General features: G+C 45.1%; 1 protein-coding gene across 1 annotated transcript; it reads right to left on the reverse strand.

The window, feature by feature from the left end:
* Positions 1-33,887: 33,887 nt before the first annotated feature.
* On the reverse strand, positions 33,888-51,645 carry WNT11 (Wnt family member 11). The gene is made up of 5 exons (XM_077808017.1): positions 51,638-51,645; positions 50,326-50,561; positions 49,293-49,570; positions 46,273-46,565; positions 33,888-34,062 (listed from the first exon to the last, which is right to left on the reverse strand). The coding sequence occupies exons 1-5, from the start codon at positions 51,643-51,645 to the stop codon at positions 33,888-33,890; spliced, it is 990 nt and encodes a 329-aa protein (XP_077664143.1).
* Positions 51,646-72,089: the final 20,444 nt, after the last annotated feature.

Consider the following 72,089-nt stretch of genomic DNA (forward strand, 5'->3'; position numbering starts at 1 on the left):
TAAGAATACAAGACATAAACATGGTCCTGGAGGAGGGTGAAATATGCACGCGGCTGAGACTTGGTCAGCAGGACACAAAAGGAACACAGGCCGATGAGTGACTGATAGACATCAGAGCAGAGACTCGACACACCATGCTCCACCAGAAAAAACAAGTGCAAGGCATTTTCCTGTTATCACAAGCAACACTCGCACTCACTCCAACATCACACTGCCTGAAAGGTATGCACAGGACTTTGTACATACAAAGCATGAAAGAACAACCCTCCCAAACTCAGAGGAAAGTACCATAGTTCCCAAGCAAGTTAAGAGTTAATTAAAAAAGTGGTGGTGTTAGGTTTTTATATATATCTATATCTAGATAGATATCTAGATAGATAGATAGATAGATATAGATATATAGATAGATAGATAGATATAGATATATAGACTTCAAGGACTCTCTCTCTCTCTCTCCTATTATGCTTGAACTCCAAACACTATGCACTGCTGAGATCAGCTTTGTGAGGCTTGGGGGATAAGCTAAGAGACAGGCCGGAGTGTGTTCATGGGACCAAGGCAGCAGCGACTACTGCTGCCTTGGAGTAGCTTCAAAGGCATTCTGATGCTGTGGCTGGAGGAGGGGGTTCCTCCTCTGAGCCCTCCTACACCAAGCCAAGCTACTTGGGTTTGGGGTAGAGAAACCTATTTGGCTATCTAGCTATCTAGCCCGTGTTACCATGAGATAGCTAGATCGACTGATCTATTATAGAATCTTTGCATCTAAGTATTAGAGTATTTTCTCATTCATACAGAAGGTTTAGCTGGTAGGAAATGATCATATGCAATGATTTTAAAGTGCTTACAGCACTGAATAATGCTATGTAAAACCCAGGGATGGTGAAGAACGCTCATTAGTGCAACACGCCTAGCTGTATGTTTAACAGTAATGGAACATATGAAACACAATTGGGACTCACCTGTTGAGAAAGGCAGACAAAGTCTCCCTTCAAAATGTCATAGTTCTATAAATAGCTCAGTCTTTCGTGGCAAGGACTCTAGAAGAAATCCCCTCTATTATTCAGCATGAGGATTACACTACTGGGATTATCTAGAATGATACAGCTCACTGTAGCTCACGCTCAAATAAATTGGTTAGTCTCTAAGGTGCCACAAGTACTCCTTTTCTTATTGCGAATACAGACTAACACGGCTGTTACTCTGAAATCTAGAATGATAAACACTGTGGTATGAAAGCCCTTCTCTGTGGGGCTGTGTATATCTTTTCCAAAATGTGACTAAAGCCAAAATTTTCAAAAGGGACAGGATATTTTGGGTGCTCAATTTGGAGCACCCCTAAAGGGGCCTGATTTTCAGAGGGGCAGGTGCACAGCACTTTCTGAAATTCAAGGTGTCTCAAGTTGAGCATCTGAAAATCATGCCTCAAAATCACTAGCCACTTCTGAAAACTTGGCGCTAACTATTAAGTGGAGGCAACATGTATAACCCAGTTATATATGCCTAGAAGCATTTGCAATGCATTTCTTCATCTCTCAAGAGATGGAGGAACCCTGGGCAAATTTTGCCATAGGTTACTGGACAGGGGCTCAATAGATCAGTGGTGAAATTCTGGCCGCATTGAAGTCAATGGCAAAACTCCTATTGCTTTCAATGGAACCGACTTGAATGCATCTAACTTATTGAAGTATTCTTTAACCAGTTCTTTCCTTAATTTGGCTTGTGTTCCTTCCCCCTTGTTGTTAATATCAATTGTGTGGAGTATCTGGTCACCATTACCCTCTTTAGTGAAGACTGAAACAAAATAGGCATTAAACACTTCCTTTTTTTCTCAGGCCTGGTCTACACTGGGAGGGGGGGAATCGATCTAAGATAGGCAACTTCTGCTACAAGAATAGCGTAACTGAAGTCGATGTATCTTAGATCGACTTAGAATCACTTACTTTGCGTCCTCGCAGCACGGGATTGACGGCCACTGCTCCCCCGTCAACTCCGCTTCCGCCTCTGGCCGTGGTGGAGTTCCGGAGTCGACGGCAGAGCGATCGGGGATCGATTTATTGCGTCTACACTAGACACGATAAATCGATTCCCGATAGATTGATCACTACCCGCGATCCGGCAGGTATGGAGACATGGCCTCAGCTTTCTTGGTGTCATCTGTTATTAGATCTCCTTCCCAAGTAAATAGAGGACATACACTTTTCTTCATCTTTCTCTCCTCTTGCTATTTCTTTTATGTCCCTTGCTAGGTATAACTCATTTCATGCCTTCACCTTTCCGATTTAGTCCTTATGTGCTTGTGCTTATTCTTTTATACTCCTCCTTAGCAATTTGTCCATATTTTCACTTTTTGCAGGATTCCTTTTTGATTTTCAGGTCATTAAGAAGCTCCTGATAGACCCATACTGACCTCTTACTTTTCTTCCTATCTTTCCTTCACCTTGGTACAGTTTGTAGTTGTCCAAACTACGCTGCATATTAGTCTTGAGTGTCACCTACAGGCACCTTATCATTAACTAAATATTTGCGTATATGTGTATATATAGATCTGTCTCATTTATAGAGCATGCCTGAACCAGAAATAACCAAGGGGCATCTTTTCAGATGAGTCTAGAAGATTAGTCCCTCCTCCCCCCTCTCCCAGTCACCAGAGAACTCTAGTGAAACTGAGGTTATTTTCCCTGCTATTTTTCACCACTCTAAAAAGAAACTAACCCATGAATGAACAAATAATCTGAGTGGGCCTGACTCTTCTCTCACAGTCAGGTTCACACCAGAGATGCTCCATTTCCCAGAATGCCCACGCAAGCCTCTATTGCCTCCCCATTATTCCTTCCTCCCTCTTCCTTATTTCCGAATTCGGTCCTTGAACGTATGTGTAAACATTAGTAGCGACGGTAATTGGAGTAATAATCAAATAGAGCAAAGCTAGTCATAGCACTGGTGGGTGATGACACCCCATCTTCCGTGACAAAGGTCCTGTTGCTTATTTCAGTCAACGATGTTCATTTTTATTTATGAATAAGCAATTTTCTAGAGGATGAGAAATGATGAAGTCAACTCAGGCTTGGAGTCAGCTGTCTAGGGATACAGGAATCCATGCTAAATGGGTTCCATCCGTACAACTGTTAGTGTAAATTAAGCAGTTTCTTGTTTAAGTGCCCTGAAATACACATGCTTGTCAGATACTAATAGTTTTAAGTAAATGATGACCCCAGTGAGACTGTGTAATCTCTGTCCAAACCCTAACATGTCTCAGAATCATTCAGACCTTGATCTAAGATCCACTAATTGGAAAAGTCTTTCTGACAGACTAAATATTTGCAGATTCTCTTTCCCTGGAGTTAGAGTCCAATTCTGGAATCTGTAGCACTGACATCCTCCTGGCTTTGTGTCTTAGGTATATCCCAGGGGAGAGGAATATTGAACTTGGAAATTATTTAGAATTGATTAGCATCAGCTCTTCTGGCATTGATCCCAGTCTTTCTGTCCATACATCTTACGTGTGCCTTTATTTTCATTTCCTTTAATAACAGGAATATTTTGTGGGTAATCAGACAGTGCAAGTGAGGCTCCTTTCAAGCTTCAAGAGATTGCTGAGCTGGTTAACTTTTCTGAGTTGCACTTTTTGGGGGAGGGATTTTTTTAAAATTATGTTTCAGTGATTTTAGTGCTGGTAAAGGCACCAGCTTGACCTACCTATCAGCTGGTGTTGTCTGGTGAGTAGCTTGGCTCAGTGAAAGGCTGGCCTTTGTGTTTAGCTGCTTGACTCTTAGACGCTAGAGCAATGCTTCTGAAACTGTGGGTCGGGACCTCAAAGTGGGTCGAGACCCCGTTTTAATGCAGTCACCAGGGCCAGCGTTAGACTTGCTGGGGCCCAGGGCCGAAGCACAAACCCGAGCCTGAGCCCCACCACCTGGGGCCTAAGCCCAAGCCTCACCATCTGGGGTCCAGCCCGCGCCCCACCGCCTGCTTCAGCCCTGGGCAGCAGGGCTCAGGCTTCGTCTTCAGCCTTGGGAGGCAGGGCTTGGGTAACTTGCCGCTCCTCCCAGGGCTGAAGTCCTTGGCCTTCGGCTCTGCCCCCCCCCCTTGCCTGGGGCAGCAGGGCTCGGGCAGGCTCAGGCTTCAATCCTGAGGTTGTGTGGTAATTTTTGTTGTCAGAAGGGGGTTGCGGTGCGATGAAGTTTGAGAACCGCTGCTCTAGACTGCTGTGCTCAATTCCAAGCACTGCCATAGACCCCCTCCTCCGTGACACTGAGAGAATGACTTTATCTCTCTGCCTCAATTCCCCGGCTATAAGATGGCGTTCAAACGTCCTTTCCCCCAAACCTTTGCTTTGTCTATTTAAAGTGTAAGCTTTTCGTAGTAGAGGCAGTCTCTTACTGTCAGGTTTCAGAGTAACAGCCGTGTTAGTCTATATTCGCAAAACGAAAAGGAGGACTTGTGGCACCTTAGAGACTAACCAATTTATTTGAGCATAAGCTTTCGTGAGCTACAGCTCACTTCGTCGGATACTGTGTGTCTGTATGTTTCTGCCCCACCAGCTCCACCATTCTGGAGGAGGGGTTTAGAAAGTCTTTTATTTTCCATGTTCAGGTTGATCCTTGGCATTTTGGCTGAGACTGTAGGCTGGGGAAACAACTAGTGCCAAATGTGATGACAATTTTGTGGTATGGACCAGTGTTCACTAGAAATTGGGTTAAGAAGACAATTCATTTCACACATGTAGCCAAGCAGACATCAGATGGAAACAGCTTTCCGTCACTACTAACCTCAAATACAAAAGGCTCTTGTGATCCATTAGCTGATCCCTGAGCTACCTGGCCCACATTTCTCAGGATTGCATCTGGCTTCTAGTGAAAATTGCTAGGGACAAATAGTAAATGCAGAATATCCATAAGAATCCAAGGGGGAAATCTGTATCTGCTTCACTTGTACTTTCTTCATCAGTTTAAACAGCGTCTGTATTTCTCTAGTGAGAGCCATCATCCTGCTGAATGTCTGCAGATTCCTTGCTGCTTCCCAGCTTGCCAGCACCCCAGCATTAACACCTTGTTCCTGTGTCATTTCAGCAATCACCAGCATGGCTGCACAATCACTGTTTTGGGGGGCCCCCCATAACGCAGAGCCATGTGCATTATCTGGCTCTGTTTCAACTAGCAGAAAATAAAAACTGGGAACCTCTGGTCTTATCCTTTAGGGACGGGATTCCTGAATTAATAAGTCACTAACATCTAATTCACTTCTCTGTCCTTAGGAGCAAATGTAATAATTCCCTCTAACAAAAGCAATAAAACCTCTGAACAATGCATTTATGCTACTAAAACCAATAAGTGAAGGTACATCCATGGTCTTGAAATTAAAGCAATCCAGACAAAGAATATGTCGAGATGTGTCCTGCTTCCTGGTGCAGTTATTCCTAACATTTGGACCCAGATCAGAGGCAGCAGCAATCTCTAAAAATACAACGGTGGAGTGGAGAGCTATTTCAAACAGAAACGCATCTCAAATCCTGCCAGGAATTTATGAGGCTGAGAACAGGCCAAGAGCAAAATATGTTCTGGCTCGAATGACGCTGCAGAGGTGGCTCTGACTTGGGTTGTCAGTGAGGAGATGAAGGAGGAATCCTCCAGACGGAGGAAGGCAGGGACATTTATTGATTTGAAGAGAAAAAAAGATGAAAGCTACAATGAAAAAGGCACCAGCACTTTAAAACTCAGGTTTCATCAGACAAGGCTAGTAAGGAAATGACATTAACAAGTCTAGATCCCATTATTCCTTTTATTGTTTGCATTATATTAGCACCTATAGCCCTCAGTTGAAATCAGGAATCCAGTGTGCTGGGCACTGCACAAATACCTAACAAGAGGCAGTCCAGGCCCTGAATAGTTTGTAGTCTAAATAGACAAAAGATGGGAGGGGAGACGGAATGATGGAGTGACATACTGTTTCCCCTAATTCCTCACAACTTCTTCTTTCCCTTCTGATTGTCCCGCAGTGGTGCTCGCTACCTTTAAAAATATTGTCCCAACTGTGTCTCTGAAAACAAAGGCTTGGTTCTGTAGCCTCCTGCCTCGTTAGCCTTTACCTAGAGGTTAACGATGCTAGGGGTAAAAAGGGAGAACCCTCTCTCCCACCTGTGTTGTTTTAGTCTCCGAACAGTGCAGCTTCAGACAGAGAGCAGATTCCAGCAACTGACAACTTCTTTAATGAGCAACCTGTTAACGTAAAACAGCAGCCCAATGTCGGAGCAACTCCTGCCTGTCATTCCAACAGCTCTCGTTAGGGCGGGGTAAGTCTCCTGTGTCTCCGGGGTGCCACCCCACCTGCGACTTTAATAGTGCTATTTCTGCAGTTTGCGGGTGTCATGAGATATCTGGGTTGCATGCCTGGTTTTTGCAAGGTTTGCCTGGGTCTTAAGGGCTTGATCCTGCAGTTCTTGCTCATGGCAGTAGTCCCTTTGATGCCAATAGGGCACTGCACATAAAGAAAGGAGTTACGGCATGAGTAAGAGTTCCTGGACCGCACCCCAGCAGGGCATTTCATTCATTATGAGAGCTGTCTGGTACGACCTGATTTTCAGCAGTAAGGCTCTGCTCGGACAGGGACGTGCACCACCATCACCAGATGTGCATTTTTGGTGCACTCGTGCAAGTGATAGAACCTGCACATGCAAAACCCGTTTAGCCAAATGTGCTTCTTTCTTGCATACAACTCTCCCTGGGCAATGCAGGCTATTTTTATTACAGTAGCACAGAGTCCCCAGCCAAGAGCAAACTGCCATTGTGCTAAGTGCTGTGCAGTCCCTGTTCAAAGGAGTGTACAGTCTAAATAGACCAGGCAGACAAAGGAAAGATTATTATCCCTATTGTAAATATGGAGCACTGAGGCACAGAGGGATAGGCCAAGATTTTTAACAGCAGCTAGTGATTCTGGATGCCTCCTTTTTTGGGTGCCCAGATTGAGACACCTTAAAAGACCCTGATTTTAAGAAAATTCGCAGAATCCCGCATCTGGAAAGCAGGCCCTTTAAGGTGTCTCAAATTGAGCACCCAAAACCTGAGGCTAGTCACAGTCCAGTACCTTACCTGCGAGGTCGTCCTTCCTCTGTGCTAGATTCTATCAGCGTTCAGTGCACAGACAAAGTTACACAGACTCAAGCAAAAGCCAAATGGAGGCCTGGCTGAAAATCGAGCCTTTAGCTTTCTTAGCATTTGAATCAGCTGGCGAGAGACGCAAGGGAGCAATGAAGGAAAAACAGACTAATACGAACTGAAACAAACATGAACGAAATTTAAAAGGAAAGACTTCAAATAAAAGGAAACCAAATGGCAAAAATGACCTGCCTGTCCCCACCGTCTTCTCTGGGACCCTTTCATTAGAGCATGTCCAATGTGGATGGATCTTTACTGTACTCTGGAACCACTATAGGGCTGAACAGGTATTTGTACCGCACGGTTTTGCGTGTGTGTGTGTGTGTGTGTGTGTGTGTGTGTGTGTCCCACTGGCAAACACCTTCCTTTGACATCTACTTGCAAAGGTGGGTGTCGCATACAGGACTTCAAGCTGGGGTAATTTACATGCTGAAGGCCGAGTAGAGAGGGGTATAGCATGAAAGGGAGGATGTAAATTAAAGTCGCCCTTACCCCAGGGCAAAACTCTGCTTTTGCTTAATCTCTTGGTTTCAGTGGGATTACCTGACTAGAACTGAGGGCAGACTTCTGTCTGATATATATGCACTTGTGATTGCTCTGCTAAGCATGTGACTACCACTCACACTGGCTCTCTCCCCACTGCACTTCCCTTTCCCTTGGCTGGGGAAGGGTCATGTCAAGGTTCCTTCCCCACTCTGAACTCTGGGGTACAGATGTGGGGACCCGCATGAAAGACCTCCTAAACTTATTTCTACCATCTTCAATTAAAAACTTCCCCATGGCACAAAATCTTTGCCCTTGGACTAGGGTATGCTGCCACCACCAAGTGCTTTAACAAAGAACCAGGGAAAAGGACCACTTGGAGTTCCTCTTCCCCCAGCTATCCCCCCAAGCCCTTACACCCTCTTTCCTGGGGAGGCTTGAGAATAAGCAAGTTGAGAACAGACCAGCTTTGGTTTCTTAGGACCCTAAAAACCCAATCAGATTCTTAAAAAAACAGAACTTTATTAGAAGAACAAAACAAAGATAAAAGAAGCACTCTCTAAAATTAGAATGGAAGATAATCTCACAGGCAGTCAGATTCAAAACATAGAGAATCCCTCTAGGCAAAACCTTAAGTTACAAAAAGACACAAAAACAGGAATATACATTCCCTCCAGCACAGCGAATTTACAAGCCAAAACAGAGAAAACCTAACGCATTTTCTAGCTAGATTACTTACTAACTTTACAGGAGTTGGAGGACTTGCATCCTTGATCTGTTCCTGACACAGGTATCACACAGACAGACAAAAGCCTTTTTCCCCCCCCCTCCAGATTTGAAAGTATTTTGTCCCCTCATTGGTCATTTTGGGTCAGGTGCCAGTAGGTTCCCTTAGCTTCTTAACCCTTTACAAGTGAAAGGATTTTGCTTCTGGCCAGGAGGGATTTTATAGCACTGTATACAGAAAGGTGGTTACCCTTCCCTTTATATTTATGACAGGTCCTGAGCCAGGAAGTGGCAGGGCTCTGTTGGGAAGGAGCAGCAGCTGCACAGCGAGCCAGGAAGTGTAGAGAAGCTGGATGCCGAGAGGAACCGCCAGGAACCATGCACAGAGCCGTGTGTGGACAGGCTCTGACTGCTGGACATCACAGCTGGGTGCAGGTCGGAGTGGGACTCATGGGGCAGCAGCAGCAGTTGGGCAGGGAGCAAGTGCAGAGGGGCTCCAATGAGAGACACTAACAGAGCCTGTCCTGGAAAAACACAAACTTCTATTTGCTTGAATAAAGACTGGACAGGAGAGGACACCCCAGGCACTATGCCTGCAGAGCCCTGACCAGCAAGTGGATTGCCCCAGAGGCCCAAACATTTACTGCTGTTGCTGACCTTGAACTGTGATTGTTTAAACCTCTGTTCCAAGGAAATCTGCAACCTTCCCCTTTCCTGGCAGCCTAGTAAAATACCCTTTCCCTTAGCCATGTCTGAGGAGTTATTGGCTGTAGCACACCGGGCACGCTGCTGGCACCCTGGGGGTTTGGTGTGCTCTGGCACTGAGCAGCCTCAATATTTACATACTATAACATAAGGTGGTGCCATAGACACACTTTAGTTAAGGGTGAATTGCAGCTTCTACATAAAGCTAACTTGTCAAAGTGTTTTATCCCGGTTTGTGAGGAGTTAATTTGGTTCTGTTGCACAGACACATGGATTCACCTGAAGGGCAAATGTTGCCCAGACTCACTCCCCTTAGGCATCGGGGTTGTACAAGCTACACAGACCTCCTTCTGGACCCTCCTTGGGTAAGATACATGCATTTAGCCTCAGTTTCATTCACCGATGTATAACTTATACCATCGGATGTGTCACCTCTGGATTTGGCCCATAACCTTGCACCAGATGCTTCCTTGCCCTGTATATCCCATTACACAATTTCTGTCTCATAATTCTTGGTTGCACTCTTTGCCTTTTTCATGAACTACATTATATACAGCGTTCCCATCTTTTCCCAATATTATTCCAGCCAGACCTTTTATTCGTGGGGCCAGTCCGTAATGTGTAATATTCTTCTCTTGTCCCTGCCAGATAGATCTTTATTAGTCTTGCTGTATGTGTTGGATCATTGTTGGGAGCATTACATGACCCAAGTCCTGGACAATAAGAAAGTTTCCATACACTAGCTAGTGTTTCCGTAATTTTTGCCAGCACTGAAAACTCCTCAGTTAAAACAAAAATTGTTTTGTCAATTGTTGCCACTGGCTTGCAACAATCACCTTGCTGGTGCAAACATGCCCTCATACTCTGGCAACCCAAACTCAATATTTTCTGTTCCCTTTGACCATCCTTTATTGCCGTTTCCTTCAACACTGGTCAATATTTGCATAATAACAATGACCTGGTGCTGGAGCCCAGCCTCTGCTTTTGGAAGCGAGCCCTGACTCTGATGGGAGTGCCTCTTAGCACAAAAGATTTCCTTAATATTTTCAGGGATTTCCCTTTTGGTCGCTTAGCTGACCCCAGTGGAATATTAGCTGGAGAGGATGCTGTGCCCTGTTATTTTATTCTCTGGCTTCACTCTTTGTACTGCAGGTGAAGATTGCCCAAGCTGCAGCCCTGAACTGAAAGGGGAATCTTTGAGATAATCGCTGTAAAGGGACTATACAAGAAGCAGCTGGATTTTTATAAAATGAGCAACAAGGGAATTTGCCCTGAACGGGTAGGATTTGGGGAAATTCCTAAAGGCTGGGAAAGTGTGTGGCATTTCTAAGATACAATCTGAGTATGAGTTAGAGGGCTATTATTAATTTGTATTATGATAGCCCCCAGGGGCTCCAGTAGGATGGGTAGGGGGAGGGCAGGCATTGTGCTGAGTTCTGCACAAACAGATAGGAGGGGATAGCCTGTGGGGGACTGGATGGTTTGGGGGATTAGGGTCCTGCTTTGAGCAGGGGATTGGCCTAGATGACCTCTGAGGTTTCTTCCAATCCTAATATTCTATGATTAGCAATTGGTTATGAAGCATATTGGTTGCTGAGTCAAATCTAGGCCAGCTTGGTAGTGGGCAAAAATTGTCATTGACTCACCGTCTGGCCTGGGTTCAGTACCAAGAAGACATGTATCCTCACAAACCCAAACTCTCCATTGCTAAGCCCCCTTGTTGGCAGTTATGCAAATGGCCGAGCAGAACTAATTCCCCTCTCTTCCCTAGAGGTCAGCACTGGGGCATTTTTGTGGAAAGAAGCTTTCACTGCCCATGCTGTACCTGTTATTTGGCGAAAGAGGGTCTGTCTACCTGGCAATCGAAGGCATGATCGCAGCATGTGTAGACATATCGGAGCTAACTTTCATCTAGTCGTTCGGGTACCAATAGCTGTGAAGCTGCAACATGGTTTCACTACTATGGTACCCGAGCTAGCTAGATTAAAGCTAGCTCAGGTATGTCTACACATGCTCTGAAAGCAGTGTAGACATAACCTAAAGAAGACTTCACTCTTCACGGTCACAACTGGGCATCTTTCACCAGTGTTCGATTCTCATGAAATACATGTTAAAGTCTGTGAGAATTTTTAAAGTAGAGACTCCAAAACAAACTGTACACATACTAGAGACAGAAATCACGCTGATCAAAGCTCGAGAGCATCTTGGCTGTAATGAGAGTCAAGAGAGCTTCAGCTTGTGTTGTTTGCTGAAGAGAAAGGTTCGAAGGGATCTTTTTGTAGCTGCTGAAGCGTGATGGTTTGGTGAATGACGAGCTGTTTGAACTGAGCATCAACCTGCAAATGTATAGAAGAGTGATCTTGTGGTTACGGCATTGAGCTAGGACTCAGATGCTCTAGCTTTAATTCCTGACTCAGCTACAGTATCCCTGAGTGAATTTGGGCATGTCACTTAATCTGTCTGTGTGCCTCAGAACTCCATCTGTAAAGTGTCCTCTATGGTCTGTTTAGACCATAAGCCTTTTGGGGCAGAGACTGTCTCTATGCCTATGTACAGCATCATGTACAATGGGACCTGGATCCCAGTGGAGGCCTTTCAATGCTGCTGCAATATAAATAATAACAGGGTGTTCCTGGAAAACTGAAATCTCCACATTTTGGATTAAAGACAAGTACTGCTTTGTGTCCCAGAGGGTGATAAATGTTTCGAATCCTCTCCCCCAAGAGGTAAAATCCATCATTATTGAGATGTAAGGAAACTAATTGTATCTCAGGGTAGATAGTTGTAGTTGACACTTAACCATGGATATTTAAGTATACTTGACCATGCTGATTCTTGATCACTTCCACAGGTCTTACCAGATCATCACATTCTGAGGTCAAAAAGAAATGTTGGGGCATACTAAAAGGGAATTTTCACCTTCTGAATCACTGAGCGGTGGAGTCATCCAGTAGGAGCAGATGGGTGATTAAAGGCGTCTTGGTAAGTCTTCACTTTTTCCTCTATTCCATGGCCATGTTTCGATGTCAAAAAGTACCGGCAGAAAGTCCCATATTCATTTCACATCTGGGCTCTCTCCTTGTGTCAGGTTCAGAACTTTCAGTATGATCACAAAAGTGAACCAGTCTCATGACACAAACTACATCTGTCTAAGGTACTTAACTGGCCCCCATTACCATGGTATCTAAGTTCCTCACAAGCTTTAATTTCACAACCCTCCCCTGTGAGGCATGGCAGTGCTATTATCCCCATGTTACAGGCGGGGAATTGAGGCACAGAGAGGCTAAGTGACTTGCCTCCGATGTCTTACATCTGACACTCCTGTTAATACATCCCAGAATGACATTAGCCTTTTTCGCAGATGCATCACATTACGGATTCATGTCCAGTTTGTGATCCACTATAAAGAAAACTAATGTTTTGCCAATATTTAAAAAAGGTAAACGGGATGATCTGAGTAACTATAGGCCTGTCAGTCTGCCATTGCTCCTGGGCAAGAAAGCACTGATATGAGACTTGATTAATAAAGAATTAAAGGAGGGTAATCTAATGAATGCCAGTTATGAGAAATAGAGCCTGTCAGACTAATGCTATTTTATCAATGACCTGGAAGACAACATAAAATTATCACTGATAAAGTTTGCAGGTGACACAAAAGTTGGGGGCGTGGTAAATAATGAAGAGGGGGACAGGTCACAGATACAGAGCGATCTGGATCACTTGGTAAACTGGGGGCAAGCAAACAATAGGTGTTTTAATACAGCTAAATGTAAATATTTGCATCTAGGAACAAAGACTGTAGGCCACACTTACAGGGTGGGACACTCTATCCTGGGAAGCAGTGCCTCTGAAAAGGATTTGGGGGCTATGGTGGATAATCAGCAGAACAAGAGAGCCCAGTGTGGTGCTGTGGCCAAAAGGGTCACTGCAATCCTGGGATGTAGAAACAGGAATATTAAGTAGATATAGAGAGAGTATTTTACCGCTGTATTCGGCACTGCTGGAATATTACGTCTAGTTCTGGTCTCCACAATTCAAGAAGGATGTTGATAAACTGTTGAGGGTTCAGAAAAGAGACACAAAAATGATTAAAGGATTAGAAACCATGTTGTACAGTGATAGACACAAGGAGCTCAATCTCTTTAGCTTGACAAAGAGAAGAGCAAGGAATTACTTGATCACAATCTATGAGTACCTACTTGGGGAGCAAATATTTGATAGTGGACTTCAATCTAGTGGTGGTAGATTCTCCATCACTGACAATTTTTAAAATCAAGATTGAATGTTTGTTTAAAGATCTGCTCTAGCTCAAAAGAAATTACTTGGGAGAAGTTCTATGGCCTGGGCTATACAGGAGGTCAGACTAGATGATCACAACAGTCCCTTCTGGCCTTGGAATCTATCAGTATACCGTGTAAGTCAATTATTTTGCATAAATCTAATAATAATACACTGATTTACACCAGCTGATGATCTAGCCCCTACTCTGATGCAAAGATGGCCTAATACGCCCCAAATGCCCTTACTGGTTTCTGATCCATAGCCTGGCTAGTGAACACTCAAAGATTTAGTAGGAGCTGTTTGCAATTTTTTTTACTCCGACACTAAACAACCTCATACATCCAGATCATAAAATGTCTTCTGAACCCAGCAGGCTGTTAAAATGTATGCCTGTGCAGATTTACTGTCACATCTGGAGGAGCCAATGCTATCTTAATGGCTGCAGTACAGGTTTCATCATAAGACACGTGGAAATTAGGCTGCATTCAGCAAATCCCCTGCAACCCGTTCCACATAAGGCAAATAGTGTGAATTCATGGTAGCTTTGGGACAGCTTTAGGGCTGTACAAACCCTGAGGTATTTGGCTTGGGCTGCAAATGGGTCCCTAGGGTTGGGACCCACCCTTCTGACTTGCACTGAGGTTTGGGATTCTGCAGCCCCACAATTTCCAGGAAAACCCCCACTTGTCCCACTCGCCTTGGGCTACTGAACCTTACTATTGTCTTCTGTAGACTGGGACGTGATCCCTCCTCAGACACGGGCTGGCCTGCTGGTTGCTACCCCTTCCTAAAGGTGTTTCAGGGGAAAACTCAGGCTATGCCACTGCTCCCTTAATACACCAAAGGCTGGTCAGGCCAGGAGAGAGTCTCTCCTTCTACTGCTAGCTGTTCCATTAGGGCTAGAAGCACAGAGCACCTTAGAACCCCATGTACTGGGATGCCTCATAATCCAGTCATTAGGGAGCAGCTGGTTGTTCCCTAGGTGCTCACACACCATGAAATGATGCAAGGGGCTGCATTAAAGGGAAATACAATGGGGAAGATTGTGGCAGACCTGACATGGGTATGCTAGCGCCCCCGACCCACACATCTTTGTGCAGCTTGTGCAAGGTTCTGTCACAATTGCAGTCCCTGTGCTTGGTGGGGAGCACAGGGACTTCTCCCTTGGGATGACCAGGTGTACAGGGCCCCCAAGACGCAGGGATGAGCTAGTCATGGGCCCATTCCCCTCTGCACCAGCTCAAGGAGCACTGATCAGTGAGACAGTGGCATACAATTCCTAGCGCTCTGTGAAAGTGAGATTTCATCAGAATTTGTTCACATTGTTCTGGGCCATTTTGCCCTCTGGAACTCTTGTTCTTCCTGATATGTCTTCCACGGTGAAAATGTGAGAAAACTTGACATTTTGCACATTGTTGACGCAAACCAATGCTCATCCATAATAAAACTTCGAGTTCCAAAAGTCAGATGTTGGAGATTGAGTTTGGTTTTTGCTCGGAATTAGGCTCCGTTGTTAGTGAAAAAAGGTGAGTTTTCCTCCTGGTTTCAAAGTGGAAACTACAAAAGTCATTCTTGAAACTGACCCGTTTTTGAAACCTGGAAATGAAATGCAAGGTTTTCAAATTCCATGACACATTTCTCCTAACTTCACCTCCAGCGCCTGAAACCCCCAAGGCCTGAAACCTTTTGGCTTGAAAAACAATCAGATTATATTTTAAAACACAATCTTGAGAAGCAATCTGTAACTCCATCCCCCTTTGACTTGATTGTTGAACTTTCTTCTCTGGGGTCTCCTCAGTTACCAGCCCTCCTTACTCCAGCATGTACATAAGACTACTGCCTGCCTTCTCACACAGACACCGCAATCCAGTCCAATCTACATCACTCCACCTTCAGATAACTCTCTTGGCTTCCCATTCATTTCAAGATTCAGGTCAAAACTACTTACCTTGGTTTTAAAGCCCTGCACGGACTTGCTTCAGTCTATGTCACAAACTCGAATCAACTCTATGGGCCTGACACTCTTTGTAGTCACTTACATTGGTGCAAAGAAAGGGGAGAGAGGGTGTAAAATGCCAGCATTCTAACTTGATGCCATTTTACAATCCCTTAGTGTTCCTGACCACACACAGTGCAAGGAAGTGGAGAATCAAGCCCTATTTATCTTCCTTTCATCTAGGTATTTATAGCCCCGTGCCCTTCCCCCCACCCTTCAGCGCTATCTGAGCGTTTCTCTTCTTTGTGCTGAGGCCCACAGCTGCATGGCAATGGGTACTTCAGCCCCCTTGCAGCTTGGGGGAAGATCCAGCCCTGTCATTCGCTGGCATCCCCAGTCGACCGCTCTGTCCCTCCCAGGCTTTGGGCAGGTTCTCAGCTGCTTCACTCTGTAGAGTCAGGACTAGAGCTTGGGTCTCCTAAAGTCACTGTCCAGTGCTCTAGCCACCCAGAGGGCCACCTCATTATTTCCTCTACTCACCTTCGCACCATGGCAGATAATCCTCAGTGTTGGGTTCCCCTGCTCACCTTCGCAGAGTGCAGCATGGCAGATCAGGGCTGAAAAGACTAGGCCACAGATGTGCTGATTCCTGAAGGGGGGTGTGTACACACACTCCCAGAACGGGACTTCTTCCTCTGTAGGTGAGGAAGGCCAGCTGCCCAAATCGGAGCTAGAATCAAACAGTATAATACACTGAAAAAAGAAGAAGAAAGATAGACTCTTCCAGGCAAGAGAGTACTGAGGATTGTGAAACTACGCTTAGGAGGTCTGCAGCTGCCCTAGACAAGCTATAACTATAGATCCCTCCTCCTGCACCCTGACATGTTGTAATGGAGGGATATGGGCTTCTTGCCATGCCTAAAAGACTGGGAAAGTAGTGGGTTGTCCTCCTAAGCCATTGCCCCAGGTCATCATGCCCTTGTCCAGGTTTATTGTTCCCAACTTCGCCTTGCCTACACACACACACACACACACACACACACACCCCGGGAGATGGATATAGTGACCCAGACATGGAAAACAGTAAGGGGCCTCTTGACTCTCCATTTATTTATTTCTACCTCACCCTTCTCCCAGTCCGAGTGCACTCCACTCTCTGCACCACCTTGCCTATATCTCCCCACCTTTTCCACCGCTCTCCAGGACAATACAAAAGATAGGCACAGGACAGAAGCAGTGAGACTGGCTGAAGAGCGTGTGGCTCTCATGCCTGATTAACCTAGCATTAGATCTGCAGATGTCCCTATCTCCCAGAGGAGATCTGCTATGGCAAACCAGTCCTGCACCAGACACATTTAAAATCAACACCTGGTTGAGGGGATTGTGGTTCTCATGGGCCCCAAAAAAGAATTCAACAAATAGAACTTATTCTACTGGCTGATACAAAGTCCATAGTCCACTGTTAAACTAGTGAAACATAGATTGGAGTTCCTGCAGGAGGGCTTTGTGGTGGGTGTATAAAAGTGCCGGAGCACAAAGGACAAGTCTCTATTGTATAATGTTCTTAGCATGGTCAAGAAATGGATTTTTGGAACAAATCCCAGCATGGAATGCTTCCGTAGGGCATCCACCCTATTGCCACCACACATGGACATACTGGATGTCCTTGGAACCTCATCCTGCTTGTTCTAGCCCTGCCCAGATTGAACCCCTATAGGAGGTGTCATTCTACGCCCTATCCATTTGAGTGGCATCCAGATGGCTACTATCTCGTCTGCACAATTGCCATAACATTCATTCCCTAAGTAAATCTGATAGATTTCCCTCCTTTCATTAAGCATCAAAGTCCAGCTCTTCGGAGCACTGACAATCTCAGGGCAGAGTGGTCCTGTCTCCTGGATGGCCACTGGTTCACCAAATTCTGCATATCGGGCATCCAGTCTTAGCTAATGCCTTAGTGGAAAAGTCTTTTCAATGCCTTAGTCTCCAGGGGAAGATGGATGAGATATTAATATATCATATACCTAATTTTGAATACCCATATTTCAAGGACGATCCTGCTGCCCAGCCTGGAGGCACATTGCTATGAAAATCTCATTGTAGTGGATCTCATTGACGTTAGCATGAAGAATAGGAAACATTTTCTGTGCTTACCTGAAAACGTCCTTTCTTCGAGGAATAAGGTCCACAGATCCAGCCCACCCTGGATTAAAATGAGTCATCCAAAACAGAGATGGAAATGGACATCCAAGGATTTGGGTTTGTTGTCATCATGTGGAATTTACCATGCTCTGCAATAGGAGAAATTGTCATGTTTTTCCTCCAAGAATATTTAACACCATCTCTAATTCTGGAAAGCAGATTTGTATCATCCTGGCTGTAAAAGTTACCTCAGCTGGAGGAAACTTCAGGAGGCAGGTTTTCCCCTGCTGCCAGTACCTCATATATCAGGTTCTCTCACAGGCAGGTTGATGCATCCATTGTCATGGATCTGTGGATCTTATTGCTCAAAGAAAGCAAATTTTCAGGTAAGCCCGTATACATTTTCCGATTCTCCACTCATCAGCACTGAGCTCCTCTCTGCACAATCTCACCTTGGGTGGTTAGAGACTTATTTCCAACTCCTGCTACCTTGACCTCCCTACCTGTGGCTCAGTCCTGCCAGGTTCTGAGTGCCTCCTCTTGCTCATTATGTGTCCTTACCTACCACTGCCTTCTACAGGAGTTGAGCTGTCAGTATGTCACAAGAAGCATTCAGCACCTCAAAGTTAAATGACTTGCCTAAGGCCCAACAGGGAACTTGAACCAATATTGCCAGCCAGTGTTTCAACCACAGAACCATCCTTCCTCCCACGTTGTTTAGTTATGTGAAGGAGTTTAGGATATAGTATGTATGAAACCATGCTCCATAAATAAAACTCTATTGATATTGTTAAAAATAATAGTCTGTGGCTAATATAATATCTCAGCTGGGTGCACGTCACAAGACAGACATACTAAAAACACCAAGGATCAGACCCTTAACAGCTATAAATCTCTCTGCTGATTCTCACCAGCTGAGGACTGGGCAACAGTTTCCTAATGAAATAGATCCCTTTGAACAAAACATCCTGAAAAAATAGAGCTCAGAATAATTATCCATCATGAGATTAAGTGTTTCCAAAAAAAGTATTTTTTTATTCAATTTGGGAGTTTGGTTTCTTTCATTTCAGTTTGTGAAGCACAAACTAAATCACTCGGGATGATAACAGGGTGATAAGGAGAGCGGTAAAATTAATTTATTGGGCTGAGTTTATCTGATTCTGGGGAAAGTGAATACTGCTGAATGCAGCTCAGACGGCACTGTTCCTGACAAGACACCCAGTTCAAACACAAAATTACATTAAGCAGATGTAGCCCATTAAGAAGTGGAGTCTGAACATGTACTTTAATCTGTCATGGCAAATCCTAGTTGAAAACTTCGGCCCTTTAAAAAAACGTCGTGGGAAGATGTTCTTCCTCTGGTTTTATGACTTTAATCTATTTTCCAACCAGTCCCAACTACAGGATGATAATAAATATGGGATCACCTCAGAGGGATCGCTAACATATTGTAGCTCAGCTGTGTTGCCTACCACTGGCTAAAGCTATGCAAAACTCTTCTTGTGGAACCCCGCAGAACTGGTTCTGGATTTCATTGCAATCCAAAGCCTAGGTCGGGTTCACAGACTTGGCCAGAGTTTTGAATAAAAAACTTGGTTTTATGTGGTTTCAGCTCTAGACCAGGTGAAATTCAACTTCACTAGGAATTATGGCATAAAATAGGGTAGCACATTCAACCCATATAATGATATGTTTCTTTTGCAGTGTAGTATTCAGCCATTGGGTATATTTGCATGCTACATAGCTAGATTTGGAAAGATTAGATTTGTATCTATAACCCTTCTGCCAGGTGGAGCTAGCAGCAACAAGAGCCGGGTTCAATATCTTGAGGTTCCTTTTCAACAATACAACACAGAACCAGCTCAAGCCCCTACCCAGTAACCTGGGAAAATTACACACCACCCTTGGGCACCTCTGAGATGCAATACTTCCCCACCCGCAAGCTCAGAAACTTTTAATGAAAGGAGGGAAGTCACCCGACATTAATTAGGGAAAATGCCACAAGCAGGATTCATAAACCTAGAACTGTGAGCAAGACTCCCACCCCAGAGTGCGTGGGGCAGAGCCTTCTGCCTCATGTTCTTGAGTTCTACAACCAAAAATTCCCCTACTGTGCCTCCCTCTGCTTCCCCACTCACAGCCCACTCACAGTCAGGACCCAGGGTTCAGAGGTGCATCTGTGTGAGTTCTCCTCCCACCCGGGAATGAAGACAACTGGCTTGCTCTGCCATCTGAGCACTTGCTGTGGCTGGCCCTCCTGGCAGCTGCTGTTCCTCACTAGCCAACTGCTCACCACTTTTGCCAGCCAATTGCTTGCCACTTTCACTGGTTGTTCCCGCTAGCCACCCATCAGTCACCTCCTGCTACCACCTGCCTCTCTGCTGTGACCTTTGTAGGTCAGTCTCTTAGTGATTTTTAAGCTTTCAGAAGGCTGGGTAGAAACACTGCCTCACCACAAGTGATTTCAGCTTTCATTGAGTACTTAACATAACAAAAAGGCTCCTCAAGAAGCCTATTTAGCCCCATCTTTGAACAGTGGGGAGGAACAGACTAAACCAGATTGGGATCCTTAGGGAGTATCCACAGCTCCGGGCCAGGATACCTATCCCCACCCATCTTACTTTCACAGGGCTCTGGCATTTGAGCCCCTGGCTTAATGAGGTCCTTTCAGCTGAGGGTGACCCCCTCATTTGGTGCAGGTTAAGCACAATTCTGCTCCCCTCTATTCATACAATAAAGACAACAACATTGATAACAGCATTTCACTACCCCTGCATTCAGTACTAACGTGATTTGTAACCCATCACCAGCCAAAGTTGATTACTTTGAGCAACACCGCTCTATCTGCTGGATAGCTAAGCGGAATAGGTGTGTTCATGTAAATACAGTTTGCTCCTGAAGTCTCTTCCACTCTCATCTAGCTGTCGGGGAGAGTTCATTCAGACCCTGCTTACATATCAGTAAATGTCATTAAACATTGATTTCACCTTACACACAAACCAAGGAAAAAATATTTTAATCAAAATAATCAAAATTTACAGATAGACAAAGTAAGAAAAATGGTGCTTGAGAACTTTTATTTAAGGATATTTACTTTGTGTATTTTGATATGCGATGTTGACAGTTTTGTTTTAATGATTACAAAGCTTTGGCTTTTTGACTCTCAACATCTATTGTCATTAAATAATTATTATATGAGTCCATGCATTATTTCCCAAAACTATGAAAATTTAAATAGATATAAACTGGAAAAAATGCTTAAATATAAACACTGATATTATACATAGAAATTATTTTTTAAAATTGACTTCTGCCAAGTCTATATATATCATCCCAAGTAGTATGGTCTTTGGTAAACAAGGGTGACAAAGTTGGGACTTGAGCTGTGTTGAAGCCTGTTTGTTTCTATTGGAATTATGTCCTTGTTTTCTTTCATAAACATGTTGGGTGACATTCTAGCCCCACTGGAGCCAGGATTCACCCCTCCTGTTTAAGAAGGATTCTGATTCCATATGTCATGACACAGTGTCAGACATAAACCTGTGAAGGACCACTTGCTCCTGACTACAAATAGAGGGTCAAATTTTCAAAAGTGCCTAAATTGACTGTGGGACTTAATCATTTAGGTGCTTTGGCATGCCTTCAATGCCTAAGCTGGCTACTCCAGAGTGTTTCAAACTCATTTTCTTTGTGGTTCCCTAGATCATTCCTGACACACACTTCGGCAGGTATAAACAGCGGCTAAAGGAGGAACCAGAGTAACAGCCGTGTTAGTCTGTATTCGCAAAAAGAAAAGGAGTACTTGTGGCACCTTAGAGACTAACCAATTTATTTGAGTATGAGCTTGAGCTGTAGCTCACGAAAGCTCATGCTCAAATAAATTGGTTAGTCTCTAAGGTGCCACAAGTACTCCTTTTCTTTTAAAGGAGGAACATAAGTGCTTAAGAGTATTAGAAGGGTATAAGCAACAAGAATGGAGATGAATTTTGGGACAGGCCCAAGGGATCATAGCAAGGGATAAAAGGGTGAAATTAAGAGGAACATTTCAGCTAACTTTCAGGAAAGGTTTCTAAACAGTGAGGTGTGTCAGCTTGTCAGACAGTCTCCCAAGGGAAGTGGGCTAACCCCCATCACTATTCCAAATGAGACCAGTTAAAGCACTAGGAAATGTTCTATAATGAACAATCCTGTGCTGGCAGGACTACATAGCTCAATAGGTCTTTTCCGTCTCTGCTCCTGTTATTCAATGCCATCAATTTTCTTTCTTTAAAGTTTCTTTTGGCTTTTTACAATTCATCATCTGGAATACACTCTTTGTCCTAGGAGGTAAATGTTTCCCTACTGATTTTTCTACCAGTGTAAACAACAATACAGGAAGGGTTCAGGTAAGACATGACTGGACCACTAGTGGTGCAGAGGTGACTTTGTAGTACCATTGATACAGGGCGCTGCAGAGCTGACTTCACAGTGTCCTGGCCCACCCGCTCAGCTAGAGGAGCTGCACACAGGCACCGGTGGAGTGGTTCTTTCTGGGCAACCAATGGAGGAAAGCCACACCTCAACTACCGCTGAGTCTAGCTGGACCCATGAGTGAAGTTTTAAGTGTGTAGGGTTCGTGGTGAGACTAAGAGTTCCAGGCCTCCTTAAATCAGGTGATTGTTTGGAACTGTGGGGGTTGATGCATGGATGTGGGTTGCTTATTTTCTTGTGTGTAAATATATAGAAAGTTAACGTGTTTCTACTGTTTTCCCTTTTCCCCAAATTAAAAACTTGCAGTTCCCTATTCCCAATTGCCTGCTGAGTGCTTGCAAGAGGAAGGTGAACAGGGAGGTTGTATTTTACTTTCTTAGAATGAGAATAGAAGTATGGCTCTGGGTAGGTGCTCGAGTCACCCTTTTATTTTAGACAAAGGACCCCTAGACAGTTTGAACCTGGACTCTGTTACTTCCATTGGCAGTTGCCAGAAAGGTTACATAGATAATGCTTTTGAATGAACTTTGTATTATTCAAATAGCAAATTGGGCAACAACACTGTTTGATGGAGAATAGCAATGCTTTATTATCCATAAACTGTAGAGATGGGCCTGCAACATTGGTTGTGAATCCATCTCTTCCCTTTGCCCCCAACTTACTGAATTTTTGAAGGTATTTGGGTCCAGATTTGTATTTCACAATGTAGGGTTTGCTTTACATTGGCCAAAATGGAACACCCAATCTAAATATCCCCACACTCAGAAAATTCAATTGAATCAGATCTGAACTTTGACTTGGGGCCCAACTCTAACATATAGAATGCTAAAAGTCTGGAGGTTTCCACTTCCAAAGGACAGCATTTACCAACAGTTTCCACTTAAAGAGAGCTGAGATATCAGTAATTTCCCCTTATAGGACTCAGGTCTCCAGGGTGCTGACCATAGGCACTGACTCCATGGGTGCTCCATGGCTGGAGCACCCACAGAGAAAAATTAGTGGGTGCTTAGCACCCACTGGCAGCCAGCTCCCTTCCTTCCCCCCACTCCTGCCCGCCGGTGGCCTCCGTCAATCAAATCCTCCCCCTCCCTCCCAGCGCCTCCTGAACGCTGCGGAACAGCTGTTCTGCGGCATGCAGGAGGTGCTGAGGGGGAGAGGAGGGGATGGGGCGCACTCAGGGGAGGGGGCGGAAAGAGGCGGGGAAGAGGCAGGGTAGGGTGGAGCGGGGGTGAGGCTTTGGGGGAAGGGCTGGAGTGTGGACAGGGTGGAGCAGGGACGGGAAACGGCAGGGCAGGGGTGGGGCATTGGGGGAAAGGGTGGAATGGGGGCAGGGTCTGGGACTGAGCGGGGGTTGAGCACCCCCAGAGAAAATTAGAAGCCAGCACCTGTGGTGATGACCACCTCTGGCTACAGCAAAACTTTTAAGCACATGCTTAATTTTAATCATATGAATAGTCCCACTTAAGTCAATGCTCTCACAGTTAGAACCAGCATAATATAAAAGAAACTTAATCCATTTATTAAGGGTGAAATTCATCCTAGTTCATCCTTGTGTTGCCAGCTCTCACAATTTTGTCACAAATGTTGTGCTATTTGGTGTTTTTTCTTAAAGTCCCGGCTCTCAGAGTCATGTGCTATTTGAGAATCTCATCTATCATTTTTATATGAAATGGAAATGTCCATCCCTCATGGGCTGTGGAGAAAAGTTTGAAAATGTGAACCCCAAAGGATGAATAACCAGAAGGATACATAGTCTTTCAGGTCAGAAGGGACCATTAGATCATCTAAACGGACATCTTGCAGAAGACAGGCCATAAAATTTCATTCACTTATTCTCGTATTGAGCTCATGTACAAGACAAATAAAAAGAACCCAAAATGTACTTTAAAAAATCCTCATGGTATTTAAGTCAATCTCATGATTTGGGGGCCTGACTCAGGATTTTTGAATGCTGGTAGTTGGCAGCAATATTTGCACCATTTAAGTCCTAATGATAAGACTTGTCTCAAGTGGTGTACATATACCTTGCGTTGTTCCCCCTCAATAGGGTGAATTTCATGCTAAATGAATAAACCATAACTCTGCTGAGATGTTTAATCAATGCCTTCTGAGTAATGAAACTGACCCCAAGGAAGAAACATGCTGTACCTGTTAAAGTCATTAATTCCACATGGATTTCAAGCTTCCTGTTCCGCCTCCTGCTTTTTTTCTTTCTTTCCTAAGTGTGGCCCTCTTTTTTTGTTCTTTGTCCCACCGTTTCAGAGGTCCACGTTTCACATCCTCTGTATCAGGAGATCACAGTAATAAATCTGAAAGTATCGCAACACGGTTTCATGTCCTGCTTCCCGATTAGTGAAATCCAAACAGCGTGCGTGGGGGTCAAATCTGCAGAAAGCCAGAGTGGGGTTTCGTTGCAGCCTTTTGCGATGAAGAGAAGTGCATGGTGAGATGTGAATCTGGGAAAAAATGAATCCAGACAGGGCACGGAAGTTCCATTGCACTAAGCTTCATTTCCTGCTCGGAGTTTGTGTGATGCCATGAATGATTCCATTTGAAACATACTTGCAACAAGCTCTGAGAGAAAGCAGCAGAGGAAACTGGTATGCATCTGATGAAGTGAGCTGTAGCTCACGAAAGCTCATGCTCAAATAAATTGGTTAGTCTCTAAGGTGCCACAAGTACTCCTTTTCTTTTTTCTCTATCTTTAGCTTTGTATGGCGGCCGCAGTGGAAGGTTAAGAAAAAGCACATGGGTTGTAATACTGAATTGTATTCACCTGTAGCTGGGTAACCACATACCTCCAGAGCTCCCTTTTCAACCCTTTGCCGAGCAGGTAACAGCAGCACGAGCAAAGCGGCTGGATGTGTTTTTCAAGCAAGCACCAAACAGTGGTTAACTTAGGAGACATTAGTGGTTGTCTTCAGGGTCTGTTTTCTAACAGGAAACAGGGATGTTCCCTCTGGGACTCTTTTATCACTTTCTTGACAAAGGCATTGTTAATTGTATTCAGATTTTGCCTTTTTTCCCCCCTGTCAAAGGCCTTTTGTATTTGGGTGCGGAACACCCTTTCCCTGTCTGCTGTAGTATGATTAAGGCACTTTCCATCTTGCAGTCTAAAATAAACAAGCGGTTGGGAGTTTTCTATAACAAATGTAATCCATGCAGACAAGGAGAGCAGCCTAAATAACATAAGATGAAAAGGGAGTTGAAAATACACCACAAATACAGAGCCAGCTGGATGCATGAAAAGATCTAAACCCCAGGATTTGCACAATAACGTTAAGGACAAATCATTTTATTAAAGCTTGAATAATATTTCAAACAAATGCTATGAAGCCACTTTCTAAAACAGCTTTTTTAACATTCTGAAATAAAAATGTTTGTGAGAATACATTGGATATAGTTATTTATCACGGGCCAAATTGCCAGCTAGGGTTAATCATCATGGCTTCACAGAAGGCAATGGAGTGTGACCAGTTTACACCAGCTATGTGGAGCTGGCTAAATGGGGCAGAGCAGGAGGCACAACCTAGAGTTAAGGTTGCTTAACACTTTCCAGTGTAAGACCCTGTTCTCAGTTGCTCATTACTTTGCTGAACTTCAGCCACTCAGGTTGAAATGTCCCACGCTGGGTAACTAGCTTTTAAGAAAAAACAAACAGAAATGAGAGGAGGCAAAAATGTGTTTTGCCGATATTAAAAAGAAATTCCTATCGCCATTTCGTTGAGAAGCTCTGGAGCCTTCTGTAATTTGGAGTAAGGGATTATAAATTTGTGTAGCGGGGGGGTCGGGGGAGAGGGAGGAGAGGAGCCCTGTTGACAGGGATGTGCATTTTGCTATGCCTGTGAAAAATCTACTGACATGTGGCAGAGTTATAAGCCTCCAAAAGTCTCAGTTCACACATATTCATTAGAGGCTTGTGTGGCAACTAAAGTCTCCAACGATTTCATCTGCGCTGAGCTTGTGTAACCCACACACCTCCTGGGTGCAGTGTTCTGCCCCATCTAGTGGCACCGAGACCACTTAGAGCGCGAGACAAAATGAGTCTGCTCTACAGCCTTAGCTAACAGTGCCGCCCACAGTCTGTCGGCCTTACACACGCTCCACCCCAAGGCTGCAGGAGCTGACCGTTACTTTCCCTCCAATTGCTCTTCTCAACAGCTGTAGTGCTGGGTACTGGAACTGAGAATAGAGAGATTGTCTGTCCTGTGCTCTCAGCGTTTCCCTCCTGGTTCCCAGGCAGCGTAGAGGAGGAAGAGAAAGTGGAGACAGGATGTAGGGAGATAACGGCGGAGACTGGCGGTAGGTGGGGCAGGCTGTAGTCAACACGGTTCCACATTATAGAGTTTCTTTTCTCAGTTTGCTTTTTTAAAAACCAAGGAATTACATCCCTAAAAACCTACTTTAATAGAACGTTAAGGTTGCAAAGTCCAGTACTCAGACGTTAGGAAATGCCAAAATTAAGGTTGCCTGTGCAACCCTAATCCAGCCCCCTTGTGCGTTTGCATTATGATACCATCTTTCCTTACATGATCACATGCTATTTTTTCCCACGTGACCCCTGCCTCATTCAGTACACATAATGGACGGTGCTCTGTGGATGCATTAAGATTGTGTAGTGAAGGAAGTGGTTGTAGCTAGACCTCAAAAATGTTGCAGAAATTGGAAGGTGTGCCATGAATGAGGCATGGTAGCGCAGGAAAAGAGAGGATGGTCTTGTGGTTTAAATGGTTGAATACCACCTGGAAGAACTGGATTCTATCCTTCCCTCTGCTACAGAATTCCTACGGGATGCTGGGCAAGTTAATTAAACCAACCTCTTCACTAGGGCCACTACGTTCATGAGCGGCGGGTGTAATAGGCTAGGGGGAGCTAAGTCTCCCCAAACAGGATGCTACCTTTGGAGTGCCACGGCCGAAAGGGCGTCTGGACCATGGCCCTGCCCATGCTCCACCCCGAGGTCCCGCTCCCATGTCCCGCTCTTCCCCCACAGCCCTGCCCACACCATTCCTCTTCCCGCCTCTGCTCCACCTCTTCCTCTAAGGCCTCCCCAGCCTGCTGCTCACGCTTCGCTGTCCCTTTCCCCTGCGCCCCCCCCCATGCCTGACTCTCATGCCTCTTTGGCCCCTCCCCTGTGCCCCCCCACACCACTCATGCCTCTTCGCCCCCTGAGAGGCAGAGCGGTATGGGCAGGGGGCCTTTGGGGGAGGGGTCAGAGAGGCATGGTGGTGGGTGGGTGGGGGTCTTTTGGGGGAGGGGGCAGAGCAGGAGCAGGGCCTGGGGCAGAGCAGGGGGCAGGGCCACGGTCTCGGTGCCAGTGGCCCCCTCCCCCCCTCCACTTCTAAGGAGCTTCTGGAGCTCAGGTCCAGCCTCCACAAATGCGGGAGTCACGCACCTGCCATGACTATTTTTGTGTTCCTCCTTTTCTGGGTACCTGACTTGAGACACCTCGGTACGTCTAGGCAGCAAAAAACCCTCTACTGCAGCAAGTCTCAGAGCCCAGGTCAACTGACTTGGGCTCTCACTGCAAGGCTAAAATAGCAGTGTAGACATTCAGGCTCGGGCTGGACCCTGGGCTCTGAGACCCTCCCGCCTCACTGGGTTTCAGAGCCTGGCCTCCAGCCTAATCCCAAATGTCTACACTGCTATTTTTAGCCCTGTAGTGTGAGCCCAAGTCAGCTGACCTGGGCTCTGAGACTAACTGCTGCAGGGTTTTTTTTGCTGTGTAGACATAATCCTGAGGTCTGGTTGGAAGCACGTACAACAGCAAGTGAAGTCAATGGTGACTGTACTCTGAACATACAGTGTGTGAGAAAAATGCTAAGTACTCTGAAAAGTCTGGCCTGAGGTGTTTGAAATTGGCATCCAAAGTTAGTGGATGCGTTTGTCAGTTTTGGCATTTATCTCTGTGCCTCTGGCCCCAGGTGTGAACTAGGGGTGATAACATCTCCCTACCTCAGAAGAGCATTGTGATGGTAAATTCGTTACATAGAAAAGCCCATGAAGAAATTAATTACTCTGTATTCAGTGCCTGGTTTGGATGGTTTTCAAAAATAAGGCATGGGGGGGCCCACATCTCATGATACAAAGAAATATTGAATAGCTAGCCATTCAGTGAATCCCATCCATCCTCTGCAGTGAATGAGGCAGGTCCTGTGGAAAAAACAATATGTGATCATGTAATTAATGACTGTATCGTAATGCATGTGCACAAGAGGGCTGAATAAATCTCTTTGAGTGCTTTACTTTGCACTTAACTTTTTTGTTATACATATACATAGTTAAACTCTATTATATCTCTCTATAATAGAGAGAGTTTGACTATCCACTCATTTACTCCATTTTTCATCAGAATAATTCCACTGAAACTGACTTCTGTGGAATTACACCAAGATAAAACTGATGCAATGGAATGGTGAATTAGGCATGATCGGTAACATGTGGACTAATTCCTTGAAATGGTGCACCTCTAACCTAACTGAGTAGTATTTTGGGGGGATGCAAAAACCTGTATTGATAAATGTGCAAACTGGATTTTATTTAAATCTTGGCAAGCCATAGTACAATGACATTGATTCTTCTGAGATGGGAATTACCATCCTAGAAATCCCAAGCCGGGACTGACGAATTCGCTTTGTCATTAGAGATGACCTCCGATGCTCTGTAGGTGAAATTCATTCCAGTCAAGAAAGCCTGTACAGGTCTCTCAGCCCCCCGTGAGTTTTTTCTTAAAGGGCCACACCATCAACTTGACAATTGCATTTCTGTCTGCAAATTTTGTACATGTAACACCTACAGTAGTGAGCAATGACAGACATTTAGTGTGTGTGTGGGGGGGAGGGGGGGAGTGTGATTTCTTTGTGCATTTGGTGGCATTTTGAGCCGAGTCATTTTCACCTGTCTAGTCAGCTACTTTTCCCCTTTCTGAAAGACCCTTATAAACATCAACAGAGGAATAGAAAAGCCCTTATAGACTAAAATCTAAGAAAATGTGTTTGTCTTAAGTCAGGACACCCACTTTACAGGGACACTCTGAGAAAGTGGAATTTTAAAAAATAACTTTAAAAAGTAGTCAAGTTGCCAGTTTCCATTTAAATGTCAAGTAATGGGCCAAATTCTGGTCCCAGTGAGGCACTGGGGGTCCTGCCATTAAATGCAGTAGGAGTCACATTTAGATGTAAGGGCTTCTGTGGTTCACAGAGATTTGCATTGGCTCTCCTCACCAGGGTGAGTTACACCTTTTGTCAATGGGGCTTTGTAGGATGATAACAAAAAAAAACAAAAAAAATCAGTTCAGCAGTCTTTTTTGCCCACTTGCATCACAACTGGACTCAGTTCTCTGCTGAGGCTAAGTTCTGCTCAGTGCAGCTGAATAGCAGAGGGTAAAGGTAGCTCAAAACTACCTTTGTAGCTCCCTGCCTCTGGGACGTCCCCCTGCCCCAAAGGCTGCTCTAAGTTACGCTAACTGCAATGGTCCTTAAGGGGTTCTCACACCTGTTGGAGATCAGTGAAATGAAGCAGTGCTCCACACATGCTCCCTTTCCCTCCCAGTGACGGCCCCATCTACATGCATGGGGACTGCAAAGAAGGGGCATCATGTTGGCTGGGTACCACCCAGGGATTCCCCCATGATGGGTGAATTCTCAGCTAGCTGGCTTAGCTGCCTTTACAGCCCCTTTGCACTCCCACTGTGGTGCAGGGGCACGGTAGCATCAACCACAATCTGGGCGTGGGGCTTCAAGGCATTTAAGAATCCGAAGCATTCACAGGGTTCCCAAAAGACCTTTATATGTTATGCATAGAATACAGTATTTGACAGTTGGTAAAATTCTGTTGTCCCTCTAAGGGATTTAGAAATCGCATACCACTCAGCTGCAGTGTCTTCCTGAGTCTGGTTTGTAACAGGAAAGGCTGCTGTTTATAGATTCATAGATTTATTTTAGGGGCTGTGTGTGTTGTGTATTTATTGCAGGCAGGAAGCCATCTGCCCCTGGGACACTCATGCTGGTACAGAACGCTGCAGCGTTTCCTCCCCAGTGTGGGCTGCTGCAAGTGCATTGCACCCATCTTCTGCTCTCTGCCCTGGCCCCCGATAAGAACACAGAGCCATGTTGACAGCCTCAGTCCTTATCGTCAAGGCTCTCAATGGCCTGGGCCCAGGATATCTAAGAGATTGACTAAAGCTCCAGGATGAAGACCATTGTGGACAACTCTGCTTCTCTGGCACAGTGGAACTTCCTATCATCAGGGGTGCTGGAACAATTTGTATAGTGGGGGTCCTGAGAGTCATTTAACCAAACTGTAAACTCTGTATATAATGGAAACCACTTCAAGTCATGGGGTGCTGCAGCACCCCCCACACCCTCAGTTCCAGCACCTATGCCTACCATAGAATCATAGAATTGTAGGACTGGAAGGGACCACAAGAGATCATGTAGTTCAGGCCCAGGCACTCATGGCAGGACTAAGTGTTATCTAGACCATCCCTGACAGGTATTTGTCTAACCTGCTCTTAAAAATCTCAAGTGATAGAGATTCCACAACCTCCCTGGGCAATTTATTCCAGTGGAATAACCACCCTCACAGTTAGAAAGTTTTTCCTAATGTCCAACCTAAACCGCCCTTGCTGCAATTTGAGCCCATTGCTTTTCGTCCTTTCCTCAGAGATTAAGCAGAACAATTTTTCTCCTTCCTCCTTGTAACAATCTTTTATGTACTTGAAAACTGTATTCATGTCCCCTCTCAGTCTTCTCTTCTCCAGACTAAACAAAACCAATTTTTTCAATCTTCCCTCAGAGGTCATGTTTTTTAGACCTTTAATCATTTTTGTTGCTCTTCTCCGGACTTTCTCCAATTTGTCCACATCTTTCCAGAAATGTGGAGCCAAGAACTGGGCAGAGTAGAGCAGAAGAATTTCTTCTCATGTTTTGCTTATAACGCTCTTCCTAATATATCCCAGGATGATGTTTGTTTTGTTTGCAACAGTGTTACACTGTTGACTCATATTTAGTTTGTGATCCACTATGATGCCCAGATCCCTTTCCGCAGTACCCCTTCCTAGGCAGTCATTTCCCATTTTGTGTGTATACAAGTGACTGTTCCTTCCTAAGTGGAGTACTTTGCATTTGTCCTTATTGAATTTCATCCTATTTACTTCTGACCATTTCTTCAGTTTGTCCAGATCATTTTGAATTTTAATCTTATCATCCAAAGCACTTGCAACCCCTCCCAGCTTCAGAAACTTTGTAAGTGTACTCTCTATGCTATTATCTAAATCACTGATGAAAATATTGAACAGAACTTGACCCAGAACTGAATTCTGCAGGACCCCACTCAACATGCCCTTCCAGCATGACTGTGAACCACTGATGACTATTCTCTGAGAACAGTTTTCCAACCAGTTATGCACCCACCTTATAGTAGTTCCAACTAGGTTGTATTTCCCTAGTTTGTTTATGAGAAGGTCATGTGAGACAGTATTAAAAGCCTTACTAAAGTCAAGATATACCACATTTAATGCTTCCCCACTATCCACAAGGCTTGTTACCCTGTCCAAGAAAGCTATTATGTTGGTTTGACTCAATTTGTTCTTGACATATCCATGCTGACTGTTACTCATCACCTTATTATTTTCTAGGTGTGCGCAAATTAATTGCTTAACTATTTGCTTCATTATCTTTCCGGATACTGAAGTTAAGCTGACTGGTTTTTAATTCCCCTGGTTGTGCTTATTCCCCTTTTTATAGATTGGCACTATATTTGTCCTCTTCCAGTCCTCTGGAATCTTCCCATCTTCCATGACTTTTCAAAGATAATCAATAATGGCTCAGATACCTCCTCAGTCAGCTCCATTCTAGGATGTATTTCATCAGGCCCTGGTGACTTGAAGATATCTAACTTGTCTAAGTAATTTTTAACGTGTTCCTTCTCTATTTTAGCTTCTAATCCTATCTCATTGTCACTGGCATTCACTATGTTAGACGCCAATCGCTACTAATCTTTTTGGTGAAAACTGAAACAAAAAAGTCATTTAGCACTTCTGCCATTTTCACATTTCCTGTTATTGTCCCCCCCCCCCCCCCCACTGAATAAGGGTAAAGCTCATCTGTGCTGTCCCTAGACTGTGGAACAAACTCCCGCGGGGACTAAGCGCCGTCCCAGACTCACCACTGTCCACTCCAAGTGCCATATGCCCTTCTTTCATCTTGCCTTCTCTCATATAAACACAGAGCAGTGTGTACAATAAAAAAAATCAACAAACCTCAAACAAAACACTGCACAACACGCACACAATTGTCCCCCCGGAGAGAGGATGTGAGAGAGAACAAACCAGGTGGGAAAGATGTTAGACATGTCGCTTAATGCACTATGTGAAGGCTTTCAGGTATTATGGTAATGAGGCTGGTAGTAGAATAGTTTCTCTCTCTTCTATTGTGTATGCATCTGTCTCACTCAACTAAATGTTTGTTACTTCTGCTTCAATTAATCTGTGATTAATCTTTTTTTACTGATCGTATGTAGGAGGTAATGGACTGGGGAGACAAGGAATGGTGGAACATACTGGTCACATTGCAATGAGTATTTCCAGCAGTATTCTAACTGCTCTTCTGGAAGGGAAAATTAGACATCCGTCCAAGCAGAAGACAATGTTATAGATTTAGATATAATAATAATAATTATAAGCTCTTTTCTTTGCACTGTTGAGTAATTTCAGCATTTATTTCATACTATTGTTAAGCTTGTTTATAATAGATATATTTATATATAAAGTAGAATAGAGAAAAGCACAAGATATATTTTATAAATATTTCTGGATGTTCTGCATACAAAATAAAATATGTACATCCACAGATAGTGGTTCTGTGCTGTTGTCATGGCAGGACCATACATTTCATTCACATACTCCAGCTAGGTCTGCTTAGAATAGCTGACATCTCGCCTTGTCTGGAATTTCTAAAGGTGTAAACACACCTCCCGCACTGCTGGTGTCTTGGCAATTTCTTGGCTCTGAGTTTATAGCTTTGTTGAGGGAGGAGGGATGGTGCCATATTTACGTTAGGCCTGGATGGGACAAGGCATCGGAGCAACAGTGAACTAGGGAGTAACATCCAGTGGTCAAGAGAGAGAGGAAAAGGATACAGGAGTCGACTTTCCATTTCCATTTTACTTTGACTTCACTGTATATTTCGTTACGTCCCATAGCTGCTCTCTGGTCACTCAGTCCCTGTGTCCAGTGGGCTCCTCTCACTACACCGGGATTACATTGACACTGGGGTTCAGTACATGTTTGTGAATACTTGAATTTGACACCCTGGCAGCCTACGCTAAGTAGGGTCAAGACCTCCAGTCCTTCGGTAGAACAATAACTTTAGTCTCAGCCCTGGACAAAAAAAAAAGGGTTAAAGTGATTTACATGTCTTTTCGTTTCAGGGGCAGAACCAGGAATGTTTCTGGCTTTATCATGCTGAGTGGATTCTCCCGTCCTGAAAATTTAGCCTTTGGAAACAAATACAAATGATTGCTTTGAAGTTATAGTGCATCCCTTGTCAGGGATTGTCCTGTAGGCTACTGGAGAATCCAAGCCCTTTGCGGTAGGATGCAAGAGTAGACATTAGCCTGCATTATTTTCAGCCAGAGCTGTTCTTCCTCCCCAGGAAAGTTTCTCTTTGTTTCTTACAGTACTAAAGGCACTTGATAGCTGGACATTGTTGGCAACGTAAGGCATGTTTTTGCAAGAAGGTATGATCCAAAATGAGTTTTGGTTTAAGCCTCTTGTCTTCTCAGGAAGAATTTGATTGGTGGGAAACCCTTCCCCTTTTTACATTTTAAAAAACAAGGTTATTTTTACGGTTGTAATGGAATTCTCTTTATATCATCTCCAAGTCCATGTCTTTGCAAGATAAACGATGTCTAGTCCAGGAAAGGTTTCCTCTTCTATGAACAGCGCTTTGGTGCCATTGGCATCTAAGCTTTTTGGCCGCGTGGGAGATGTTTCATTTGCACACGTACCTTTCAACAGTCCTCTCGCATTTTTTACAGGTCACGTAGCAGCACCAATGGTATTTGCAGTGGCATCGCTCCACCACTTTGTCCATGTACGGGTTGTAGCCTCGGCCACAGCACATCAGATCGCAGCTGTCGCTGCCGCTGGAGGTTTTGTTGCATTGCCTGGAATAAAGGAGATGGGGGAATTAGTGCAAATCATCACAAAGCCTGTTGAGAAATGAAGTGATCGTCCGTGCCTGCAATTGTGGCTTGGCTTGCGCGGATGTGCCAGGACTGATCTTCAGCAGGGCTAACTAGAGGCTTAAGCCACCTGGGGATCTGCCCGAGAATGCCGCACCTGCAAAGGAGCCAGATAAAGTCTCAGTCCCTGTGTTCTGGGGCCTGATCCAGAGCTGACGGAAGTCAATTGGGAGTTTAGAATCCCCTACTATGCAAGCGCTGGGGATTCTAGCCCCAACAAGAGCACTAGTAACCCCACAAGGGTGGGGAGGGATGAGACTATGTCAATACCCTCGTGCCATTGCCCATATGCTGCACATTGGCCAGCAGCACTGGGCTAGCAGAGAAGACAGCACTGCCAACCCTGCAAAGGGTGCAAAAAGGGCCACGCACTCCCCAAGGGACTGCAGAGGCCAGGTGCACAATGCCTGAGACTGGGAAAGTCACCTCCCTGTCTTAAAGCCATGATCTAGCCACAACTGTGTCAGGTACATTACAGCTAATCGCACCAGGGTAATACTTTGCACATCTGTGGGGCCTTCCAAATGAGTATCTCACAGCAGTGTATAAACAGCAGAGTAGCAGGCCTTGCCTGGCTCTGACATTCCATCTCATGGCAGGCTGTGGGGCATATGAGTATTGCGGGATGATACATGTACCTTTACAGATTTATTCCTTTTCTTTCTTCAGATTTTAATTAAAGCCATCCTCTTGAGAGTCAGTCTGTACTTCTGTATGGTTCTCTTGCATTGTCTGCTGGAATCATTTCACAAAGCTGGCTTAAATTTTCAAAAGTAACTGGTGATTTTGGGTGTCACCTTGAGACACCTTTAAAAGGGTCTGATTTTCTGAGGGTAGATACCCAGCCTTTCCTGAAAACCAGCCCCCACCCCTTAAGCTGTGTCGAGTTGGGCACGCAAAAATCACTAGTCACTTTTGAAATGCAGTCCCCCGGATAGTGGGAAGTTCATGTCCACTTGATAAAGTGGTGCAAGTTTTGCATGGCTCTCAGGCTGGCATCACACACTGCAGTGATAAAGCACCATGGTGAATAAAACCAGCATGTGGGGAAAGCTGGTCTTATGGCTAAAATACTAGCTGGCCACTCAAAAGCTTTGAGTTCAACTCCTGTCTCTGCTACAGATTCCCTGTGTGACTTTGGATAAGTTTCTTAATCTCACTCTGACTCTGGTTCTCATCTGCACAATACCAATAATGCTTCCTGAGTCCTTAGAATGCAAGCTCTTTAGGGTAGAGGCTCTTACTATGTGTACTTAGAGCACCCAGCACAACCAGACCCCAGACTTAGCTGCGGCCTCTAGACGCTAATATCGAGTGAGAAGCATTTCCCTAGGAAACTGCTCAGACATCTTTTCTAAATCACATTTTGCTTAGGTTATTTTGGCCAGAAGTATTTTTACACCAGATCAGGGGGGCCGGGGAGGAGAGAGGAGAACGGTGAGTGAGGAGGGAGAATTGGACTCCTGTGCTGAGCCCGCCATTAACAGCTGGAAATGAATCCAAGTGATTTATAGGAATTCCTCATGAGGTAATGCTTTATGAGACGTTATAGGATTAATGAAGTGCTGGGAATTTTGTTCTTGTTCTTCCCTTATTTATTTCTGACTCGGTACGACCTCCTGTTTGTTATTTCTGACCTCCATTCATGGCCAGGTTCCGTTTGTAAAGTTTCCCCACTCATTCCCCCACTTTGGGAGTGCGTGTACATATTTACAAACCTCTGGAAGGTTCACCAAAGCCTGCTCGTAATTGTTATGACCAACAGTCAAAAGCTCAGTCCATAACCACACTGTGTGTGTTTACCTAACGCTGAACGAACGGCATTGTCGTATATGCCCGTGACCCTGCGCCCCCTCCAACAGGAAACCTCAGAATGGCTCCTCATAAACATATTAGTCAATAAGTTAAATATTTAGAGCAAAGGTTCAAATACATAAATATTAACATTATGGAGGGGCTTTAAAGGCTTAGTCAGCTTTGACGAAGGTTGGGAAGGTTGAAGCCACTGGATTCGTTTTCCAAGGCTCATGAGTTCATAACAGGCCGTAAAATTCACATGTTTGGGTATGTGATGCCTCCACACCACCTTGTACAATTCAGGGGGAGCTAAGCAGAATTGGGTGGGGCTAGTACTTAGATGGGCCTCTCCAAGATACACACAGCTGCTTCAGGAAGTGGCATGGTTGATTGGGTGTCACTCTTTCCTCTGCGTCATTATGGAACCAATACCCCATGATAGTGTCAAGGACACTGTGTCTTATGGGGACACTCATATGGCTCTGTAGCGAGATATATTTAGCCCATTATGATCAAAGTTACCCCCAAACTACACATGGAGCAAAACTGGTACCATTTATCTGAAATCTTCCCCCTCCCCCTTTCTTCCCACCAAAAGACTGAAGGTTTGGATACAAATGAAATCCAAGCCTGTACTACCTGTAGAGTTCGGAAGAACAATAAGGAGTCCTTGTGGCACCTTAGAGACTAACAAATTTATTTGGGCATAAGCTTTCATGAGCTAAAACCCACTTCATCAGGTTTCATCTGAAACCTGTAGAGTTAGGGTTTTCCAAAACTAAATCTACCCCACTTGGCCTCATATAGAGAGAGGAAAAAAGAAACCGTTCTAAGAGAATGCCAAACTTCCCTTAAATTTTGTCATTTTGGATCAAAGAGCTCAGAGCTGAATCATTCTGATTTTGGTTTCGCAAAACCCCAGCCTGTTACGCCCACCTCTACCCTAAACATGCTTTTTGAACAATTTTGTGTCAATACCATTAAACAAATATCTCATTCTCTGTTGTAAGTGTTGGGGTTGGGTGAATAATACCCAAATCTTTTTACAGACTGAAACAGCTGCTGGTACCTGCAGTATCTCTTCTGGACCTATGTGTATAAGTAGCTAAAAATGAACAAGGACAGGACCTACACTTTTGTCCAAATTAGCAGCCAAACCACGGGGTGCCTGGGATCAGTAAAATTCACCATATTTTATCTACAGGAACAATCCTTTGACATTGGCTTGTCACAGATCCTGGTTCTAATCTCACCCAGCTAGACTGAGCCTTATTTGTACTTGTGTAAATCCAGTGCAATTCCATCGACACCAGTGCAATTCCATTGCAAGTGAGAATCTGGCCCATTGTCTTCGAACCTAGCACTGTAATTCGTAGAAATATTTGCAAAAACAATGGAAAACAATGTACCAGCCACCTCAGATGAGACCTAAAACAAGCCCCTGACCCAACTGTGCTCCTTAAAGATGCCATGGCATTTTTTGCAACAAGAGGGGAGGTTAGCCAGTAGCCTAGCCAAATTTCACTCACACTCTGCCCATCTAAAGTTTCCCTATAGTGCTTTTTAGGTATATCTCTAAAAACACTGTTGTGCAGTAGTCCTTGGTTCAGAACACCTTCATCTGCGTTCCAGAAGTGACTATACTGCAGTGGTGTGCTAAGGGACTCTTGAACCCCAGGGTCACAGGTTACACCTATGTGAGTCTTCCCACAGACAGCAGAGGCTAAGAAATGCCCCAAGCATAAACTCATGGAGAATCCTCTGAACCGTTCACTCTAGGTCCCCTGTGGAACAGGCAGGTGGTTCCACTATGTAAACTCCCTGATGTTCCAAGATCGGTTTGAATCCCAGACCACACACAGGAGGAAAGACCATTAACGTAAAGACCAAATGCTCTACCAGAGCTCCCTCAAGAGCTAGGCTGCCATGTGCTCCCTACTAGTGGCCTTGCAGCAAAGGAGGGATTGTAGCTCCTTCAAGGGATCCTTCCTGCTGATCTTGCAGTCAGATTCCCAGTTAGAAATCCAGCCATGCCAGAGGGGAGCATGAGATGGAAAGCAGCTGCCTCTAGCTCCACCCACTCCTAGCCACTCTCTCTCATTCCACAAGCCATGGAACTCTGACCATGTAGAAGGGCTTCTACAGTGTCTAGGGCCCAGGGCAAAGAATGCATCAGAGCCTCAGGTCTCCTCCTAGTTGTGGGTATGCATCCTTTTTAGCCACACCATGCTTCTCTCTGCACCATGCTGCAGAGAGTAAGTAGCACGTAGCCCAACTTCTTCAAAGCACTTGGGGAGGACAGGTACTCTATAAATAATATAAAAGATTATTACTCTTATTATACATGCTAGTCCAGTGAGAACTTGAGCAAGCCCTTCTAAGTCAAATCAAATCATGGCATGATGGTCCATTATCCTGCACCAGGAAGTTACTCACCTTGTGTCACAACACTTAGAACAACTCGTTCAGAGCTATCATGTCATAAGAACCAGTAGCGTAGCCAGGGGGGAGCGGCCGCTCCCTCTCTGAGCACAAGTGGGTTCGGCTTGGCGGGGGCCTTCACTCGCTCCCGGTCCTCAGCGGCATTTCGGTGGCGGGGGCCTTCAGTGCCGCTGAGGACCTGGAGCGCCACCCGGTGAGTACAAGCGGGTGGCACCTTTCTTTATGTCCGCTGCCCCTGTTCGCTCCACCTAGCAATGCCACTGATAAGAACATAAGAACGGCCATACTGGGTCAGATCAAAGGTCCATCAAGCCCAGTATCCTGTCTTCCGACAGTGGCCAATGGCAGGTGCCCCAAAGGGAATGAACAGACAGGTTATTATCAAGTGATCCATGCCCTGTCCCCCAATCCCAGCTGGCAAACAGAGGCTAGGGACACCATTCCTGCCCATCCTGGCTAATAGCCATTGATGGACCTATCCTCCATGAATCTATCTAGCTCTCTTTTGAACTCCGTTATAGTCTTGGCCTTCACAACACCCTCTGGCAAGGAGTTCCAGAGGTTGACAGTGCATTGCGTGAACAAATACTTTGTGTTTGTTTTAAACCTGCTACCTATTAATTTAATTTGGTGGCCCCTTCTTCTTGTATTATGAGAAGGAGTAAATAACACTTCCTTATTTACTTTCTCCACACCAGTCATGATTTTATAGACCTCTATCATATCCCGCCCTTAGCTGCCTCTTTTCCAAGCTGAAAAGTCCCAGTCTTATTAATCTCTCCTCAGACAGAAGCCATTCTATACCCCTAATCATTTTTGTTGCCCTTTTCTGAACCTTTTCCAATTCCAATATATCTTTTTTTAAGATGGGGCGACCGTGTCTGCACGCAGTATTCAAGCTGTGGGCGTGCCATGGATTTATATAGAGGTGATATGATATTTTCTGTCTTATTATCTATCCCCTTCTTAATGATTCCCGATGATGTCCTTTTGTGTATATATGAATCTGCTGGATGGTGCACTACGGAGCTGCTGTATGCTAGTTTCCTATGACGTATCACACAGGAAACGGGAAACTTAAAATCATGTCACCATTTTTAAAAAATTGTATAACTCCATGAGTGCCGGAAGGAGCTGTTCCAGTTCATAATGGACTGGAAATAATACCGACGTTTAATATGATATAAATTGTTATTTTAGTCATCAGGCCAAAGCCAGAGGCCAAAAGAGCCCTTGCAAGATAATTCCACAAGACAATTTGTTTCTCTTGCCTTTAGTACTATTGTGACATTAGGGGGAGAGGAGGAAGGGGCAGAGGGTGGGGAGGAAGACATTTGGGTTGAGATTTTCAAAACCACCTATGAGATTTAGATACATAATTCCCATAAAAATACAATAGGTGCTATGTGTCTCAATCACCTAGGCAGTTTTGAAGAGCTAAGCCTTGAAGTAGAAACAAAATGGGATAACTTAGTTTTTACAGCACCTCGCACAGTGGGGTCCTGGTCCATGGCTAGGGCTCCTGAGAACCGTAGTAATACAAATAAATAAATAAATGGTACAAGAACAGTGCTGTAATCTGTCCTATTTATTGTCTCTAAGGCAGCCCAACTCACATCAGTTCAGTCTGCAGGTTATAAAGGCAGATTTTTCTGGTTCCAGCTGAGATCTCTCTGTGCCTTATATGATCCATCATCAGCAATATGGACATAACTGACCATTGTGTTGGCAGTAGAATAGGAGTCCACAAGGGTCTTTACCATTGCTCTTAATTTTATGTGGAAGGCACTCAAACTGCAGGGATGAGTGGTAGTATCAAACGGATAGAGAGTCAGAGAGAGAGAGGAGTGAGCTAATTCTCTCATCCTTTAGAAGAAGTGAAAACAAATGCAGTCTGGTAAGATGTGCAGCAAACCAGGAAGGGACCCCTACCATGTAAGCCTTGTAGGGCAGGGCGACAGGTGACTGGGCTGTGGATGGTCATGCCTAGTGGTTGGAGCAAGACTCAGGTCTAGAGGGTAGAATGGGAGTCAGTAGCCAGGAACCACAACCCCGTTTCAGAGCCAGAGTCAGAGGCCACGTGCCAGAGCAAAGGATCAGAGCTGGAGTCAGAGACCAGATGCCAGAGCCAGAATCAGAGACTGGAGCCAAGGGTCAGAGCAAGAGGTCAGACGTCAGGAATTACAGCCGAGGGTCAGAACCAGGTTACCTGCAGTGAGGCAAGGCTGGGAACAAGCAGGCACTGGTGCGATCACACCTATGGACAAACGCTTTGAGCAGCCACTGAACAACAAGAACAACTGTGCCCATTGGGGTGCCTGGAAACTGGCTCCGCTTCAGGCTCTGATTCCTGACACAGGGTTCTGTCTACTTATATTTTTCTAAGACACCATGAACACGTATAACACTGCATAAATGAACAGAGCCTGTGACCATGCTACTGGTGGGATGCAGAGAGATACTGAATGTATTTAGCAGAACTGGGCTAACTATTCATCATGAATACGATACCCAGTGTATTTTCCCTGTTTGTGAACTTACTCTTTCTGGCGCCAACATATTCATTATTTACAAAGTATTTGCTGAATAATTCATGGCAGAGCCCAGAGGGCATCCACGTTCCACTGAGTGAGGTGTATCCAAACCCCCAAGGCAGAACCAAGCCCAATGAACCCAGTAAAGCACATATGTTCATAATCTGAACATCTTAACCGTCTATTGTGAGTGATGTCTCAGGTAGGCAGAACTTGGTGTGTGGCACAACTTGGGAGAGTAACTCTACTTTTATATTTTCCAAATTCTGCCCTGGCTTATACAATCAAATTTCAGCCTCTGGGAAGTTTGCAAAAAGTTAATAAATGATTAATACAAGTTATAAGCATGTTAGAGGGACAAGTAGTATGGTGCGATTGTTAGCTGTGTATTATTGGGCCTCATTACATCCTTTGCTTCCTGGTGGGATGACTGAAACTCCTTAAACAGGACAATAATTAATAATAAGTAGCAAGTGCACACAAATACTCTTGTCCACATGCAAATGCTGGTGCTTGTTCTAGGAACAGCCATTCCCCAAACACTCATGCAAGGAAAACCTTGTTTGCGCTAATGTTCATGAACAGTGGGATGGCAAGAGATGCTAATGTGACCGAACCAAACAGCTACTCGTTCAGAATTCAAGAGAACCCTCCTGGGCCCTGTTTTACAGCATTCAACCAGCCCTACTGGTTAGCCTCCAGAAAACTGCAGAATGATTTTCTACAGCTCAGAAACCTCTCCCTCAGCAGTGAGGAGTGGCATCCGGTGGGCTCCAAGATCGTTCTGGGACTGATCAGTAATAAACAGCTCACTAATCTTTGTGGAATTCTAGCAGTACAAGAATTCTGTGTGCATGGCAATATTTCCCTTTCAGTCACTTTCTGATGGGACTTAAAACAATATTTGAAATATGATACATTGCACCCTAATGTTAAAGAAAGTGAATTCCTTTGCCTCTTTTCTCACAGACTGGATCCCACTTTCATAATCTGGTATCATTTATCTTTTATTTGAAACTGATAATGAATTTTCTGAAATACCTCATTGAAGGTACGTTATGGAGTGTTTTCCCACAAGAACACCCTGAAACTTTAAACCATCTTTCTCTCTGGTTCAATTTGTTCTAGTTATTGACAGTCACAAATTCAGGGTCCTGCTTTGTGTGTCAGCTGCTCTGGATATTTATTTTTTCTCAAGACCATTTTTCTTTTTTACAAAAAAATGTGGCAGTGATACATAGATTAATGTGTTCTGTCTTATGTTGATAAGACAGTTGTTAACAGAAATTGACTCAAGCTGCAAAATTCAGACCCTGCTCCAGATTTTGTACATTTCAAAGGTCTGGGAGTGTTCAGATCTCAGGTTTGGAATGAGGTTTGAACTCTGTGGGTTTTGATCCAACACCATTTCTAGTTTCAAAACTATAAAATAGCCCAGTTTGACTTACAGATGATCCCAGGTTCATTCAAAATAAGGCCTAAGGTTTCACTGAAAGTTTTTTGATTAATCCTGGGCTCAGTTCGAAGTGAAACATTTCACACAGCTCTGCTGCAAAGAAACTTGATTCCCCTGCCACTCCCCAAACTCCATGATTCGTGTAAGCAAGGGGAGGGATAACTAGATAATTGTAGAAGTTAGAGACGGAAAAGATCTACAGGACTATTCACTCCATCCACCTGTCAGCCAGTGCCGTATTGTTCTCTACAGTATATAATGAAATCCAATATTCAGCACAGTAGAACTTCCCATTTTACATGATCAAAACTTGTTCTGACTCACAAGACATTGAGGGACCCCGCTTTTTCCACGTGAGCCAGAAATGTCCCTCCCCCCTTTTTATATGGAAAACTAAAGATCCAATTTTTAAAAAAAATTCCTCCTGAATTTTGCATTTAACAGAGTTTTATGAAAATTAGATTGTTTAAAAGCACCGTACATCATGGGATGGTTTTATTTCCCTTTCCCCCTTTTTCTTTCTGCTTTGCCTTGTTAATTTCGCTAGACTCTCTAAGTTAGGAGCACAATTAGCAAATATGTCTTGGGTTAAGGGTTTGGGAATGAGCTCATGTAATGCAATCTAAAATAACAAGAGGGAACACAGAATGCAGGCCTTACTTGTCAAGGGAGCTGCAGCGTGCCTGTCTCCTCCATGCACCTTTAAACGTAGCCAGCAGATCTGAAAAACTATCTGCCAAAAAAACTTCGGGCTGGAGTTCTCTCAGTTTGTAGCTGGAAAGGGGGTGTGATGTGCTCGGTCATCAGGATGGACTGTGTGAGACGGAGGGGTGTGAGGTAAAGGAGAGGATGCCCTGGCTGCAGTGTGATTATAACACCTCCTGTCTGTTGATCCATGGAGCGCTGCCGGCAGCACTGCTGAAGGGAAACATTTTTCTTGTTCTAGTGGCCAGAAAGGAGGCCAAAAAGTGAGTGAGAGTGGGTAGGTGTGGAGGAGATGGGAAACAGGCGGAGGGACTTCACTGAAATTCCTTTTAATTACCGTCACTTTTAAGTTCCTTCAAAAAGTCAGGCGTGAAGGAAAGGAAAGAAAAATCTCCTGAAAGTTAAACTATAGAAGGAATAAAATATTAAGATGCCTTTGGGACCTTACTTATCAAATAAATCCTGTTTGGGATATTTCCAAATGAATGTTAACCGCCTTTGTGTAGTCAATGTAAACTATATATCTCTCTCCTGTACATAACAGCAACTGGTTTTTGCTTCTTTCTCCTCATCTCTGTCACTAGGCACTATCTCTCAATTACATGCCAGGCTGGAATGGGGCCACCGTATTTCGAAGATATTAAAAGTGTTCTCTTTGAAAGGAAAACTGACAAAAAAAGGGGTCTGGATTAGCTATGCAACCCCCGAGGGGCACAGCAATGATGTGGAAACGCACTGTGGGGATTTTATACCTATTTCCTTTGCTAATTTAATATAGACCCCATGCTGCTATGGCAAAGCCTCTATTACATGGCACTTTGCATATCCTAGTTCTGAGACGCAGGGCTTCTTCTGCAGAAGCAGCCACTAACAACTGTGAAAATTATTTTATATATACACAGTCAGCTGATAATAGTACTTAGCACATGCTACACCAACAAGTCAACACTGCAGCCCATCTCTGTCCTCCTCCCACTTGCTTCCGAGTCAACACCGACCTTGCCCTGACTGTGAACAAAGGGTATCGCTTTACTGGGCTCCCTTCAAAAGTCATCACCTCCTTCCTGCCTTACCACCTTGGCCCTTTGCATCCTCAACCAATGTCATTTCCAGTGGATCCTCTTCTACCACACTCACAATCCCTGCTGTTACTGGACTCATGACAATAGCCCTTGCTTGATCCCTTCCTCACTTGCTAATTACTATTCCATCTTCAACCTGAGGAGTATATAAAACCTAGCACCCCAGCTTGGGAAAGGTAGGTGCGGTCTGCCATGCAGCATCGCTTGGATAAAGTACCCTCTGTGGAACTCTGTGAGCTCACTAGAGCATGGACTTCCAGTCCTGGCTATAACTTTCTTTTCCAGTTGGCAATATGAAAAGCTAGTTACCATAAAGTACCAGAAAATCAGACAGGTCTTTTCTAAGATGTACATCACCTAAGCATCTTGTGGTCTGCTCCAGCAGGCCAATGCAGAATTGTTCTGTGCACTAACTGGGTGATAGGGAATTACCATGGTTCTGGAGAGAGGAGCCATTACAAAAAGAATGTCTCCCAATGCCCAGATGTGTATTTCCCCCATAGTCTCTTCCCTTCTGCAATATGATGCCCATGTACTAGAAAAAGCTACCCAGACAGGATATATGTATATAGTTTATTTAGTGTCTGCTACAGTAGCATTTCTTTCTACTGAATCCCTCTGGACTGTCTACACAATACACAGTGGTGTGCCCATTACCATCAACAACGGTGTTCCTTGAGTAAACAGACTGTGGCCCTGGCCAAAAAAGACACACATCTTATGTTCAGGTGCCTTGTGAGTGGGAATGTGGCAGTTGTGTAAGCGTGCATACAATACTACACAACAGGCCAGGACAGGGAGTGAAGAGGATTACGGTATTTAACGAGGACTGAGATCGGCACAATGTAATTATCCAGACTGGGATCTAGCCAGGATAGCACTCTTAATTAAAGGGATCTTGAATGGCTACAAGTGGTCAGGACTTCAGATTGGGCAGTTCCTCCTTATAAGTAGATCATATACAGGACTTCAGTTCTCATGTCTCATCCAAAAGACAGCACCCCCTGCAGCACATGCCTTATAATTTCCTACTGGGGTTTTGGTTCACATCTGGCTCAGCAGAAATAATATTCCTGTGGAGTTTCCCACAGCACTCTGGATACACACACAGGGTACATGATATCTGGCCAAGGTGTTGCCACTCGCTTACCAATACTCAGACTCCAGTAGCGTAGAATTTATGTGGAGTGAATTAAATGGACCGTAGTAAGGACCAAGCACTCCACTGTGCCTGATGGAAATTTGAACAGCATTGATGGGGCTAAGTTATTAGTAGTAAAGGGATCCTGAAGTGCCTCCATGAAAGCTCAAACAGCAGCTAGACCCCAGTCAATCTGAGATTTTTCAAAACAAAAAAGGTGGAATCAAAAACCCAAGAGACTTGGCAATATAGCTCAACGCCTCCGTTGTTAATGTTGCTGGGGAGTGTTGGCATTAAACTGAGTCCTACCTGCCCCAAGAGAGGAGCACTTACACCACAGCAGCTCCCCCGTGAGCTATAATTGTCTAGAGCAGATAAGAGGGGCGCAGTGAAGCATTACGTTGGGCTTGATCATCGTAAATTTCCCAAGAGACAAGTTCATGCCGTTACAGTCCTATGGCATCGCAATAAATAAGTCAAATGACACGGGGTGGGAGTCTACATTCCAAGAGCCCTTTGCAGAAAATAAATCCGTTGTAGCTGCCTTCAACTTCAATAAAGAGGTGAACCCTGCAGAGACTACAGGTCCCAGCAGACATTACGCCATTTTCTCCCAAACAGCCCTTGGCATGGATCAAGGTTTGAGATGGGTCAGAACCGAAACCCTGGATCTGACCAGCCATGAACTTGGAGGCAGTTTGGAGCTGGATCCAAACTCTGCCTGTCTAACATACAATTAGAACGCTACATGCTGGGATCTATAGTCCCCGTTGGCTGTTTCAGTATATTAAAGATTTGGGCAGCTGTGGACCATATTGTCAGTTTCCATGGGTGGGATTAGCCCAGTGAATGGCACTTTGACCATCCCTGATAATACATGCCACCTGCACAGAGATGTTTAAACTCACATCACTGCTTCTATGCACCAGCTGAAAACAGAAGAGCATAATTCAAATCTGACTTGTGAGTCTTTACCTGTCTTGTGTCCCGTGTGACCCCACTTTTTCATTCTTCATGCAGAAGTCAGGCGAGCTCTGCAGGTAAATCAGCTCTGTCTCTTTAACTGGCCTGATGTCAATATCCTTTGGTACTAATTGCTTGCGTGTGCCCATGGGTCGGTGTACCACCTTTGTGGCTGACAAGTACTTGTTTTTGAGGTCCTGTGCGATGTCTCTCAGTTCTTGAAGACCCTTCCAGCAGGTCTTGATAGAACAGGAACCAGAAACTCCATGACACTTACATTTCATTTCAAGAGAGGCTTTCAGGGCCTATGGAAAAAACAACAACAACGAGTTATGAAGTGACCTTCTCTTTACTTAAATCTCCCACAGAATTGCTAAAGGAGTTAATGTCTTAACTGGATTGCATTAACGAGTATTCACTGCTCTGGTTTCTGCACAACCAGGTTAAAGTACCGACTGTGCAGAGTGAAATGCAGCTCACCGCTTAAAGATTGCTGTCAGCCTGGGTATTATTTTTACTGTGGCACCTGTTAAGGCAGCACACAGAGCAGTCCCATAGTTTTCTATCATATTCCCACAGTGCTGGACACATCCTTTAAACTCCTGAGGAGCTGGAAGTTGAAGTAATTTGCAAATAAATAATCAATATGAAATTTGTGCCTTCAGCATATTTATACGTTTGATAATGTAGATTTCAAAGCTTAGATTTATCGAACTCCATGTGCAATGACCATATCTCCACATTAGCTGTAGTACAGAACTGCTGTATTATGCATTGTATCGTTTCCTTTGGTTTTGCAGTTTGCATAATTCCCAGAATGCAATAGGAAAGATTCTTTGGGGGTGAGAATCAACAGAGCCGTGTCCCTTTATCCCAGACAAGAATTTGCCTTAGCTTAACCTTTAGAATTGAGATATTAAGGAGCTAATAGAAAGAGAGATGTGGTGCAGTGCTGTGAACTCTGGATACAGTGACTCCCTGTGTGGCCATGGACAAGTCTCTCAGGAGCAAATTTTATGACTGGCACTAGGGGAGTAGCTGGGCCAGCCATTTGGGAAACATGCAGGGGAGGGAGAGAAGACTTTTCTCCCCCAGCCACAGTGGATATGTCTACACTGCACACTCAGCTGGGGCTCTGACTCAGGTTTGAGCCCAAGCCTCATTCCTGTCCACACACAAATCAGTCTTGGGTCAGCAAGCACTCGAGATCCGAGTTCTAGAACCCTGGCAGGGGAGTGGGTCTAAGCCTGAGTGCCACTGTGATTTGGGTCCACAGACTCGAGTCAGAAGGTCTGCGTAGTGCAATGTGGATGCATTAGTATGGCTGGGAAACGCAGGGCAGCAATGGTAAGCCCAGGTTTACAATTCAGTATGGACAGTCAAGTGCGGGCTCGGAAATGAGTCGACGGGTGCAGGTCCCCCGGACCCAGGTTTACTATACAGTGTAGACATACCCTGAATAGTTATGGAGGTGAGCCATGCAGACTGTCCCAGAGGAGTGGCTGGAGCAGCTTCCAGAGCCCCCCACAGGGGAGCGGGAGGACAAGAGAATCTGAGCAATGGCAGATCTACCAGCTTTGCCCCTGCCTATTCCCCACCCATTAAGCCCTGAGGCACAGGGAGCCCTGGAGGAGCTGAGCTCCACCCCATGAAAAGTGGGTGTGCAGCCTCTAAACAGCCAGGCCTCCAGCCTCCTCTCGAGCAGTGGAATCCACTGGAAGGGAACTTCTGCAGCCACAGGGACAGGAGCCGGGTTTCCCCTCGACTCTCTCTGAAACCATTTCTCCATTTGCGGAGGGCTGTTGAGGGGATTCGTTTGTGAACGTCTGCAAAGCGCCACATTCGTGGCATTCATTAATTTGCAAGTTAATTTTATTGGAGAAAACGAATCCCTGGGCTCACTCAGGCCTGGTCTACAGTAGGAAATTAGGTTGGTATAACTCCGCTGCTCGGGGTGTGAAAAATCCCCTAGGCGATGCAGCTAAGCCAACCTCAGTCCTGTATAGACAGCACCAGGTGGACGGGAGAAAGCTCCTGGCTCTCAGGGGGGTGGGGTACCTATTTGGTGGTGTCTTCACTGAAGCGCTACATTGGCACGACTGCCGCGTAGGTGTAGACAAGCCCTTAGACGTTGTACTCATCACTGACACAACAGTTGAAAAGCATCCGCCCTACTGACCTTACTGACTCAGCGTAGAGCTAGTAACCCGTACCATTTACATGGCGCTTTACGTGGGTAAGGTACTTCACATATATTAACCAGTTAGTTCACACCACGCATCCTGGGGAAACATCATCCTCACGTTACGGATGACGAAACTGAGGAAGGGAAGGGAAGTGGCCTGGGCAAGGTCACACAGTGAGTCAGTGGCAGAGCCAGGATTAGATCCCAGGACCTCCTGACACCCAGTCCTGTGCTCATGCTTCCCAACCCATCTGTCATCCAAATAAAGAAACTGAGGCAGAAAGGTTTGGTGATGCACCAGGCTCACAAAGGGAGAGGAAGGATGGTCCAGTCATTAGGACACTACTCTGGGACTTGGGAGAGCTGGAATGAAGACCCTGCTCTGCCACAGACTTCCTGTGTGACCTTGGGCAAGTCACTTAGTCTCTCTGTGCCTCAGTTCCCCAGCTGGACAATAGGGAGAACAGCACTAGCCTACCTCCCTGGGTGTTTTGAGGATAAATTCATTAAAGATTGTGAGGTGCTCTGACACTAAGGTAACAGGGGCCACATAAGTGCCTTACACAGACAGCCCAGGCCAGAGCTGAGCCTTCAGAAGTTTCCGGTGCCCAGCCAAGGATACGTGACCACGCCTTTCTCTCTGCTGCTCATGCCCATGGGTACTTAGAGGAATTACATTTCTAGAGACTGAATTATATTGTCAACGCTTATGCAGGCCAAAGGAGTTCAGCGCGCTCTGGGGAAAGGCCGGCGTCCGTAGCTAGCGGGGAGATACGCTGAACTTTCACAAAGCCATCACCCACTACCGAGGGTTGTACAATGACAGTCGCTCTCTTTGGTTTGTTACCTGTCTCCCTACTTCACTGTTGTGCAGGTGCATCAGCTTATGGGCTTGTGATCCTGATTTTTTCATCTTCATGGGAGCATCTGAAAATTTGGACCCCATGACAAGACCATAGTTGAGGTTGTCAGCACATCCTCCCCATCGATACCCAGGTCCAGGTGTCTCACCTGGGATGGGGCCGCAGGAGCAGCCAGGGAGGTCCCCGGTGGTGCAGGCCCTGGCGATGGTGTGGCTGATTGCTGCAGCAGAGAGGGCATACACAAATGCTGACTCCCTTGTGCCTGCAAGACAGGAGAACTGCAACTCAGCCACCAGTGCCAAGGCACTGGATGCCTTCCGAAGAGAGGACTGCACCGCCCCTGCCTCAGAGAAGACACGTCTCAAACAGGCAGAGCAGAGAAGCGCGGCTGGAATCTTTTCTGCCGTGCAACCCAAACTTGGTGCAATGCAGGAGGACCTTGGACCTTCCCTTTTATGAGCGACTGACCCAAGCAGCACAAGAGGAGGTAGCTGGGGAGGCTGGGATGAGGGTACGTGTCACAGGGGGTGTGGGAGGGATATGGGTGAGGCCAGCGCAAGGTTTGGTCGGGCCCTATGTGAGGGTGTTACTCCAGTGATGGGCGCAGGATAAGCATGTATGCAGAATAGAATCATAGACTATCAGGGTTGGAAGGGACCTCAGGAGGTCATCTAGTCCAACCCCCTGCTCAAAGCAGGGCCAATCCCCAACTAAATCATCCTAGCCGGGGCTTTGTCAAGCCGGGCCTTAAAAACCTCTAAGGAAGGAGATTCCACCACCTCCCTAGGTACCCCATTCCAGTGCTTCACCACCCTCCTAGTGAAATAGTTTTTCCTAATATCCAACCTAGACTTCCCCCACTGCAACTTGAGACCATTACTCCTTGTTCTGCCCTTCCCTGCTTACGACGAGGGTCCCAGCCCCTACCCCACTGCGTAGCACAGTAAAACTTGCCTCCTCCCACACACCTCTGACTCACGTCTCCCTGAGCCCTGCAAAGTCAGCTCCGATGGTTACCTCGCTCCAAATCCAGCAGGTAGTTGGGGGCCAGCTCAATGGAGGAGCAGTTCCACCGCATGTCGGAGAAAGTTCTGCGGCATGTCTTTATCACTTCCCGGGCCGCCTGGATGATGGTTTGCATGAGCTCCAGGTTGCTGCGGCACAGCTGCACTTGAGACACTACCAGACCTTCTAGCTGCTTGCAGTGCTGGGTCTGATTCAGAGCAAGGACGGAGGGAGTCTTGGACAAAGCTCTGGGAACAAAAATGTCACCAAAGCCATTAGAAAGTTAACCTTCCAATTGGCATTAGTTTCTCCTCTGTCAGACTGCCCAAGAACCACCTGCAAATACTTTGCCTTTGAAACACCATCACCCACCCCCCGTTCTAACTAAGGAAAACATTTCAATCCATTCAAAGGCTCTCAGAATGCCATGTGGATTGAACAACATAGACAGATGCTTTGGGAATTCTTTTGGGCAAGCCTAACCTGCAGCTGGGAGTGAGCTTTCCAGCTGGCGCAGACAGACTTGTGTAGAGGGGCTCACACTAGCCAGCCAAGCTCAAGCCAACCCTACCCCCGGATCTGAGCTCAGGTGGCTAGCCTGAGCCTCCACTGCAGTGTCCACACAGCTATTTTCCGTGTGCTAATGCAAGGATCTTCCAAACACTTGGAAAATGACCCATCAGCTCCGTAACGTATAGCTAGATCTTCCTATGGCATAAGAAAGCAAGCTACATAGGCACCATCAGTGGTCTGCATTCAGAATCCATCTCACACACCAGCAAAGGATTATGCTAAATGTCCAAGTATGCAATTACGGGGGGGGGGGGGAATCCGCTGCTTAGCCTAGAAAAGAAACGATTGAGTTTCCAAAACAGATGCTTCACCACTGAATTAAAGCAAACCACTCCACCAGAGTAATTACCATTACTCTTAGATAAGTGAGTGTCAATATCTTCAAAAATCCAGTGCAGAAGTAAAATGACAGTGCTGGAAAGGCAGCATCCTGGAGAAAGCTGAGAGCTAGTTCAAAAACACCAGTGCAAACATTACCATGAAGCATCATAGAAGGCAGCAATACACTATAGACCACTGGCCCAACTACTCTGGTAGCCTTCCTCCAGCAGTTGCCAATATTTGATCCATCAAGTGAAAGGAAAACAAGGGAACTGATTATGCTATGCAGCATCTTTGGGCATGTGATTCTTCCCTAGCCACCCACAGGTGGTCAGCTGAAGAACAGAACATGGCTTTCTCTGTATCTTTATGATCTACCTAGTGCAGCTGTAAATGTTCTTCCTGATCATGAAACTAGTTTGTAACTCACTGCGTCATGAACAATCCTGCACAGGCTGGCGATATGCTGACATAAAACATATTTTCTTGTATCCATATTTAGTGTGCTGCCTTTCAGTTTCATTCTACACCACCCTGTCCTCCTGGGTGAATTCTGTTCATTAATGGGCACATTTATTTTATTTACTGCTACAGCAGGTAAGTGATCGACAACTTAAACAAAAAACCCAAAACAGATTTAGAGAGGGGCCCAAACCACAACACTTGCTCTTTTCTCCCCCCCCTCACACCCATCTTTGGGGAGTTCATGTCTGCATCTGAATCTCACGGAACTGGCCCTTACTGCAACTATGAGCTGAATTGAATCCACAAACCCAAACAAGGTCTTAAATTCCCTGTTTGTCACAAACTTCCTTTGTGCCCGGGGACTGGGAATTTAGTTTTCCAGTGCTCCAGTTCCCTAGTTGTGGATAATAGCAGTGCCCCACCTCACAGGGATGTTGTGAAGATAAATACATTAAAGACTGTGAGGAGCTCAGATACTATGGTACCTATGGTTGATAGTTAGCATTCTGCATCACTTGAAACTTCTGCCTGCTTTTCAAAGGTAAGCCCCAAGCAGAGTGCTTTGCAGAGATCCCTGGTCAGTTTTCACCATGTTCTTCATTATCAGGTTTCTTCTGTAACGTCCCTACATGCAGCTCCAGAAAATAATCTCATTGCTCCTCATGAGCTGGCAGGAGGAAGAGGAATTTTCTGTCTCCTGTGCATCATACTGAGTGATATGGAACTAGGTAAGTATGGGTTGACACAACCTATATGGCCTGGCAGCTGGGAAGATAATGCTATATGAACTACTTATAACTTATAAGGAGGAACTGCCCTGTCTGAAGACTGGCACAGGTAGATCCAGAGTTAAAGTCAATTGGAGCTGCAGGTGCTTAGTAACTTGGGACCAGATCCACCAGCAAAAGATCTGCCTCTTGGCCTCTAAAGTTTGGCATCCAAGACCCTTGAAAATTTGACCCACAATGTCCATCAGCAACTCTCAGGAACTGACTCAAAAGCTAGTTAGGCGAGAGGCCAAAACTAGTGTGAGATTCAGACCACACCTAAACATAAATACAGCAAAGGGGATGGCTGCTTGGGAAGCAGTATATTCCAAGCAGCAAAACAAGTAAACATATTGGGTACATCTACCCTGCGGAAAAACTCCCTGGCAGCGAGTCTCAGAGCCCAGGTCAACAGACTTGGGCTCATGGGGCTGGTGGTTCGGGGCTAAAAATAGCAGTGTAGACATTCCTGCTCAGGCTGAAGATCCTCCCAAGATCCTCCCACTCACTCCAGCCCAAGTGGGAATGTCCCCACCACTGTTTCTAGCCCCATAGCACGAGCCCAACAAGCCTGAGTCAGTGGACGCGGGCTCTCAGACTCGTTGCCTTGTGTGGGGTTTTTTGTTTGTTTGTTTGGGGGTTTTTGGGACGGGGCAGGGGGAGGTTGTTTGGGGGGTTTTTTTGCAATGTAGATGTACCCAATAAGTCTGATCAAGTAAAGGAGTTCTGCAAGCCTGGGCTTGAGGAAAACAGGGACTGTCCCAACTGCCCGAGAGAAAGACTGGGCATGGAAGGTTGGGTTCATTGAGAGAGAAAACAGGGTGTGTCCGAAATGCTGACGTTCAGGTTGGGACCACTGAGGACGGATTTGATCTGTGGCTTGATATGGCTGGAAAACAGGACCGCGGAGACAGGAAAGGAGCCTGCTGAAATCGGGCCTTGCTCCAGATACAGTGGGATTATCACCAGCAGGGAAGAAGCCACAGGAGTGAGCATTATGCAACACTGTGGAATAAAGCAAGATGTTCGTATGGAAAGGAAGCTAGAGCATTTCAGGGACCCAGCCAGCAGACACTGAGGCCACTTAGAGAAAGAAATGCTGCAGCCCATCGGAAGATGAAGGGAAAGCAAAGGAAAGATGGCTGGAAAGCATCACAGGTTATGTCAATGCTAATGGTGCAGAGGCAGGGAGTGACATGAAGAGGGAGCTCATCGGGAAACGGTAACACAGCACTTGCTGATATTGATGGTGAATTTTATGGATCAAATGTTCCAAAGTGACTGTGCAATAAATAAGAAACTAGGAAGCGTGGAAGGATTGGCAATAAGGGAAGGAGAAATGGATGCATTATAAATCCAAAGAGAGGAATTCAGTAATTAGAGGCAATCCCTGTTTCTCGTTGCGTAAGTCGCACTCTAGGGAGCCAGCCATGAATAAAACACAGGATGCAGAAATGTAGTTTGTGAACATCTCTCACGCTTCAGCTTCATGCCTTAGCTTACGAGAATTTATAATTGGAAACATCTCTGAGCATCAGGAGGAAAATGAAGAGAGTAATGGAGATGGAAAAGACAACTCATATTTATTGGAGACGCTTGCAAAGAATGTAATACATATTTATAAATCACGTAGATTAGGGATGCAAGAGACACCTTAGGTCATCTAATGCAATGGTTCTCAACTTTTCTGGGCCCAGGACCCATTTGTAAACGTTTATGGCCAGCTGCAACCCAGTAAACAGCCTGGGGGTGGAGGCCCTGGGGTGGCTTTGGTCAGCGTCTACCCTCCCCACCTCGCCCCGGAGGGGGGTGGGCCCTGCTCAGGACTCACCCCACAGTGGCGGCTCCTGCAGCTTCTGTGCTGTGGGGCTGGCTGGCTGGACTTGGCTCTCCGCTCCAGGCGTTGCAACCTCCGGGGTTGCAGCTCTGCTCAGGTTTGGCCCCGCCCCTGACTGGACCAAATTTGTGAGAGTGCAGTGTGACCTGGCCCCGAGGGTTGCAGTACCACTCACTCAAATTTGGCCTGCCCAGACTCCCGTCTTGATGATGGCTGAGCCAGACCTGACTGGCGCTGGGACCCCCGAGGTTGCAGGGTGCAGGGAGGTGAGCCCATCAGCCAGCCCCATGGGACAGGAGTCACAGGAACTGCCACACAACCCTTTGAAACATGCTGGTGACCCAATTTTGGGTCCCGATCCACAGGTTGAGAACCCTGATCTAGTGCGTGTCTCAGACAGTGCAGGTTTGGTTGGTCTCTATTGAGCAGCCACAAGTGGTTTGTCCTCAACCAATCTAATTTTAAATAACTCCAGGAACAACGCCTCAGCGGGCTGTTCTGTAGCATAACTGACATTTTACGCTCCCGACCCTGCCCGTTTACAATGACAGTTGATGTCATTGGCGGAAAGGCCAGCTGTGCCTCAGAAGGACGCTTGTTTGCCGTGTTGTTGTAGCTGTGTCAGTCCCAGCATATTAGAGAGATGAGGTGGGTGAGGCAATGTCGTTCATCGGACCAACTCCTGCTGGTGAGAGAAACAAGCTTTCGAGCTACCCAGAGCTCCTCTTTGGGTGACAGACATTACCTCACCCACCTGGTCTCTTTAGAAGGACACTGTGAGGTAAGGAAAAGGAGTACTTGTGGCACCTTAGAGACTAACCAATTTATCTGAGCATAAGCTTTCGTGAGCTACAGCTCACTTCATTGGATGTATGGGATGCATGTAAGGGAGGCCCAAAGAAAGAAAACCCACTTTACCTGGTCCTAAGAGGAGCCCCCACTGCAGAGGGGGAGTCTTTGGTGGCGGGGAGTCTCCATAGGAGCTCCTCCTCCACCCCTACCCCAATTGCTGGCAGAGGAAGCATGGCTAGAGAAAGGGGGCATGGATGGGATTTCCCTGCACCCCATGTAATCCTAGAGGTTGCAACAGTCTCTTGTGGGCAGGTGGCCCAGATGAACACAGCCTTCAGGCTGCTGGGATTCACATCAGGGGATGGCCCAAGAATTCGGGGGGCACAAGATTGCATACAGCCACTATTTCCCACCACTCTCCTGCGTGGACTTGCACAGAGAATCCAGAGCATGGGGTGTTATCGGATGTTTTGTTTTATAAATGTCACTATTCACAATTTCATAATTCTAGCTGCCCTTCCCTTTACTACCCTAAACAATCCTTCATTCTCCAGCATTCTGAGGAGGACTGAGGGTTTGGTTTTTTTATTCAACCCTTCCCTTTAAATAAACAGGTTTCAAACCAAATTTATTCAGCCTTAAATAAAATATACTAAGGCTTTCAGTTGAAGTTATGGCTACTGACAGAAAACCATAAACATAATTACAGGGGAAGTATGATGCATGCTCAGATCATGACATTTGTTTATTCTTTTAATTATCTTGGACAGTTTTAATAAATTCATTTAAAAATATGAATAAGCTACAGTATTTAATGCTTTGGGAAGCGTGGGCGTAATCCTTCATCCCCTGGCACTACTTGCATGACAAAGAGCTAATTGCATGAGTAAGGGTTTCTCAGGATCAGGTTCTATATCCAGTACAAAACCTCCATCTCTCCTTTGTTGAAGTTTGTTGCACAAACCCCCCACCCCCACCCCCCACCCCCCCGTCCTCACACCTCTGGTCTAATTTTGTTTAAATCTTTTTATTTTAACGGGATTTGGGGAAGATTAAGGTTGGTGGTTTTGTTTTTTAGAGTTCTCTTTAAGCACGGCAAAGAGGAGGTTCTGGGTTTGGTTTAAATCAGCAGCCCCAGTACAGTTTCAGCACAGCCATGTCTTCCTGGGTGGTAGGAATGGGGAAATGCTCTCCAGGGAGAACCTACGGGGAAAGGAGGAATGGAATATCCTTTCACATACTTTAGGATATTTTAGAGCCCTGTGGGCTCTATCCAGGGGTGGTAAACAAAATTTGACAAAACTACAAAGCCACACTGGCCCTTCTCTGCAATAGATCTGCCAATTCACAGCTGGCAGTAACTTCAGGGGGGACTTGGATTTGAAGCCGACGGACTTGTGCTTGCAGCGGCAAACTTGGCTCCCGGTTTGAAGGCACTTCTTATTGTAAGGTTTCACTTTAGGGTTTTTTTCTTCATTTTATTTTTTACTATTTAAATGCCACTTGTCTGTCTGAAAAAGCTTTGGCATTCATTTACCCATTGCAACAATGTGCCGAGGGACATGGTGACTTCTCTTTCACTTGCAGTCTTTGAGACAAGACCAGAGATGTTTCCAAAAGACGTACTATATAGCTCAGCCTCAAACACAAATTATGGGCTTGATTCAGAGATTACTGGGTGAGGTTGTTTGGCCTATGTGATGCAGGCGGTCAGGCTAAATGATCACAATGGTCCCTTCTGGCCTTTAAATGTATGAACTCTTTGTTCCTTCAGGTTAAACGTTTTAAGTGATAGCCAGTGCTAAATCACCAGCCCTCCTTTGCTGAAGTTTGTTGCACCCCCTCCCACACACACTCCCAGTGTAATTTTATTTAAATCTTTTTATCTTAACTGAATTTCGGGAAGATTAAGGTCGGCGTTTTTGTTTTTTAGAGTTCTCCTAAGCACGGCAAAGAGGTGGTTCCGAGGGACAGCTCTCTGGCTTTGGTTTAAATCAACAGCCCCAGTGCAGTTTCACGGCTAAAAAGGGAAGAGCAAACTTCAAAGCTAAACTCCCTCTGAGGGCCCGATCCTGTAGTTTTTTCCCCATGCAACTCACTCACTGGCATCAATGGTCCTGATTCTCCCCTCACTTATACCAGTTGACCACAGCAGAGCTACTCCTGATTTACATCAGTGGGAGGAGAGATTCAGGCCCACTGAGAGGAAGAACAAAGTTCTTTTTTCCCCCCCTTCTCTCTTGAAAGAAATGTTCATCTGAAAATCCTGGAAGGTGATTAAACTAACCTGTCTGCAGCAGGTGGAAAAGGCCCAATCCTGCAGTCTTTACGTGTGCTCAGTGGGGGGTGAAATCCTGCCCCTACTGAAACCAATTGGAGTTTTGCCACTGACTTTGATGAGAGCTGGATTTTACCCTGAGAGTTGTACAGAAGTTAGGACTGCAGAATCAGGCCCAAGGCAACAAAATTTTAAATAACTAAAACATGGGATACCAGGGAGCTTGAGTCAGAGATAAATTAGTCAGAAATAACAGGAGTGTGTAAAAACAGATCTTTGTAAGAGAAAACCGCAGAGAACTTGATAAGTCGCAATGCCAACAAAACACATCTTTGTGTCACAACAACTCCATTTACTGTGTGGCATTCAGTCTCTCAAGTGAATAGGTTGTAAAGAGCCTATTTAAACATCGCACCCATTAAAGGAGAAAATATGGTTGGTTGGGCCTGAATCTGCAGCTGTTTTGTAAGCCCTGATTAGACCGCAAGTTTCACATGCCAAATGAATACAGGATTGGGCCTCTGTACTAGTTCTTTCATTAGGGTGAAATTCACCCCCTCAGCTGAGGCACAATACAAAGCCTAGAGACCAGGAGGACTTGTGGCACCTTAGAGACTAACCAATTTATTTGAGCATAAGCTTTCGTGAGCTACTGTAGCTCACGAAAGCTCATGCTCAAATAAATTGGCTAGTCTCTAAGGTGCCACAAGTCCTCCTTTTCTTTTTGCGGATACAGACTAACACGGCTGTTACTCTGAAACCAAAACAAAGCCTAGTCACCACTTAATTCCCACACAAGGGTGAACGTTCTAATTAGGAAACGTGAGTGATGCGTCTTGCTGCTTTCAGCAGACTCAGTGCACCTTGTTCAATGCATTTGTGAGAGTTTCCTGTCTTAAGCCTGTGCAATGCAACGTGTGCAGTTGCACAGAGCGCCCTCTAGTGCACCCCTCACTTGTCACAGTTATGAACAAGTAGCTTGCCTGCAAATTAGTGTCCCCTAGGCAATTCTCACACTTCCTTGGAAAAATTGCAAGGCTTGATCACAAATCTTGTCGATAAAGCCCTGGTGCAGGATAGCCCCTTACAACTCGTGGTCTTGCAGATCGTTCATACACGCAGGGCTCAAGGCGGCTCCAGTTGACACCGATGGCAAAGCTCGCTCCCATCTGCTGCAATGGGAGCAAGACAATGCACACAGCTTCTCTGATGATGAAATCTTATTTTGCAAAAAAACCAAAACAACCCAACAACTTTCCCCCAGTCTAAAGAATCTATAGGGAAAAACTAGTTTATAAAACAAAAATTCCCCTGTGGGTGTATTAGAGAAACAAGGTGGGTGAGGTAATATCTTTTATGGGACCAACTTCTGTTGTGGAGAGAGACAAACTAAAGAGCTCTGTGCAAGCCTGAAAGCTTGTCTCTCTCACTAACAGAAGCTGGTCCCATGAAAGATATTACCTCCCCCACCTTCTCTCCCTAATATCCTGGGACAGATACAGCTACAACACTGCATACAACCTATGGGTTTATAACGGTTTCTGAAAAGGTTGCACAGTAATTAAAGAGCTGATCCTGTAAACACCCACGCTGGTGTAAATAGTTTTACACACATGAGTAGTCCTTTTGAGGTCAATGGGACTACTCCCAAGCACAAAGTTTCTCTTGCAAGTAACTGTTCTGCAAGGTCCAGGCCTTATACATATAGGACCAGATCCTCAGCTGGTGTAAAATGTCAGAACGCCAAGTCAGTGGACCTGTGCTGATATATGCCAGCTGAGTATCTGGCCCACAGTATCCATAAATATAATTAGAATAATTTAAAATAAATAGCTACCTTTCATGTTCCATTGCATTTTCTTCTTTCTTTTTTTTTTTTTAATGAACAGATGTATAAACATAGCATAGAAGCCCTAAACAGCTTACCACAAAGCTTTGATTTTCCCCCACCCCTTACATCACATTTTAAATCAAAATGCACAATCAAAATCAACTCCGAGTAATTTAGGGCTCAGCCCTGCAGTCCCTACTCAGGAGGAAATCCCACTGGCTTCACTGGGAGTGGCCCTTTATGTCCAAAATGATTCTCATTGACACCAGTGTAAATCAGAGGTGACTCCATGGAGTTACACCAGCGTAACTGAGCACAAATTGCCCCATCCTGATGCAGACAAACAAGGCGGGGGGGGGGGGTGAAGATGGAGAGGGGAAATAACTTGAATTAAAAAAATAGTTCTTTCTAAAATCCCAGCTGGCTGCCTTCCACTTATGAAAAGCGCACTCAGACAGTTAGTGCAGATTTCCACCGGGTTTCAAACAGGTGTGACTGGCGCACAGCAGGGCATCTGGATGCAGTTCATACTTCAGATGTCACTTTAATCTTAACTTTCATCTTCCGCACTAAAATTCAGATAGGGGGACCCATTTGACAGAGAAAGGCCATTCCTTAGATTGATTTTTTTCCTCCTCCAAAAACTAAAAGTTTAACAACATAAATGCTGAAAGCCCTTTTTTTCCTGGCAGAGCTATTTCAGACCCCTCTAGCCTTCCTGGTGTGTTGATCTGGTTATAGCGCTGCTATGGAATTTCCCTGAAACCAACCTAATTCTTGCCTTTCAGGGGGCTAATTTCAGCACTCGCTCCACACTCTTTTCTCAGGCAACACTCCCAATGCAGTTGATGGATGTATTGCTTTGGGCTTTGCTTTAGCAGATCACTTAAGTAGGTCCTTAACTTTAAGCACATAAGGATTACCATTGACAGTCAAAGCTTAAAGTTAAGGACATGCTTAAGTGGTTAATCAGGCCCTTAATAAGCAGTGAGCCAGTCATACTGCATAGACAAGTGACGTTTGATACTATTAAAACCTAATTTTCAATATTAATAGGTATTATTGCACCCTGAATTTTAGTTGCACTACAATAGTGCCTAAGGCCCCCCTGGAACTGGGGCCCCATCATGTTAACCTGTGTGCATACATGTAGCAAGAGTCAGTCTCTTCACTGTAGAGCTTACAGTCTAAATAGACAAGACAAAAGGATGGGAGAAAGAAAGGATTATTAGCCCCATTTTACAGGTGGGGAACTGAGACACAGAAACTAACTGACTTGCCTGAGGAGTCTGTGGCAGAGCCAAGAATTGAACCCCGATCTGCTGAGTCCCCATCCAGTGCCTTAACCACAAACACCCAGCCTCAAACAGCTTATGTTCTGAATACAGATGATTTACCTGGCAACAATTTCATTGCATTTCATTTCACATTTTATTTTACAAAAGATCATTCGGGTCTAACCCACATCATTTAACCTCTGCATGGCCTTAAATTCTATAAAAACAAGAGATCATTCACCAGCCGCATAGAGGATGAAACCAGATGACTGTTCTAGGGGTCTGTTTGTTTGTTTGGTGATAATCCACTAATTGATTGTTTATTTAAGTGGAGAAATATGTCAATGATCTTTTGCCGTTTGCACACTATGCCAGGCTATTACACTGGGGGGAAACCCAATCCAGACAACCCTAACCAGTTTACAGTCAGTACTCTGCTCTCAAAATCCTAAGGGTAAAAGGTTCACAAAAACATGCTATCTGTCAGCTATTCCCTTTGGCTAGAGATTGGCAGCATTATCTTAACAGCCGGCCCTATCACTCCTACTTTGTGGTATGCCTGATACAGTGCCTTGTGGGAAAGTGTTTGGTAGAAATGGCCATGAAATACTTCATTAAGTGGGTCAGGCTAGTCCAGTTCTTCCTTTGATGTAAATGTGGGGAGAACTGGGCTCAAAGGATGTACTTTTTAGAAATAAAGCATATACATAGTGTTGTGGTGGGTCTGATCCTGCATTCCTTGAAGTCAGTGGGACTTTTGGTGGTGCCCTAAGGAATGCAGTATCAGTCCTGAAATGTCTTTCCAATGTGTCCAAAGCCAACAGTGCTATACCTGAAGCTATGACTGTAATACAACAGCAAATATGCCACAATTTTTAAAAAATAATGTGTTGCTCGTAAAAATGTAGAGCGAGAGAGAGAGAAAGATACTTACAGCCATTTTATTCCAGAGCAAATCCCAGTCTGTAAAATGAAAGACAGAAATATTGCAAGACTCAGCTTCATTTTTCCACAGCCACCCGCTTTCAGAAGGAAATCAACTCTTTAAAGGGGAATCTTCCCGAATTTCTGAACAATGTATTTCCTTCAGTTTAGATGTGGTTCCTTCTTGGAGCACAGCAACCTGAAATCAGGGAGAAAGCACAAAGATATGGTTAAGACCCAAGTGTTGTGAGTCCTGGTGACAGAGAAATTTATCATCCGAATTGCAAAGGAGTGGTTTATGAATCACGAAAAAGTTCAGATTCCCCTCCCCTCTCTTCTTGATAGAACCTTTACAGTCAACAGACAGACGAAACGTATGGCTTGAATTATGACTTGAGTTATGGTCTGATTGTATGTTTCTGGTTAACCCGGCATATGGCAAGACTTCATTCCCTGTTTCAATTCCTCCCCCCACCCCAGGTTCTGTAAATCTGCTTGGGGAGGGAAGAAATACAAATCTCAGGTCCCTGTTTTAGCTAATCCTCTTCGTTTTCAGATAGATAGATAGATAGATAGATAGATAGATAGATAGATATAAAATATTTCTGAAAAAAGACACATTAAACACACATGTGTTGACTAATGGAGGTGCCCTTGCTCTGCAAATGTTTCAGTCTGTCTGATCTGTTGCAAACAACTGTGTTTTGTTCCTTCCCTCCTGCTTTCATTCTCACCTCATTAACTTTGCTTCTCGCTTCTTCCAAATACACAAACACCTGGAGCGCAAGGAAGAGCCCTCCACTCTGGCCCCCCCAGGAAACATTACAATCAAAATTGTCTCAAAGAAGCATCCAGCAGCAAACAAAAGATCTCAAGGATCCTCTTTTCTCTGCTTTTTATTAAACAAACAAGGCACATGACTCCTAAATTCTTACAAGAGTCCTCCTTATCTCAGACAGGGGCTACCCCTGCTCCTGTAATAACAATGGTAATAATAAACCAATCGGGATTCTCTCCCATCATTCATTCTAGACAACAGTGAGGGGTTTCTTCTCTTCTTAACCTCCAGCGGTTTTTCTCAAGTGTACCAAATTAAGGCCAGATTCTGCTCCTCTTAAAGTCAACGGGCAAGGTTTCAAAAGTGGCTAGTAAATTTGGGTGCCCAAATTAGGCCCATTACACACATTAGAGGGAGATCTGATTTTCAGTCATGACTGAGCACCCGTCCACTTTCACATCAGGCCTCTTGAAGGTGTCTCAAGTCAGCCACCCCAAAACTGGTATCACCAGTCACTTCGGAAAACCTTGGCCAATTGCATTCAGTGGGAGGAAGGATCATGCCCTTCATTTTGATAATTCGATGCCTGCCTGACCCCCAGGTCTGGGGCTGCCCGAAGCTCTCTTCCAAACTGTGCTCTTTGAAGGGTCAACTCTTTAATCCCCTAGGAGAGGGCTCCACTGTGGAAACCCGTTTAAACGTGCGAGTTCTCCCCGGGGTGCTTGCTGTGATTCCCAGCGCACTTTGGGTTTTCCTTCAGGGTGTCCCCATTGGTGTAAGAATCCCGTCCCTGAAACACTGTTATCGGGAAAGTGACATTGTACGCGGATCTTCAGCGCTAGGAGTGAAAATCCTGGCTCTGCTCAAATCCGTGGCAAAACTCCCATGTGCGCCGACAGGATCAGGATTTCACCCGCCTCGATTTTTATTCCCTTTTTTTTATATTGACCCGTCACTGGAAGTTGCAAGCAGCGGTCGCGCCGCTTCTGCAGGGAGGCAAGCTCCCCGGTCTCCTGCGTCTGCACAGCGAGACATTTATTTCGGGGTCTTTTATCTTTTTTAAAAACACTTCACCCTTGAATCCTGACCATGCACTGGGCGGCCTGGGGGCTATTTCAGACCCCTTATCTGTCTCTCCTGAAGCTGCTTCACGGCACAGACTTCAGTGTGAAATTTCTTACAGCTTCCCTGAACGGGAGGGCGCTGTCTAATCCGGCTCTGCAGAATTCCTCCAGCCCAGACCGGACACTGTCCGGACCAGCACTCCGGTTCATCCTTTTTCATTGCCATCGGATTTCCAGCCTCTAGCTCTGGAACAGGTTAACTTTTACAACTTCAGGAAAATTGGCAAGGGGGAAACCAGTGATTCAAGCCATCAGGCGTGTTGTTTACAAGGGCGAAGAGCCCTAGATCAAGCCAGCAGCAGGGGGCTTGTTGTCTCAACCTGACCTGTTTTCTCCTCAAAGTCCTGGTTTGCTTTGCCCGTGTACGTTTCAGACGAGCCGCCTTTTGCAGCCGCTTCCTCGGTGGCCTAAGTCCGCGCTGAAGAAACTTCGCTCCACAGAAAACTGATAAGGCTTATAACTAACACCCCCAAAACCTCAGATACCTGTTCCTCTCCCTAAAACTCACAGCACAGCTCGCCCGCCAAGAGGCAAAGAAAAACATCCCGGGTCACGCTTAAGTGTTATAGTATTCTTGTCCCCATTCATGCCCACCAGGGACTGGGCTTCAGACTCCAGGGCGTGGGATCGTGTGTGGCGTACGCTCTAGCATAGATCCTCTACCATACATTACAGCCGAGCCGATTGCGTGTGTCCACACACGCGGCAAAGGTAAACACGCTGGAAAGCTAGAAACCAGACAGGCAAAGGGGGAGATATGTAGCATAATGATGGCGTGGCTCTGTATTTTCCATCCCCATTGACAATCCCTTAGCAATTCGGAACCCATTAACAACCCCCCGCCTGGCACCCAGGCCAACACCCGCCCGCCGGTCCCTGGTGAGTGGCCCCTGAACACGGAACCATCCGGACTCCGGCTCGGCATCTCGTCTTTCTCTTCGCGGCGCTCAGCTGTGCCATCAGGGGCTCGGCAACCACCACCCCCGGCGGGACGCCGGCTCGACCACCCTGGGGCCGGTTGGCCCAGCTCGGGGCTGGTCGGGAGCTTTGGGGCGTGCTCGGGTTTTTCTCCGCCACCTCCGCGGGCGCTTTCGCTTCCTTCGTGGGAACGTTTCTCAAGTCCTCGCCTTCGGAGGGAGCAAAACCCGCGCCCCCGTGGCCGCAGTGAAAAAAGAGCCCGCTCAGGCCCCGCACCCGGCTCAACGCGGGAGGGATGAGGCAGGACTCAATCGACACCCGCCCGCAAGAATCCCCGGCCTTACCTTTCCCGGGAAAGCTGCCCCTTCGCCTCCACCCCTTCGACAGCCCTTCTCCCAGCGACCACAAAAAGTTTTGCGGCAACCGCAGCGGCGGACAAAATACTGTAGATCCAGATCCCAACACTGGAGGTCAGCCGGAGGTAAACGCTGTTAAACTCCGCTAAGGGTGGGCAGAGAAGGGGAGGGGAAGGGACGAGCGACACAAGCGAAAGGCTGCGTGAAGATGCAGCGGGTAATGTGAGTTTGTGTGAGTTTGTGCGTCTCTCTCGAGCGCATGGCCAGCTGCGGGTCTGCCTCTGCCCCTCTCTGCCTTAAGAACCTGCTTATATGGGGTCCCAGTGGCTTTGATCTGTGGAGTGATGTCAGCCTGCATTAGCATAACAAAGCACGCCGGATTTACTGCTTAAAACAGGACAAATGACTGTTTGATCTATTCAGAAAAAAGAACGTGTATTTTCCAGTTTTCTCAGCAATCATCCCCCCCCCCCAACCGCACACTCCTTCTCCCGCCTGGTAAATAAAAGATTAAGACCAGACGGCAGGTAGTTTCAGGATCTAGAGAAGAGAGAAGGGACTTTAAAGTTCTTTGTAAGGGAGTTCTGTAGGGCTGATTCCACTTCATCTTATCATCAAGGCAAATCAGACCAACCTAGAAATGTTTACTTTATAAAAGCATCCTAGTCATCTGCCTGGAAAGCCCTACAAAACAAGGACTAAGTACAACATTATGGTAAAGACAGGAGTGTTGGGGAACTGGCAAAACAAGAATTACTAGGATAAGCTTCAGCTAAAGTCAGGAGGAAAAAAAGATGAGCCTCTCCATGATGACTGGGAATTAGGTTCTGACTAGTTTGACTACTGTGTTTCCAAAGTCTCTCTTTTCTGCACATGTATTGCATCAAACAGTAGCCCTGCTCAATCCAATTTGTCACAGTCATAGTACAATTGCTACTCCAGTAATGCAATAATTCCTAATAATCAACGGTTCATTATACATTTGAAGTTCAATTAAAAAAAAAAACCCACAACACATTTTAGTTCAAATTGTCATAGTTTCCCTGAGATTAAAGGGTCGATTTCCCCAGGGGAAAGATTGGGTGTATGAAGCTGGTAACTTCCTTTATTTTTATTTTTATCTACTTGCTCTAACTAAGTGTATATCTATTTGTTTTTCATATAACATAGGTGATGCACAAAACGATAAAGCTCACACAATATTTTAGCAGTATATACTTTTCAGTAGTCTTTTTTGCATTCAGAATTACCTGTCTCTACAAATACAAGTTTTAAGAACTACAAAGAAATAATACTAAGATTGCTATTACATTATTATAATGAATAGTTAATGATTAGCAACAATAACTAGTTAATATTTTAACCGGAAACCTTAAATGTTACCTTTACAAAGGGTGACCAGTGTTTACTTGTCTTTACGGCTGACTTCCCAACTAAAATCAAACCACATTTTTCATTTGGTTGTTCTGAACAGGTCTGTTAACTGGATTTCCTGTTCTGATAAAGCTAAGAAGTTGCAATTTGACAGCTGGAATAAAAAGCATATTATGTGCCCCGCTTTATTGAATCATACTGTCAACCTTCAGCTTTCATGATGCTCCGTTTATTTGATCTTTCTTTAATCCACGGCAAGTTTAATTAATTTTTTTTACATCAGGTTCTTTCTCTTTCAAGACAGTCTCAGCAGATGAGGGTTTAAGATTACTGCATACTTCAAACGGGCCTCAAGTGCCTACAGAACAGGACAAATCTGGATTTAGGAACCCCCATGTCTGCCCCGAATTCAGAACAAATTGGTACAAAAAGGCTCTCAGCTGCTATAATATCCATGCCCTTTTGCTCAGTCTAATTGTGTGTTTCAGGTGAATGGGGAGGGGTAGGAATACTTAACAACACATTGCATGGGGTCTTAGGACCAAAAGTTTGAGTTTGAAAGTAGGATGAGAAGAGTGTCCTAGAGGTATTCCTTGAGAAAAGGCATTTGTATATGATGATGCTTTTACCAGGCTTTATTTTAGGAAGAAATACAGCATTTAAACACATATTATCACTATCGATTTTTGCTACCTGACTTAAAAAGCATCTGGAATCTGTGCTCCAAAGCCACCCTATTTATTTATTTATTCTGCCACTAGCTTTACAAGGTGTCTGTTTTTGTTTGTTTAAATGTTTTGGGGGAGCGGGTGGTAGTTGCAGGTGGGCACTACGACAGATGGAGACTTCTGTTTTTCTAACTTCCTGGCATTCTGCTGTCCTCTAAAAATGTGCAGATCTTCAGATCTGATTGTCAACAGGTTGGTGTTCTGGATTCTCCACAGGGCAAATGTCCAGGGTCACTACTGCGGAATAGCTCCCAGAATAAGACCGCCATTCTCTGATTTAGCTTACCCCATAGAATAATAATTCTGGAATAAGAGTGTCCACATGGGGAGCTATTCTGGAGTAGGTTTTGCACTTTAAATTTACACCCCACCTTATTCTGGAACAACTTTCCTGTGTACACCAGCTCTCTAGACCCTGGATTCAACAAAGCATTTAAGCATGTATTTAAATGGACTTCAGTGAGACTGCTTTTCTGAATCAGGGCCATTATTACCAAAATATCAAAGTTCTTTGAGTCCTGCTTTTCTCAGGTAGATTTGGACCTGGTTTGGGCCATATGGTTTGCAATGGAATAATATGGATTCTCTTCAGATGTGTAGCCAATAGAGAGCTACCTGGATATGGTTGGATTTTTAATGTCTTCAAGCTGTACAGAGCTATCATGAAGATCTCTGACATTTCCTAGAAGACTTATGGCCACAAACAGATGTGGAAGATACCTTGATTCAGTATTTTCCATAGGTTTTTCAGAAAAGGATCCATGAGAGAATTGATCCAAGGGAGTCGGACACCCCACTCCTATAGAAACTCAATGGGATTTGCACACCTAACCCCAGTATGTTGTATATCTGGAGAGTATTTATTTTTTGCTCTAAAAATTATTAGCACACAGGTAAGAAGGACAAATAGTCTCCTTAGTGCATATCCTGGTAAATATACATGTTATACCCAAAGGGTTGGTTGGGAAGTGGGGAACACTGTCATTTTTCTGTGAATCTTCAGATTCATTTTTATACATATTTTTTTAAAAAAAAAAGGACACACAAAAGTTGCTGGATTGGAAACTGAATTTGTCTGGTCATCCATTAGCGCAGGTGCAACAGCAATGCAAGCTGCTGTCCACATTACTCTGTCCACCTGCCTCAAACCTATTATGGAGAGGGGCATTTAGTTCTTGACCCCTTGTGCAGACTGTCAGCAAAGATCCTAACAATTTTGCAGAGAGTTGTTTTTCATGTGAATCCCTGACTATTAGAACTGAACTGAGATCACCAAACAGCCATTAGACAGTGACAACTTTTAGGTTTCAGAGTAACAGCTGTGTTAGTCTGTATTCGCAAAAAGAAAAGGAGTACTTGTGGCACCTTAGAGACTAACCAATTTATTTGAGCATAAGCTGTAGCTCACGAAAGCTTATGCTCAAATAAATTGGTTAGTCTCTAAGGTGCCACAAGTACTCCTTTTCTTTTTGACAACTTTTAGTTACTACTGACCTGGGCTGAATTAGAACCAGCAATGCAGATGTGGATGGCTCTATAGTTCATCACATACAGACACACAGACACACACACACACGTCACCTAAAAACAAACACTCAATGGGAGTACTCGCATGGATAAAGTTAAACATGTGCATAAGAATTTGCAGAATTCTGACCTATGAGTGTGAACTCTTCCAGAGCAGAGACCATGTCCTTTTTTTAAAATCTCCAAAGCACTGTGCCAAATCCTGGCACTGTGTAAATGTTTATTAATATGACATAGTTATGTATACTGTGATGGTGTGGTATAATGGTTTTATCAGCATGCATGCAAGACGCTGTTTGCTACAAGTGAGGTCATTGCACATGAGGGCCAGTAAAACATTTCTTCTGCACTATTGTGTATTCTGCATATGGCATTAAAAAAAGCAATTTTGAAAATATTTTAGAGTTTTGACTTTTTAATGGAGGTATTTTTTCATATCCCTCCACCTGCAAAGCCAGGTGACATAGTTACAATGGGGGTAATTCTCATGTGCACCAGGGCCCCTTTATTCTGCTGGAGTGGTGTATAGAGGCCTTAGTGTAAATGAGAATTAGATCCATCAGTCCAATTGCACAGTCCCCTGAAGGAGAAAAAAAAGAATGATTATTAAATGTTAAAATCTTTTACAAAAGTACTTAAAATAGGTACACATACAAACTTCATGACTTCAGAGTACAATGCCTTACGCCATTCCAGGGTGAGAAACAAGTGTTCTATCATATGTCCAGTTAGGGAGTATGCCCTTTAGCACAACGTGTAAGCACCTATTTCTATCCCTAAGGGCTCATGAGATATCAGACTTTTAAAACTGTCACTGGGACCAGACTGAATATTACCCATTCTGGCTTGTGCCAGTGTAACTTGTGGGGAGAAATTCCACATTTGTGGGGGAAGGAGGAGACATTTTTGTGAGGGGATTATTAGTATTTTGTAATGGTGGCTATTGTGAAGTTGCTCAGTGGGCTAGCATGTTAGAATAAGTCCTAGCAGAGACTGATTTGTAAGCCGAGTGAAGGGGAGATGGACAAAGGTGTGTGATAAATGCAACTTATGAAATAGATATAACCCCACATAATAATATTATTACATGTGGGAGGTTGATTTTACTCTTATTATTTCTACAGTGCCTTGTGTGTACATGACAGGTACCACACAAATACAGAAAAGGATTCCTGTTCCCAAGAATTAGAACTGGTCAAAAGCAAGACCATTTTCCAGAAACTTTTCCACGAAAACATCGTTACTTTGTTTTTTTTCTTACCTGAAATTTTGAATTTCAAATTTTGCCAACCACCTTTAGAGTTGGTTGGAAAAACAGATAATTTTTTTAAAAAAATTATTCTTTCCCCATCACAAAATCTGAACATTTCAACCAGCTGTATTATTGTAATCTATAATTACAAACACTGGGGAGGAGAAGAAAAGGAAGATGATTGTGACTCTGATGCCTTAGATGGTGACGATCACATGAGAGAGGTTTAGAGGGTGTTTCTGGTTGTTCTTGCAGAGGGCATGTTAATGTTTTATTATGTGTGAGTAACACTTAAGAAAGAGCATCCCTGGAAGATGTGTGTTTTGAGGAGGAGGAAAGGGTGGAGGCAAGGCAGACTAGGCCAGGAAGGGGATTCTGGATGTAAGAGGTTACATGAAAACTGCAGCAGTAAGAGTGGAAGAAGGATGAGAAGTGAGTGGGTTAAATACACAGCTTAGCCAGACAGGTCAGAGAGGGTTAAGTGGTGCAAGGCCTGAAGGGAAGGCAATTGAATTTCAATGTGATGCAGAAGTCAAGAGAAAGCCAGCAAGGGGGTGTGAGGAGGAGTTGGATGTGGTCAGAGCAGTGAGCAAGGAAGATGGCTCTCATAGCTGCTGGTGGATGAGGTGAGACTCAGGGGGCTAGACAGGAGGGGGAGCTGAACAGGACGGGAACCAGGACTGTGCTAGTGGGAATGGAGAGGAACCAGCTGATTGTGGAGATGAGGTGGAGAAATAACAATCGAGTTTGTCATAGCAGCCATGGTGGGAGGGTAGAAAGAGACAAATCCATGAGGACATGGGAGAGGGAGGGTAGTGGAGTTGCTGACAGCAATGGAAGTGGGGTTTGGGAAGAGAGATTACCATGTTGAGTTTGATTTGGTGGCCTGTGATCCAGGGGAAGATGGCTGAGGCAGGAGAGGCAGGTCTCACTAAGGAGAATGTTACATAAATCACAAGCATGGTGAGTATAACAACAGAGGAAATGCTTGAGCAAGGAGATGGGGAACAGCAGATGAGAACCCCAAGAAGGGCTGGTAATTGTTAAGCACCTTCACAGGAAACAGTTGAGAGTTCAGTAGTTCTGACTATATTACTTATGCCCCCCCCCCCAGCAATTATAATAGTATCCAAGCACCTCACAACCTTTTATGTATTTATCCTTACACCACCACTGTGAGGTAGGGCAGGGTCATTATCTCAATGTTATAGATGGGGAACTAAGGCACATGGAGACAAAGTGACTTGCCCAGGGTCATACAGAAATTTGGTAGCAACACAGGGAAGTGACCCGAGGTTTCCCGAGTCTCAAGCTAGCACCCTCATCACTGGACAATCCTTCTTCTCCTTGCTTTAGGTGGAATAGGTAGGTTTCAAAAGGGAGTGGGGGAGTCCAGGGGTTGGACAGCCTGTTCCAGAGATGCAGGAGCAGCAGCAGCAAGGGCTCAAGGTCTGACAGAGCAGTAGAGACCAGAAGTGACAAAGCCAGGGGAGAAGGATTTCAGGAGAAATTACACCACAGGGGCATACAAGCAAGGGGCCTTGAACTCGAAGACAGCTGATCTCTTCTCTGTCGTATACCAGCTTTACCTGTCCTTTCAGTGGAGCAGCTGGTGAGAATGTCTACACACAGAGGACCCAGCATGGCAGAGGACTGCAGAAAGAAAAGAACTTCCTTCATTTTTTTAATACCTATTTTTAACACTCCACAAAGGCCTTATTAAAAGACATTTCACCTTTTACGGTGAAAAACAAGGCTTTTGGTTGGTCCCCTGGGTGACTTACTCACTTGCTTGTGAACCTGCTTGACTGCGCTTCTTGAGAATGAGGCGGCTACAGTACCTCATGAAAATAAACAGCATCTTACACCTCGTGAGGTGATGGGTGGTGTTTTCTCCCCCTCCTCCCCCCTGCTCACATGCCCTGGAATAGTGAAAACAAAATTAAAATACAGAAATTCACAGTGCAGTATTAAACCTCCTAGAACTAAGCCCAACACGGAGGTGAAAAATCATGTCAGAAATCCACAAGCTGCCTAGATTTTGAAGGCTGAGGACCGGGTTCTACTCTCACACGGGTTATACGCTGAGTTCAACAGAGTGATTACAGTTTCCACCAGTGTGTGTGATAACAGAACTAAGCCCTTAGTCCTTAACTCTAAAATGTCTGAATTTTTTTTTCTTGGTATGGTCCTTCCCTTAATCATTATTATTTGGATTGTGGTAACGCCTAGTCACAGGCATGGACCCCATTGTGCTCGGTGCGATACAAACACAGAACAAAAAGGCAGTCCTTGCCCCAAAGAACTTACAGTCTAAGTACAAGACACAAGACAACATCAGGTGGCTACAGACTGACAGACGGGAGAGCACAAGGAAACAATGAGACTGCCACTATTTTCCACAGTCTTTGTACTGGGACAGAGCTAGCATAATTGTTCAGCAGCAAATAGGAAGCCAGGACTCCTGGGTTCAGTTCCAGACTATATCACTGGTTCGCTGTGGGCAAGAAATGTGACCTTACTGAGCCTCAGTTTACCCAATGTATGAAATGGTTACAATAATACTTCTATAACAAGAAAACCACCAAATACCAAAGGTTTAGCTGTGGAAATATGGGATTACCAATCAGCAAGAGTCAAGAAGGCTTTTGAAT

The sequence above is a fragment of the Eretmochelys imbricata genome, chromosome 1 (assembly GCF_965152235.1).
Source record: "Eretmochelys imbricata isolate rEreImb1 chromosome 1, rEreImb1.hap1, whole genome shotgun sequence".
Lineage (NCBI taxonomy): Eukaryota > Metazoa > Chordata > Testudines > Cheloniidae > Eretmochelys > Eretmochelys imbricata.

Excerpts from the sequence above, each read along its gene's own strand:
- WNT11 (XM_077808017.1), bottom strand. Across the intron at positions 49,571-50,325 it reads CCTGCTGGATTTGGAGCGAG|GCACAAGGGAGTCAGCATTT; the intron begins GTAACCATCGGA and ends CCTGTCTTGCAG. Across the intron at positions 34,063-46,272 it reads TCACACGGGACACAAGACAG|GCAATGCAACAAAACCTCCA; the intron begins GTAAAGACTCAC and ends CCTTTATTCCAG.